General features: G+C 44.0%; 4 protein-coding genes and 1 long non-coding RNA gene across 25 annotated transcripts; 3 read left to right on the top strand and 2 right to left on the bottom strand.

Moving 5' to 3' along the window:
- Positions 1 to 242: 242 nt before the first annotated feature.
- Positions 243 to 6730, top strand: LOC137483070 (leukotriene C4 synthase-like). Of its 2 annotated transcripts, none has more exons than XM_068205886.1 (6): positions 243 to 526; positions 2870 to 3033; positions 3822 to 3921; positions 4924 to 4994; positions 5229 to 5310; positions 5984 to 6730. In XM_068205886.1, the coding sequence occupies exons 2-6, from the start codon at positions 2976 to 2978 to the stop codon at positions 6108 to 6110; spliced, it is 438 nt and encodes a 145-aa protein (XP_068061987.1). In that variant the 5' UTR covers positions 243 to 526; positions 2870 to 2975; the 3' UTR covers positions 6111 to 6730. The 2 variants fall into 2 exon arrangements, with proteins under 2 accessions (XP_068061987.1, XP_068061988.1); XM_068205887.1 differs by lacking the exon at positions 243 to 526 and adding an exon at positions 981 to 1085.
- An 8332-nt stretch (positions 6731 to 15062) lies between these two features.
- On the top strand, positions 15063 to 30472 carry HNRNPH1 (heterogeneous nuclear ribonucleoprotein H1). Of its 17 annotated transcripts, XM_068205868.1 has the most exons (17): positions 15063 to 15194; positions 15752 to 15863; positions 21686 to 21745; positions 22447 to 22584; positions 23436 to 23591; positions 23792 to 23935; positions 25427 to 25565; positions 26566 to 26744; positions 26979 to 27050; positions 27129 to 27262; positions 27430 to 27565; positions 27733 to 27816; positions 27950 to 28000; positions 28332 to 28415; positions 28863 to 28925; positions 29032 to 29124; positions 29692 to 30472. In XM_068205868.1, the coding sequence occupies exons 2-17, from the start codon at positions 15815 to 15817 to the stop codon at positions 29814 to 29816; spliced, it is 1707 nt and encodes a 568-aa protein (XP_068061969.1). In that variant the 5' UTR covers positions 15063 to 15194; positions 15752 to 15814; the 3' UTR covers positions 29817 to 30472. The 17 variants fall into 17 exon arrangements, with proteins under 17 accessions (XP_068061969.1, XP_068061973.1, XP_068061972.1 ...); XM_068205872.1 differs by lacking the exon at positions 21686 to 21745; XM_068205869.1 differs by lacking the exon at positions 15063 to 15194 and having other exon boundaries at positions 15588 to 15863; positions 27150 to 27262.
- LOC137483069 (deoxycytidine kinase 2) lies at positions 16492 to 21032 on the bottom strand. Its single transcript, XM_068205885.1, has 7 exons — positions 20804 to 21032; positions 20071 to 20186; positions 19515 to 19708; positions 19159 to 19306; positions 18807 to 18922; positions 17360 to 17459; positions 16492 to 16739 (listed from the first exon to the last, which is right to left on the bottom strand). Exons 1-7 carry the CDS (start codon positions 20901 to 20903, stop codon positions 16701 to 16703), a joined length of 813 nt encoding a protein of 270 aa, XP_068061986.1. The 5' UTR covers positions 20904 to 21032; the 3' UTR covers positions 16492 to 16700.
- A 1213-nt stretch (positions 30473 to 31685) lies between the features above and the next one.
- On the bottom strand, positions 31686 to 46916 carry RUFY1 (RUN and FYVE domain containing 1). 4 transcript variants are annotated; one of them, XM_068205863.1, is made up of 18 exons: positions 46620 to 46916; positions 41781 to 41954; positions 41342 to 41459; positions 40593 to 40694; positions 40147 to 40270; positions 39678 to 39736; positions 38879 to 38944; positions 38206 to 38275; positions 37652 to 37753; positions 37095 to 37211; positions 36603 to 36770; positions 35754 to 35851; positions 35189 to 35308; positions 34279 to 34408; positions 33763 to 33857; positions 33271 to 33319; positions 33026 to 33103; positions 31686 to 32420 (listed from the first exon to the last, which is right to left on the bottom strand). In XM_068205863.1, the coding sequence occupies exons 1-18, from the start codon at positions 46885 to 46887 to the stop codon at positions 32277 to 32279; spliced, it is 2082 nt and encodes a 693-aa protein (XP_068061964.1). In that variant the 5' UTR covers positions 46888 to 46916; the 3' UTR covers positions 31686 to 32276. The 4 variants fall into 4 exon arrangements, with proteins under 4 accessions (XP_068061964.1, XP_068061966.1, XP_068061967.1 ...); XM_068205865.1 differs by having other exon boundaries at positions 46562 to 46892; XM_068205866.1 differs by lacking the exon at positions 46620 to 46916 and adding an exon at positions 42719 to 42789.
- Positions 46917 to 58695: 11779 nt separating this feature from the next.
- On the top strand, positions 58696 to 64710 carry LOC137482823 (uncharacterized). The gene is made up of 3 exons (XR_011004233.1): positions 58696 to 58946; positions 63241 to 63294; positions 64624 to 64710. It is a non-coding gene; the product is annotated as an uncharacterized lncRNA (long non-coding RNA).
- The last annotated feature ends 4534 nt before the right edge of the window (positions 64711 to 69244 follow it).

The raw sequence follows: 69244 nt of genomic DNA, 5'->3' as shown, positions 1-69244 counted from the left end.
CAGAGCAGAAATTGTTTGCAGCTGTCCCCACTTCCTGGGGACACATGGCCAGTTTTGCCTTCCTGAGGGGTAAAAGAATGAATTCTTTTTTCTCTTGCTGTATTTTTAGCATGTCCTTCCTTACACAGATGAAAAATCCAAGAATTCCAGGAAAATCTCAACACATGTAGGTCTGAGTTTAAGAGAAGCCTCCAAGGGAATGGGAGGTCAGGAGGGCAGGAGTTGTACTTGAACAGACTGAGTTGCTTGGAGCTGAGCTCTCTTTCTTTCGAACTAGAAAAATTCTTTCTTCTCTGTGAGAAAAAATTCTTTTGAATGAACCCTCCCCTCTTTTTTTCTTTGTGGTTGTTACAAAGACAGTAACTGTTCTCACAAGCAGTCCCACAGTCGTGGGTTTGGGTACGCAGTGGCTGCAAAAGGATTTGGAGGGAAAGGAAGCACAAGTACAACCTGCATTAGAAAATATTTCCATATTTGTGCAATAGGATTGGAAGAACGAGGCATCTCCATGCTTCACGGCTGAAGGGTGAGTTGCTCATCTGCAAAATGTTCTCCCTTCCACTGACAGAAAGCTCTTGAGCTGTTGTATGCTCCTGAGATACATTTCCAGGGGATGTTACTGCATGTAACAGTGCTGGACTCAGCACTGCTGGCTTCTCCTTGCCCTGCTGTTCTGGGCAAGTAATAGGTGCTGTAAGCCCTGTGGATGCTTGAAAAAGTCCTCCAAGGCATTGTGTTGATAATTTTTCTTCCCAAGATTATTTTTAATCCCTATTGTTATTGCAGTCCAGCTCAGAGTGTATTCCTACAGTGAAAATTCGGAGGCAGAAAGGATTATTGGCTGCAGGAAGAGGTGGCAGAAGCAACCGTGGGCACAGAGAAATGCCTGCAGTGCTGACTCAGTGGGAGGTGTGAGGACTTTGGTCTATGCCCTCTGACCACATTCACACAGCATACCCTGGAGTGCAGAGCCAGGCAGTGGGAGTGGGGTACAGCATTTCAGTAGCTCCTGCTCAGCAAATCCACCCTGCAGGACTTGTCTTTGCCTAGAGGGGAACTTGTCTGTGTCAGCCTCGGAGGGTGAGGTATTGTAATATGCTGCGGTCCATGGGTGCAGAGGCTGCCCACCCATGACAAGTCTGTCACCCAGGGGCATTTGGTGCTGGGACTGGGGTACTTGTTCCTTGTAAGCACTGAGGGAGAACGGAAAATAAAGTGAGTTCTGATGGTGAGAAACAGGGACAAAAAAAGGTTGTGCTCTTCAGGAGTTTAAAAACAGCTTGAAAAATTATGTTTATGAAGGAGGGAGGAGGAGGGGGGAGACATCTGTACTTGTTTATTCATTAATATTTCTATTGGCTTTTATTATATTTAGATCATGCTAGATGATGGCAGAAAATTATGCTACAAATGTTTTGTGTTTAGTGATGATCTGGAGAGCAGGAATGCTCTGTGGCAGCCTGTACAGCTCCTCCTGGCCCAGATTCCATTGCACACATTTGGCATTGTTGATACAGCTCACAGTGCACTGTCATCTGATGGAGGTGTAAGCTCAAGTCTTTTCTGCTCAGTTGTTTTCTTTATTTTCTTTCACTAGCAGGCTGTTATCAGACAGGAGCAAAGGGAAATCAATCATTAAGCACTGCAAGACCTCTGCCCTTCTTGAGCTGACACAGGGGAGTTCTTAATTTCTTTGACAACTAAATAGACACAATGTTCCTCATATTTCTAAACAGTCCCTGCACTGAACAACGTTCAATTCTGAAATAAAGGAATTAATCTTAGAGCTGGTGTTTGAAAAACAATGGGGTGTGTATTTGATATTTGGAAAAACACCAAGCTGGGACATTGTTATAGCCATTTTGGGTGCCTTTATAGCTTCTAGAGAGGCAGAGAACCAGAACCAGCATATTGCTTCTTGGAAAGCCTATCAAAGGCATCAGGTGTACAATGTAATTTCTGTAAACTGCTTTAATATGACTTTCTATAACAGTGGTGTTCAACAATCACTTTGTCTTAACCTGCTTTCCTTTTTCCCTGGTCTGATGGAGAATTCATTGAATGAAGAGAGAGGAAGGAAACAAAGCTGGGGGTCCCAGCAGCTTCTGTCTGTGCCAGCTGTGGTGCTGTTAGATGAGAGCTAGATAAATGAGTCTCTTCTGATATGTGAAAATGTAAATTTCTTTTTGCTGTGTCCTGATGAATTCTGCAGGTTTTTCCCCCACAAAGAACTCACTCTGGTGTTTATGGTAAGAATTCATTGGACTGAGGATTGATCAGAAGCCTTAAATGCACAGGCAGCATTCTGCAGGACCCATCCCCAGATAAAATATCAGTGTGTAGGACAGATCTAGAGACCTTTTATAATTTATCACATCCTCTCTTACCCTCTCAGAGTGTTTTTCACGCAGGGTCTCGGTGTTGTGGCCATAAGTCATTCTCTGTGCCGAACACATGCTACCAGAGTCTATGTAGGATTATGTACACAGGGATATGTACCTTGGAATGCCGCCTATGCTCTGGTATGACACAACAGCCCAAGCAGAGCTTTGGTTTCTTCGGCAACATCAGCAAAGAGGATGTGCCCTGGCCTAAAGTAGATGCCCTGGGGGGAGTGGATTAGTGGACTATTGACTGTTAGTGGGCTATTGTCCATCCATTCAGCTCCCAGTTCCCTTATCTCTCACATTTGTCTCTCTACTGGCTTTTCCTACTTCCTCTCAACTTTGTTCCTGGAAAAGGGTGGGGTGGGAACAGAAGTACTCCATTAAACCTGTCTCCACTGATTTCCATTTCCACAGTGCATATGCTAACAGCACTCCTGGGTGCCTTCAATACCACGGACTAAATCTTTGCTTTATTCAGTTAGAACAAACCTGGGCTGTCAGATACCATCGCAAACTGCCACATCAGCAAGGACTGAATCTGGCCAGAGGATCAAGAAATAAGATTTTCTAGGTTCTGGAAAAGTCAGTATGTTGGATCAGATTCATTGGCTGGCTGCTGTGACAGTCCTAGGAGTCCTGGAGCAAGGTAGGGACCATTGGATGCATGAACTCAAGTACTGGCTGGATCAGTCTACCGTAACTCCACTGATTTTCTTTTGCTTTTATGTTTAATGTCTCCTGTTGCACTGGCACTTCACTGCTTTTCAGACCATGAACTGATATCTTCTTTGGGTTCTGGAAAGCATTTAACCAAACGAGTGCATGGGAAGCCCTTTCTCTGAACTGACCTACCCCCTCCATTCAGGATGTTTTTGGAAGATCTTCCCCTCTGCAAACATGTAGAATTTCCCTCTTTGTGCTTTCAGCAGCTCCTGAAGTGCATGTAGATGTGAGCATAGAAAGATCTCTGCTATGTGAAAAGGTGGAAGTATGGGCTGTGGTGGGTCACATGGAACATCTCCCAGCCATGGGTCCACGTTGCATGACAATTTAATTCAGTGTCTGGTTGGCTTATCTGTGGCATCAGTTCCATCCCATCACTGATATCAGAATTTAGAAGAGGAAAAAAATTAAAATAATGAAAAAGCCTTGAAATTGTCAGTAATAAAGTACATCTGAACTGTGTAACAATTTTACCAAACAGATAACACTGGTAGTGCATGACTGTATATTCCTTGCTTTACTATAGCTCTGGGTCATTCCTTTTCCTTATCTAAAAGGTACCTGGGATTTTGTTCTAACTTTCTGTGCTGTGTGGGGGTGTGGGCTTAGGAGGAGATTGCAGATCTTTTTCCCCAGCCTCTGGCCAGCTCCTGACTCCACCGTGCCCAGCCATAGGACTGACTGCTGCTACTTTTCTGTCTTTTGCTGCAGCCTACTTCTTCCTGCAGGTGATCTATGCTAGGAGGTTGTTTGGCATTTCACCTCCAAAGACCTCGGGCTCTCCTGAATTTGAAAGGATCTTTCGAGCACAGTAAGAAACTCCTCTTACTTGATGTTTGTCAGATCTCATGTAACCACCCTGCCTTTCCCCTGCTTTGCTATTCCTTTCCTGGAACTGTAATTAAGCAATTACCTCGCTTGAGGTTAATCAATGGGTTGAAGAGTCCACATCAAGATTGGGTTGGCTTTTGAGTCCTAAACCAGCCATTGCTGATAGAAACCACACAGGAATCTCTGATGTACAGTGAAGAGCTCTTAAAGACATAACCTTTGGTGCCTGAGACTTAGACTGGTTTTATCCAAGTGGTACCAAACCTCAGGCAGCTTCAGCTCTGCTCTGAATCTCACTCACTGGGAAGGACAAGTTTCCAGAGAGATCTCAGCTGGTGCTGGGATGAGGATAACCCAGCATGTCTGCTGTGACTTCTGCACTAGGGCTGCAGTGGGGAGGGAGGCGCTTTCATGTTGTTGTAGCTGACCACTAGGAAAAAAAGTAACTGAGTAGTTTGAGCTGGATCCCCTCAGCCCTCTCCTTCTTTGCTCCTTCACTAGCCTAGACTCAGCTTCATCCATCATGTTTTGGTGCTACAGTGCCTTTGGGAGGACAGGGCATGGCATACAAACAATCCCAACAGTTATGTGCTCCCTCCAACTCCTGCACAAAGCCAGGCTGCTCTGGCCTTACGTACTTGAGAGACAGACCTTCCCTACAGCTTGGGGCTTTGGGGCATTGACAACAGGGTTTGAGCTGCAGCCCTTGGGAAGCAGTGGTGGGAGTGGTTCATGGAGCCTTTCTGTGCACAATCTGACCTGGGAGTCTTTTACTTAATTTCTTGTAACCTGGAGACCCTGTTCTTTCCATTGTTTAATTTCTGTGAATAAATCTGGGACAGGAACTGGAGCCTGGAGGCTTTTTATGACAACTTTAATTCTGAAAAGCAAAAGCCTTGAGTGTCTGGAAACTGCTAGGGGAGGCAAAAGAAGAAGAGCTTCCTTCCTTTCCCTAGTTTATGACCTCTCTCTTTCCTGCCAGGGTGAACTCCTCTGAGTATTTTCCCATCTTCCTGGCAGTTCTGTGGCAGGCTGGACTCTTCTTCCATCAAGGTGAGAATATCCCATTACCTGGTTTGTCACTGGATCTGTTCCCCTGTGTGCTGCCTCAGTCCTCAGGTCCTGCTTAACTTCTGAACAACAAATTGAACAGTAATTCTGTCTCCGATGGGAGGGTAGAGCCAGATGACACAGAGTGTCTATGCCTTAACTTTGGGCTACCTCCCTGGTTCTAAGTAGCTCTGAAAAGCCTTTGGAGATGGTCACTGGGATCTCTCCTAAACACAGGTCTGGCTGCAGCCTTGGGTCTGCTCTATCTCTACGCCCGCTACTGCTACTTTATGGGATACAAGGCATCATCCTCAGAAAGGTAAACACACTCACACTCACTCTTGCATGCTCTTACACACAGCTACACACTCTTGCACACTCATACACGTACTCTTGCAGATTCTTACACACTCTCGCAGTCTTACACACACACTCACACAGTTACACACACAGTTACACACTCACACAGTTACACACAGTTACACACAGAGTTAAACACACAGTTACACACTCACACAGTTACACACACAGTTACACACACAGTTACACACACAGTCACACACAGACACACAGTTATACACACACACACAGAGTTACACACATAGTTACACACTTACACACACTCACACACAGCAGCACTCAGGGGACTACACGGTAACCCCTGGGGAGTTGTTTTTGGAAACATAATGTACTTTGGGAAAGCTCAAGACTCTTGGGTGCTCTGGGGCTCCTGCAGGACTCAGCCTTGTATCCGAGGAAAAGTGAACGTGGATACAGGGCTGGGGCAGCAACACAGATACGGGGCAAGGCTGGAGCTGCCCCAAGCTCTTTTGGGTGTGTGTGTTTGCTCCCTTGATGTGGAATCAGGGCATGGGACTCCACGCAGGGGGCAGGGGACAGCCAGGGACTGCCTTTCAACCCAGTTCTTCAGGGAGGAAGGGGCTGTTCCCAGGCAGGAAGCTCCATGTCAGCAGCTGCCTTTCTCCCACCAGACTCGCCCCGATGTACTTCAGCGCTGGAGTTCTCTGGATTCTCATTGCAGTGTCAGCCCTGGGCATCCTACATTTCTTCCTCTCTCACTATGTGGGGCTGAACGTCCTTCAGCTTCTCACAGCATGACCCACTCCTCTGTGCTTCATCACTGTCCTCATCTTCGAGTCCTTCTCTCTCCTGCCCGCCTTAACAGACTCAATGCAACTCAACAGCCCTCAATGAGAAATCCACCCTCACCCGAGCTTTTAACACCTCTTTCCTCACCATCCAGCACTGGCAGGAGCTGCTGAGCAGTTTAGGAGATATTTTTCCCCCATAGCACTTTGTGTGCCAAGTGCTCCACATCTGGCGGCTCCATCGTGTCTGATGCAGAAACAACAACCCCAGACAAGGACATTTAAAAGCAAACTCTTCTCAGCCTGAGTTTCCCAGTGAGTTGCCAAAGGGAAGTGCCATATGTTCCCCATTATGCCCTCAGCCCAGGCACAGATTCATGCCAGTTTTCCAAGCCCACACCTAAGAAAGGCATTTGTTTGGAACCAGATGTGGGCTGAGACATAACAAAAGAGGTGAGGGATAAACTGGAGTAGCCACGAACATGTTGTGCAAAAGTCTGTTGGTGCCTTCATGCTGGTTATCAGCCACTGCTGTAAATCAGACTGTGAAAACTCATCACCACTGCTGTGTGTGCCACTTCAAACTCCGCCCAGTGACAACAGGCATAAATAAAAGGTCACTAAACTCGCTGTGCTGGGTGTCTCTTTGTGAGTCTGCAGCTAGCAGAGAACAGAACCATGAGTGTGTGAGTGCAAGGTGGCTGCCTTTGTTTCCCTGACATGGAATCTAACAAAGCCTGCAAGCCTGTGTGTCATGGGAGAAGAGTTCTGAGGAGGGAGAAGCTGATTTTTGGAGATGTTGAGCTCGACATCTCCAAAAATTTGGTACTGATTGGGTACTGAGCCACTCAGCACCACAAAGTGTTCTTCCCAGTGCTCAGGTCCCTCCTGCATCAGGAGGGGCTGAATTTTCATGAGTCCAGTATGCACAATACTGATGCTTTTGGCCACTGGTGCCCTCATGTTAGTGCCACAGGAAATGCCAGTAGTGCTCCGTGTGTCATCATGGGGGGAATTCACACCAAACCCAGGGAGTGAAAATAATTGCATGAGCATGATGCAATCACATTGTAAAGCCCACTGCTGTCCCCTCCTTTTCCCAGCAGTAGGCATATCTGGACTGTAAAAACAACAGGCAGGGCCTTTTTGGAGGAAATTATTAATTTTTCACATTGTTTCTTTTCCTTCCATGCATTTTAAATTGGCTTCTCCAGCAAAGCCCCCAGCTGATTTCCCTTTCAGGCTCTCCTGCCTTGGAGTCATGCTGCTGCATTGAAACTGGCAAATGCTGCAGGGTAAGGCTTAATGCCAAACAAAAATAACTGTATAACACTTGTCTCTGCAAAGCTTTCAGTACAGCAGGACCCCATCTTCAACAAAATCCTCAGGTGTCACAGCAAGATAAACAAGAACTTTTTCTCCTGGCATCTTTGGTGACACATTTCAGAAAAGTCTAAGCATAGTTTTACCCTGCTTGTGCCTTAGCAAGGTCAGGGAGGAACAGATTTCACAGTGAGATTTCACTTAGTCTTTGCATTAACAGGTCCTACCATCTCCTGAAGTTGTTCCCCAGTCCTCACCTTTTTACCAGTATAACCAGTCACCTCCCAGAGAGTTAATGCAGGAGGACCAGCCCCAGCTGCTGGTGCAGGTCCTGACTCCACATCAAAACTCTGCTTTCTGGGCTTAGTCCAAGTGGGTGCTCATTGGTTCCATAGACACAATCTCTGTATTTTATCCTACAACCAGTTTTCTAAACCCGTTGTATCAACCCGGAGCTAGTGCCCACCTCAGCCCCGTTTGTGTCTGCTCTGTGTGTGACAGGGCCGCAGGATGACTCAGAGGAGGGAAATTAATGATTCAGCAGTGAGATTGTAGCCGGCTTCTCCCCTTGGATGCACAGAAGACCATTAAAAATCCTGGCACGGCGCAGTCAGGCTCTGGCCTTGGTGGCTGCCATCACCAGTTCTGCCACAGAAAATCTGACGGGCACATCATCAGCCCTTCAAACCACTGTCAGAGGGGCCATTTCAGGTGCCCTGAACAGAAGAGAAGCTGCTTCCGTCCAGCAGGGCTGCTATCATTGCTCTGCTGCTTCATCAGTCAAAGCAAACCACTTTATACCAATCGATGGTTCAAACAGTCGATGATTTGGGGATTTACTCAATTCATGATGCTGCTGGCCAGCACGTTGTGCTGGTGCTGTATGGCACCAGTTTGCCCGCCTGAACCTGCTGCAGAAGTGCTGAGGGCCCGCTGGGCTGGCACAGCGTGTGCTGGGGGGCCGCACCTGCCACCCCGGGTCACCGTCCCTCAGGCGTGAAAGCCACGCCGCGAGCATCAGTTTAAAGGGGATCCAGCCGCCAGCGGCATTGCTGCGCTCCCGTGGGCTCTGGTCCAGCGCTGCCCCCGCCATGGGGGCCAGGCCCAGGCCGTCAGCCCTGCTCCCGTCGGGATTCCCCTGTTCCCCCCGAGATTGCTGTCCCCGCTCCTCCCGCGGTCTGTGCCCGCCCCGGCCCCCGCCGCTTCTCCCCGGCGTCGGGAGAGGGCGCTGGTGGCCCGCGGCTGAGCGAGGGCGGGGCGGGGGCGGCGGGGGCCCGGGGGCGTCCGAGCGCAGCGACCACCGACGGCCCCGGGCCCGCCGCCTGTGCCCCAGCGCCGCTGGCTGCAGCCCGAGAGTGCCCGGGGCAGCGCTCACCAGGCAGCCGGCACAGCCACGGCCTCTGGCACTCATCCACGAATCTGCCAGCTTCGAGTTTGATCCGTGCTGGGCCAGGCTCTGGCTTTAAGGTATCGGGTAGAGGAGTCCCGGAGCCTCGCAGAATCTCCTGGGGACGCTCACGATAGGCATAAAGCAAAGCGCTCTGCGGACTCCAGAGCTCCTTCCTGCTTCCTCCCGTTAGGGCTGCCGGTTCATTGCCAGCAGCGGGGAGAAAACGCGTTTGGCGTGCGGTATTTGGAAGCAAAAGCACTCTGATAATGCCACGGGCTCCCAGGATAAGCAGGCAGCCAGACGGGAGGCCAGCAGAGAGCAAAGGAAACCCGCAGAACCAGCGAGAACTTTTTTATCACAAGAGGTACAGAGGCTGAACTTGTAAACAAGCCTCTGTCCCCGGCGGGGCGGGTTCCACGCGAGTGACGGTGGCAGTGCAGAGCTCTGTCCCCGGACACAGCAGCTGCCACCTGCCGCACGCACCGCCGGAACGCAGGTGTTGCCACCGGCGTGTTCCCACCGCCGCGCTCCCAGGATCCCAGCCAGGTTCCTGGAAGGTTTTTGGAGCAAGGTGCAGAAGTTTGTAGCTTATTATCTTGAAAATTTCAAGGACACCCACGTGTACTTCCCTATCCGTGACGTGCTGGCCGTGCCGGATACGGTCTGGTGCGGGCAGCGGCGGCTTTACAAGCGGCCCCCAGACCGAAATATTGTGCTCTGGCATGAGGAAGAACAGCACCCCCAAGCCCACGGAAGAGCACCCCAGTCCCGCCGGAGCACGGCTTGGTGGGACGGATAGAGGACAGCCTTGAATTTCCCCGGGAAGCAAGGCTGCTAACTTTCTTTGGGGGGGTGTTTGGGAGGGAAACTCCCGTGGGGCCGGGAAAGGAGGATGCAGCTGGTGGCCCCGGCTTTGTGGCATTGGCATGTCAAGCAGGTTTCCATAGCACCAGCATCCATAACACGGGGCCGAGGGGAGGGAGAGAAGTAGGTCAGACAGGGCTAACAATACCCAGACGTGTCTATCTGTGGCTCAGCCTGACCCAGGAAAGGGGTGAAACGGAGAAGAATGGGAGAGAGAAAGAAGAAATAAAAAAAGAAAGTATCCACAGTCTGAGCAATGCATTTCTTGCCTTCAGAAAAATAAGGACCTTTTAAAGCCACCTTTGTGTATCAGCGCTGAGCAACCGAGACTAGCACCCACCTCCTGTCCATCTGACAACGGGCTACAAGGGAATTCAAATGCTAATTTGGAGCCAGACTTCTCAATAGGCCTTTATTTCTGCAGCAGCACCAGGATCAGAGCTCTGGGGAGCCAGCCGGCAGGAGCTGTGAGGATGCAGTCTCCAGAGCAGGACTGTGGGACACTTCCCTTTCCCCTCATCGTTCCTCACCGTCACTTTCTTATCCCTTTTCTTAGTTTTACTTGTTTACATGCAAATAACTTCAAGGGCAAGGAAAAAGAAAGGCGAGCACATGGAATTGTGTGAGTGAAATGCCCCTGCTAGTGACCCATTTTATGTGCTGAGTCTGCAGAGGCCTCGCTGTCCTTGTCACAGCATTTTGGGGGTTGCCTCCTTTGCAGTACGGTCGTTTTGAGCTATGTCCATCAATGCCAAAAGTAGGAAGAACATTATGGGCAGTGAGATCCAGAGCCCTCTTGATCCAAACAAACATAAGGACACAGATCTGCTGGGTGTGTAACAGAGCAAGGTCAGGGATGCCAGGAAAATCCACACTCTAAAGTTACAATTTGCCTCATTCCCATCAGTTTTCTACCTCCCAGCATTTACCACTTGTAAGAGAGCTCCAAGAATTCACCTTCCCCCAGGTAAGGGCAGAGCCACAGTATATATATGATGGACAGGGCTTAACATGGCCCTTTGTGAATGCCCTCCCGCCAAAGGAAAACTGACCACCTGCTGTGGAATCTTAGGGAAGAGCATGCCCAGCTCCATCCCCCAGCGATGCTGTGCCAGACTCTGTTCAGGGACTAAAGGTAAAAGTTATGTGGGAAGAGCCAAAGCATCAGCACTCAGGAGGACTCCCAGAGCACTTCCGGAGTGAGAGAATGAAAGAAGATCTGTGCCTGAGCACGTGCATCAGCTGTGTTGCTGTGATGTGGCACTGGTTGACAAGAGAAAGCTGGGTGACCCCGAATTATTAAGGCAACATTGCCTGGAAGGGGTAAAAGTCAGGGATCAACATTCCAGTGAGGTCGAAGCCTGTGAGCTGTTGTGGTCTCTTGCTTCGGAGCCTGCAGTGGGCAAGTGGCTAAAATAGGCTCCATTTCATGAATGTGGTTGGCCAGGATAACAAGAGCTCAGGACTGCTGTCTGCCCTGATACAGTACCACAGCACACTCTCCCAGCATGGGACTGAGTCACCCCTCTGTCCAGTATCTACGCTTTACAGCTCCTTCTCCATTTGGGAGGGCATGAAGAAATGCAGACAAAGCTCCTTGGAGGTATGTGAATGGCCACTTTCCACCTCTCTCCTGGCAGCACATGGATGACGTGCCAAGGTGCTGCGAATGTTCTGCCTGAGCAAAGAAAGCTTTCCAGGGAGCAGCCTGATGAGCTCAGCACAGTGCTGCTCAGCCAGATGGCTCCTGGACCAGAGCTGACTCATGACCACAGAGCTCAGGCAGCAGAACTGGCAGATATCTGCAGCACCTTGTGGGAGACACCTCACCCCAGCTGGCCCTGCACTCACAGTGGGGCAGCTCCAGAGGTAAAAACCAGGTCTTCTGCCCACTGCTATAATTATAATGCTGCAAAACTGAAAAGGTGACAGGCCTGGGTTCCACTGACAAACAGAGAAGAACCAGGCTGGTGAACTTTTCTGAGTCCTGAAAGGGTGCAGCCATCGAGGGAGCAGAATTCTTCCACTCTCACAGCAGCAAAGGATGGTGAGCACAAGCTGTGGATAAGCTGATGGCACAAAGGGAAGGGTGATAGCTTCTAACAGTGCAGCAGAGGCCTCAGAGAGAACAAGGGACTTGGGTATCTGCTTTCCACTAAAATAGTGTTTATAAACCTCTCCAACTGTTTTCCAGCTTGATTTTTAGTGAATTGCAGCTTAGGAAAGCCAGGAAACATGAGCTACATCCAATCCATGCTGCAATGCAGACCACCATTTTCAGAGAAATGAATAAAGGTAAAAAACAAAGGTAAAAAGGAATAAAGGTGAAGTGTAGCCAAAAATCCTCTTAAACTGTCCAAATCAGACAAGGGAGGGAGACTGCACTGGCAAAGCTGTGAACTGGCAGCATTAGTGGGTGATGAACGTGGCCATGTTATCTAATATGGGAGAATACTCATCATGCATTTTTAAGTTTTGCTTCTATTTATCACAGTGTCACAGCTAGAGGCTGTTTCAAAAGGCATGGGGAATAACAGGTTATATTTGGATGGTAGGGTTTTTGACTGGAGGTCACACACACAGAGAAACATACATCAGTAGTATAAGACTTCCATGTATACCCTGTTTTCAGAGCCCACATGAAAAACAAGTCAGCTGCAGCAGTGTTTACTGAGAGTTAATCAGGTTTGCATATTAGCCATAAGATCCTGAATTATAGGTGCTTGCTTATATGCAAACCTGAGGCACATGCAACACATGTAGCTGAGACATGAAAAATGGACTCTGTGATGGCAGCAGCAAAAGAAATGGGTAATGGCTAAGGAGGAAAGGGAAGGCATATACAGTGATGATGGACTGAGTTCTGTCATCTCTTCAGAGCAAGTATTTAAATTCTGATCAATTCTCCTGTAATGAAAAATGCTGATCCATGAAAGAATTGTTGGCAACTACTTTTTGCATTGCAACAATATCTCCAAAAGCTACTCAGAGATGAGCATCTGCTTCACTCCCAGACACACAAAGTGTCTCCATACGCTTGGATGACTATGGAACCCTCCAACCAGAGCTGCAGATTTTCTCCATTATTTTCTTGCCCTGGAAAGAAGTGTAAGCAAGATAACAAAGTGAGACTGGTATAAAACAGAAAATTCTTGAGCAGGTAGCAGGTTTCAAGAGCTTTACTTCGGTCCAGCTTAACACTCCACATGTGTACTCAGCTTTATGCATCTCTCTGCAGACTGGACTGGGGCTCCTCTCCATGAACCTGGAGGGAATTTGGGATGTTGCACAGGGGCTGTGACTATCCAGCAGATTTTTACTCTGGTGGCCACCTTGATGACTCAGGTTTTAGCTTTTATATTTTTCAGATTCTGTACTGCTTTAGTGTGTAGTTCTGAGCTTCGTATTAGGGGATGGTGAGCTCTCTTCACAGACTAGGTAGACAAAACAATTCCTTCTCCAGCTGGGGACCAAGAACAAATGATCCAAATCTCAGGCCCAGGAGCATAAACAACGTGGGCTGAAGAGAGAAAAACAAGCAGAATGGGACTTCATAACCTAAAGCTATAACTGGACAATTAACTCCAATATGCAAATGGAGCAGATCTTATAAAAGTGAGAGACCCCTTGAGCAATCGTCCATTTTGTGACCATTTTGGTTCATCTGGGGTGTAGCCCTGGCTGGGCTCTTGTACTGCCCAAGGTGTATCCACTGAGGCCTTCTAATGAGCACCTACTTTATTCTTTAACTCTCTCTAGTCTCTGTTCTAGGTTAGCCTTCACAAGGCATCAACCTCTTTGCCATTTCCTACCTGATGCACTACAGCACCCAGCAGGCTGAGCTCAGCTTGGATTGCAGCCCTCACTCCCCCAGCTGACTTGAATGAGGCAAAACCTTCTGGAAATGCAAATGGGAAAATAAGAGCAGCTCCTCTCCCCTGCTGTCTGGGCGGCAGGTGTGCTTTTCCCCATCGCAGGAATGAAACAGTGAACTTCTGAAGTGGAACAAAGCCCTATCAGGAAAAAAACATGTACCCAGAGCTGCAGCGTCAGCTGTGACAGACACACTGGAGTTCAGCTGGGTCTGTTGGAGGGGAAGGTGCAGGTGTCAGGCTCACACCATAAAACAAAAGCCAGGTAAACATGATGCCAGAGTCCTAGAAGAAATCATGGAAGGAAGAAACGGTAGCAATGTTTTCAGGAAGATTTTTATCTCCTGTCTCCCTCTGTGTGAGTGCTCACATAGCATGTGACCACCCCCATGTGCAAAGGCACTTTACAAGCCAGGGCCTCTGAGGAAAAGGGCTGCTCTGATAGCAGTAATTCCATTTGAATTGTTAATTATTTTTGTCTTTCAAACACAGCATATACACTGGCTAATCACAACTCTTCTGATAACTATTTATGTCTTTGCTTGCCCTGCTGCTTACAGTCACGTTCTTCCCCTGGAGGTGGCTGTACCAAACTTACTGTGGGTTATGTCAAAGGCAGGCTGAGTTTTTTTGCCTAAGATTAGTAGCAGTTACATATTTGCAGAAAGAAGTCATATGACCTTTCTCCTAACACTGGAAGGGTATCTAGAACTTCTTGTCAGTGTGAACACAGGATGATTTTCACTTCCTAAGAGACCTCTAGAGATAGGTCTTGCATCAGAATCCTGTTTAACTAAATAAACATAAGATCAAGAAAATATTAGGCAAATCAGGCTTCATTTCTCACTGTAAATTAGATAGCAAGAGAACAGCCATTACAGCTCTCTTTAAAACCATTTAATCACGTGGATCATGATGCATAAACAACAGAAAACCCATTTTCTGTCCTTTTTCAAATGCAGCAATGGGGACTAAAAATACCAATCAGTACTAATAAAAAGACACATAGTAAATGTACCCCAGTGTATGAATATTAATATACAACATGAAAAGCCAAAAAATTATCATTATGTCAATGCTAGAAACGCAAAGGCCTCAACAGGGATTAGCAAAGGGATTTGCTTTACACTCACTAACCCTCGGCCAGAAACAAAGCTTGGAGTCGGTGCCACACCTCCGCGGTCTTAAGGTCACCTCTTATCTGTTCAATCCCACAGCAAGGCTCCCTTAAAGCTGTTTTAACCTGAAGTTGCTTCAGCTCGTGATTGTTTGTGGAGACGGTCGGTGTGGTTGGGAGAGCGTGGAGTGAGGGCGCAGAGGGCACGTGAGGAGCGGCCGTTCCCAGCACCCACTCGGGGATTGCAGGCACGGGAACCTCCTGCGCCAAACCCGAGCAGCCCCAGCAGTGCCTGAGCGGGGCTGCTCGGCTCGGGCTGCGCTCCCCACGGCCGGGCTGCCACACGGCGGCCCCCGGAGGTGCGGGGGAGCCCTCGAGGCCTCCCCGGCCAGGCCCGCGCAGGCTCCGCCGTGCCCGGCCCCCGCCGCGGCGGGAGGCGGAGCCGAGCCCTGCTGACACCGGCGGCGGGCGGTGCTGCAGTGCGCGGAGCCGCCGATCGCCGCCGGAGCCCCGCGGCTGCAGCTCGCCGTGAGCGAGGGTGCCGGGAGAACGGGGACGAGTGGGGGGCGACGGGGCGGGCGTGGGGGGGAGGGACAAGGCCGCCGCCATGTTCGGGAGCCGGGGAGCAGAACGGGCGGGGGCGGGACTCGAACCGGAGCCGAGACCGGCGGCAGGGACTCGAACCCAGGTTCCCCGGCGGCCGCGGGGGCACAGGGGCGGGCGGGCGGGACCCCCGGGGCGGTCGCGCGCTCCCCCCTCCGTTATCCCCCCCCTCCCCCCGCCCGCCCCCCACCGCGCGCGCGCGGGGCCGGACGTGACTGGCTGCGTTCAATTTGTCACGCGGCCATTGGCTGGCGGGGGCGGGCGGCGCGTGACGTCAGCGCGCGGCGCTGCGCGGCCGGCGGCCATTTATAGGCGCGGAACGGGCGCTGCGCAGACGGAGTGAGCGGGCGGTACCGGGAGTACCGGCGGCTGTATCGCGGCCCATCCCCGCGGGAGCGCCGAGAAACCCCCCGCGGAGCCCCGATCCACCTTTTCCGAGCGCCCCTTCGGCCGCCGCTGAGCTTTTGTTTCTGTTCGCTCAGCGCCTGAGCGCCCCCGCCCAGCTTTGTTCTTCTTGAGGCCCCTGCGGGGAAGGCGCGGCCAAGATGGACCCTTGTCACACCGAGGAGACCGAGGGCGAGATCCCCGGCTTGGGTAAGGCCCAGCGGCGGCGGGCGGGGAGGGGGTGGCGGGGGGGAGCGGGGGGATGGGCGATCGGACCCTCGTGGTGCCGCGGGCCCGGGCCCGGTGCGGCGGAGGCCTCACGATGGCGCAGGGCGGGGGGGGGGGAGGGGAGGCGGCGGGGACGGGCCCGGCCGCGTGCGCCGCTCTGCCCCCCCCGGCCGCGTGCGTCGTGCCGGGCGGGGCCGCGGGGGCTCTCCGGGGTCGCTGTCCCGCCTCCACCGCCGCTGCCGCGCCCGCGGGTCCCTCCCCGTGCTGGGGAGGGGGGTGGGGGGGGGGGTGGGCGTGAGATCGCAAACGAGATAAGCGTAAATTACAGTTTATTACAGGTCTAACGTCCAGCCTTAAGTAGCGTAAATCCGGTGGAAACGGCCACTCAGTAAAGCAGAAGTTGAAAGTAAAGGTTTCTGGACGCCATAACAGTCTCGTCTTAAAATGGTGAACCCGTGCCAGTTATTGCAAAACAGCCCTGCTCAGCGCCTGCTATCTGCTTACTGGGTGTCGGCCTCTCGCTGAGCTCTCCCGTGGGGACAGCCACTCGAGAGGCAATATGACTTTAAAATCTTTATTAAGCAGCAGAGAATATACAGAAAAAAAAACATTATCAAAGCACCCCATATTTGTTCTTTTTAGCTATACAAAAAGGTCTATCAAAATTCACACTGCTCAGACAAGGATAAAAATAAACCCCAATTAATGTTACTACATTTCAGGTTTACTTTAAAAAAGCTGTACAGGTAATGCATTTGGTTTAAGTAAGTTTTTAAACACACAGATTGTTGAGTGAACTTCAGAGACTTATTATTCAAATTAATTTTCATCTTCTAAAGAAGTCAGGAATGACTTGACCTATAAAAAAAAGCATATGTATTATTTGGTACATTAAAAACTCAAGTACCAGGCATTTCCCTTTATTTGGGAAGAACTTGTCCAGTGATGTTTTGCCCCGCATTTAATTCATGAGCAGAAATGCATGTGGCCTTTCAGAGGGGCAAGGTATGTCTGAGTGTCTGCTCAAAACGAAGCTATTAGTTGCTGGTTTCCATAAAGATGTAATGACAAATACCTGCACAACTGATCATCGCTCCCCTTCCTAATTCCTAATTGAGGGAATTAGTCTTGTCTTAAAGGAGTCATTCTCTAGTAATCTCAAATTGATGACCCAGAGCAAGATTGGAAAATGGTTTATAGGGTTTGCTAAGAGAGCACTTCCTCATGCTTGTATTAGGTGGAGGTTTTTTCCCCCATGACTGGCCAAACACCAGAATTACTTTTGGCATTTACTTCCCAAGTCTTGCCTTTCCTTGGAATTGGTAAACACAATTTTGACTGAAGTGATCTCTTTATTCCCACCTTGCCTCCTCAAATGGTTGTTTACTCTCCCTCCCCACTCTACTTGGAAGTGTCACTGTGTGCATGATAACTGCAGAAGAAGAGCAGATACAAATCCCCCAATACTTTATACTTACTTTATCAATCAGGTACTCTTGTTGAATTTTATCATTCTTAAAGTCTTCATTAACATCCAAAACTAGAATAGGAATCTCCTTAATGTTCTCAAAATCAACTCTGTTAAATGGAAGAGCATAGTTAGAGTAAAATATACACAAAATATTGTGCATTCAAGACAGACCCCTGCTCTTGATTACCACATGCACCTGAAATGTTAAAGCTAATGCTCATAACTTAAACATAAAGCCCGTGCCAAGTTTGTCTTTAATTGCTCTTCATATATTTCACAAATCTGGACTCTTAGTATTTAGCTATAATGTACAAGTGGGAGGGGGGAAGATAGTTTTTACCTTAATTTCCTTTATCTCCTTCTTGTCATGGAATCAATTACCAGGAACTGATTTTGTAATTGTAAGATGGAGTATTTTTTTCAAAATCTCCTTTGCCCTGTGTCTCCCCCACTTAATCCACTTACCAAGATGCAATTTTAAAGCTTCCTTTCATAAGGATGAGCTCTTTAACAGGTTATGAGACTGGTGTTTATAACGTCTTGGACATAAGCAAGACCATTTTGGATTCAATTTAGGAACAGATGGGAGCAGTAGATAGTCTGAGTGTGGAAGGCATTTCTAAAAAGCAGTATGTGTGCTGAACAACATTCTAACTTGTGCTTGCACACTTCAATTCCTATTGGAAACACAGGAAGTGCTTGCTTACTGAGTTTGGAATGTGTACACAATGTAAACATTCCCAAAATTCCACAGTATGCACTGTCTTCTAAGCATTTGGGTCATCCTATGTGAAACTTCAGCAAGTAGATCAAATTGATAGTGTTCTTTTCCTGGAACTGTAAGGCTTCCCCTTCAGTAGAATATTTTGGACTCATCTAGGGAAAAATCTAGAGTCTGTTTTCATGTTCAGAGATTCTTTAGGTGGGAAAGCCAGTAAGAGTCAAGAAGGAACCTAAGGGAAGGTGTGCAGACATCACTCAGTTGCTAATTGGGTTTCTTGTGTGCAACAGGTCTGCCAAAAACCTTGATTATTGTTTAAATGTAAGTTAGGATTAATATTTAAACTTGGTTGAAATGCAGTCCTGCTAGTTTAAAGATAGTTGGGGCCTTTTTTGCCCCTTACATTGCAACAGAAGCTGCGTGGTGAGAAGTGTATGTGATTGGCTCCTGAACACCATTTTAAGTGTCTTATTCCTGAGTCCTTCCAATTAGCAAAATCCATATCCTTGCTGGAGTTACAACAGTAAAGCTTCCTAGTTGAAGCTAATGCATAACAAAGGTTTCAAATTAGATGAAGTTCCATCTCTTGAAACCTGCATTGGGTATAAATACAAATGTATCCAACTGCCTTAGTGAAACCAGACTTGCACTAAACTCGATAAAACTTAAGGCTTTAAGGTAGGAAAGAGCCTTGCCTGCAAGTTGAAACTTGCTACAGAAAATGGGTTCCTACCTCATAGTCCTTTCATGAAGCCAGGTTTCATGTTTATAGTGGAGGTTTTCCAAATACTCAAGCTCAATTCCTTGCTCCTCTTTTCTTCCCCTCATCTGTAGCCTTTCCATGCATTTCTGGGGAGGGGAAAAAAAGTATAAATGTGGTCATTAATCATGTGTTGTAGGTTAAATCAGCTAAACGGATCAAGTGGCCCTTAACTTGGAAGGACTAATGCTAGACATTAGTGAGCATTAATTTTAAATGCTTGGCTGAACATAAACGAGTCAAGTCTAGAACAACTTTTTTGTGCCCTCTTAAGCCTCTGGAAAATGAAATTGGAACTGAGAAACCTCCATTTTTAGTAGCATACCTGAGGTGTGGTTCTGAGATATATCATGCCATCCAGTTCTATATCTGATTGAAACTGATTCAAAAGCCATGTGTGCCAGTCCTGATAAATAGACCACTCTGTTTCATTAATACTTCCAGACTCGAACAGGTTAGAAGCAAACACGTATCTGCAATGAAAGACATCAGTCTCATGCCTGGAATGTCAAAAGTGAACCAACAAAACACTTGTAATCAGAATGATGGTATTGAAAAAAATGCCTTAAGCCTGCTCCATTGCAGGTATTAGTTTAAATATCAAATGGTTCCTCAGCTCCCTGTCTTTAAAGACCTGGAAATTGTTAATGTGAGTTCTTGCCGTGCTGTGAGAGTAATTACCTGTCACTGTACACAGATCTTTCGAAAAATTGCACTGGATGTTCTGCTTCACATAGCTTGGCTGAGACAGGATTTAATTGTGCTTTTACTCGGCTCAAGCAAGCATAAGTCTGAAATGTATAAGCCCATCTTGTGGGTTTATCATACAGCATTTGAAGTAAGTTTCCTCCACTCTTCTGAGATGTTGAAAGTTCCTAGAAGGCAAGAGAAAAAAAGCTTAAATAAAAATTCATGGTTTTCTTTTTAAAACTAAGAAAATGCTTAGGTATCGGACCTAAGAGACTCTTTTTCCTCAGGTGATGGTGGTTTTTGGGACAGCTTCTTTGAGCATTTTGTTTTGAGTTCCAGATTTTAGTGTGATTCCTGTGGAGTAGGGGATGTGATTTGGAATATACATTCAGTAGTATCTTGCCTTCACAATTTGAATGCCTGACCAACTGTGGTATGATAGTGGGGATGACTGGCTGATGCAGACTAAGTATAGCTGGAAATTGGCATAGCTCCCTGGCTGTGGAACTCCCTGCAGTTTCTTCAGGCCCAAATCCAGCGCACCTACCTCGTACTCGTCCTCGGCTGTCTGGATATTGCACCACTTAGCGATGGGCTCGGGGATGATCTCCCACTCATCGCTGTGTTTCTCCAGCAGCCTGACGAACGTTGACTTCCCCGCAGCTGCGGAAGATGAGAGCAGTTCACAAAGGGGTGGGGGTTCATTGCTCTGGTGCTGCTGAAGGACAGGGGCCAGTTTGAGGGTTCTTAGCGTCTGTTACAGCGCGGCGCCGGCCGGGTGGGCCGTGGAGCAAACTTGGCTGATCTTTCTCGCCAGAGGGGCCGCGCCCGGCCCGGCGGGCGATAAGGGCGGCCGAGGAGTAGCCGACATTTTAGAGCTGCCGTGGCGGGCGGAGCTTAGTGGGGAGAGCGAGGGAGCGGCCGCGCAGGCGCTGGGACTTGGCGCGGGCGGGAGCGAGCGAGTGCTGCAGCCCCGGACGGGCCGGGGGGGTGTGTGGAGGGGCACCGGCGGTGTGTGCTCCCGAGCCCGCCCTGCGCCTCGGTGTTAACTGACGGGCACCCGGCTCGGGGAGCTCCCCATCCGCCCCAGCCTTGCTCCGGGTTCATGTCCCGGTGCGGTTCTCCCTGCAGAGCCGGGGGGACAAGCGCCGCAGCCGCCCCTCTCTCTCGCTCACTCTCCCTCGGCATCCCAGCCCCTTGGGGTGCTCCCGGCCTGAGACCTTCTCCTTCCCCCCTCCTTCCCTACTACCCTGAGCCGCCTCCCGCACCGCCGAGCTCACCAATGTTCCCCTCGATGGAAATCTTCCTGAGGCGCTTCTGGAAGCTGGATTCGAGGGAGCCGGCGGGGCGCTGGCAGTGCCTCTTGGCGGGGGTAGACATGGCGGTGCCGAGCGGGAACTCAAGGGGTTCCCGGCTGCTCCAGCGCACTTTAAGCGTCCCGCCAAGCCGGTGGGCGGGATGGCCGCTTCCCGCCAGTCCTCCCTGGGAAGAGGCGGAGGCGCTGCCCCCTCCCCCCGCCGCTCCTGCCCAGCTCCTGCCGCCGCGCTCTTACAAAATGGGCGTTCGGCAAGTGAAATGGAGAAGAGAGCTTTGTGCAGGAAGTGACTGTAGCACGGTTCCACTTACTGATCTAATTTGCATTTCTGTAAACGAGTTCGACATGTTTGATTTACTTACGTAAACTTGAGCATGCACTTAAAAAAAGTCAAAAAGCCTCCAGCTGTGGGGGTGGGGTGGTTGTTAGTAGTTGGGAACATTTAATGAGAGATGAGGCAGTGCAGTCTCACAATCTGTTTTGGTACTGGCTGGAGAAGAAACGCTCGTGGATGAATGGCGTTCATCCGGAGACTACTCAGAGCAGCTTCTGGGTTCCAAATACCTATGCCGGGGCTCCAGGAGCCTGGTTAACTCTAGGCATGGGTTCTCTATCATTGTATAGACAAGTTGAAACGTGAGCTGGTGATCCAAGGGGAAAGGGGATGGAGGAGGATTTTTAGATGATGAGTTATTTCAATTTCCTCCTTCCTCCTCGGTAATACAAGGTGAAATCTAGCTAGGTCTGGTGTGTTTGGAGGAAATGGGAGGGGAATTAACTTTTCCGTTCTTTTATGATAATTGTGACCCATTGTCTCTTCTTTCCCCATCTCCTCCAAACACACCAGGCTTCAGTGACCGAAGCGAGCAGATTGTTTCACGTGGGGTAGCGTCAGCCTTTGAAACTGGTAAGTGCTAGTTCGCACGCACGCAGAGTGCAGCCGGAGCGCTCCGCTGTCCGGGCCGGGGCGGGGGCGCGCGGGGCCGGGGCTTTGTTCGGCGCGGCGGCGGGCGGGCGGCGCGTGCGCACAGGCGGCGCGCGGGGTCTCGGGGGTGGGGCCGGGCCCCGCCGGGGCACGTGCGCCCCGCGCCCACCCCGGCCACGCCGCGGCCGGTCCCGTGCTGGGCGGAGGCTCGCGGTGCTCGGTGCCCTCTCGTCACACGGCCCTCCGTGCGAACCGGCTGCGGGCGTTGCGCCATCGCCGGGGGCCGCGGGCCCACCAGGGCGGCGTCTGGGACCGCGCTCTTTGTGCGGAGGAAAGCCCGGCCCAGCGGAAGCGGGAGCACCCGCCGCCATTTCCTAGCGCGCTCTCGCTACAGGCTCGCCCGCTCGCTGCCGCCTGACCGGGACTAGGCGCTCTCCGGACAGTGGATCAGGCTCGGAGCCCTAGAACCAGCACGGAGCCCCACCATGTGTGCGTGCGGGGAAGGGGCAGGGCGCGGGCCGGGGGCGGGAGCGGCGCCGTGTGTGTGAGGTGGCAGCGCCCGAGGCAGAGGAGGATCAGGGAGGGCCGGGGCACAGGCCAGGGGGGCCGCCGGGCGCTCTGAGGGGGTGCGGGTGGCGGCCGTGCTGAGCAGCATCTCAAAGGGCCCGTTCTGATCTTTCCAGCAACCACAGAAGCAGAGACAGAGCAGAGCCTCACCCCCAATGTGATGCTGAACACAGAGAGCAGCGAAGGATATGTGGTGAAAGTCCGGGGGCTGCCTTGGTCTTGCTCCACCGAAGAGGTGCAGAGGTTCTTCTCTGGTAAGTGTTGTGGGGGGAATAAGAGGTGTGGGAGAGGGGTCGGGCTCTGCTGTCAATTCTGGGTCCCTCCCAGGGACACTGTGGCAGTGGGAGTGCTGTAGTGAGCAGTTGCAGAAGGCATTCAGTAGCCAGTGCAGTTTGTAGTGCAACAAGTGCTTCAGCCAGAACCTGGGATGCAAAGCCATGTTCATGCTAGCAGGAACTCAACACAAAGGGGCCTAGTCTGAGTTGCTGGGACAGCCACAAATGCCTTTACTGCTTGAGCAACCAGGAGAGAGAATGTTCAGTTTTAAAGAAAGTTCAACCTGAAGCAAGAATTTGAAAGCTAAATCAGTTTGGTTCTTGTATTGTCCCAATAGGCTCATGTCTGTTGGGACAATACAAGTATTCAGTGTGTGTATCCTTGCCCAAATTATTAGCATTCTGCAGTAAGAAATAGTGATGATAAATACATGCTTTCTGTAGCGACTAGATCTTTTAAAACTGCTTCAGGAATTTGTTGTATTGGACTTGGTTCTGATTTAGTTTATTACACTTCCATTGATATTATTCCTTATTTCACACTAATAAGAAAGTTATGCTCAAAAGCTATGTATGTTCAACTTGAAGCAGAAAAGCTTTGGAAATAGCTAATTTGCAGTTATCCTTTATCTGTAGTTTTGACTAGAATGGTAACTTTAGTTAGTGTCTTAGTTAATTGGCCATTTTAAAGTTGCAACAGTAATGCTGCTGTTTTTGTTGTTACAGTATAATTGATACTCAGTACATTTTTGGTTTTAGGCTGAAACTTTCAAAGTAACACTGTTGCTGCAATAATAAATGTAATTCTGGCCTTTCTGTTTAATTTTCAGATTGCAAAATTCTGAATGGGGCTTTGGGTATCCGTTTCATCTACACCAGAGAGGGCAGACCAAGTGGAGAAGCATTTGCTGAACTTGAGTCAGAGGAGGATGTGAAATTGGCCCTGAAAAAAGACAGAGAAACAATGGGACACAGATACGTTGAAGGTTTGATTCAGTTGGTCTAGTAACTGACTACATTGTGTTTGTGCTTGATGGGTTTTTGGTTAATTGCATTTTTTGTCTCTTTAAAATGCATGTGAAAGAACAAATGGACTTGCATATCATAAGTTGACTAGTTTCAAGGCAAATGACTTTAGAACCTTTTCCTTACTCCAGAATGCATTAATTCTAAGTGCCTTTTACAGTTTTCAAGTCAAACAACGTTGAAATGGATTGGGTTCTGAAGCATACTGGTCCAAACAGCCCTGATACAGCTAATGATGGTTTTGTACGTCTTAGAGGACTCCCATTTGGCTGTAGTAAAGAAGAAATTGTACAGTTTTTTTCAGGTATGTGGGATAAAAGTAGTAGCTGTAGCACTATTGGTTTATGCTAAAAATACCCCAACAAACCAAACAGGCATGGATTGCCAGTAGTGCATACAACAGTATTATCATGGGTATTAAAAGTAAATAAACCAATTCTTCACTAGTTTTCTGGGCATGAGGAATCCTTTGGATCATTTCCTAAAGTACTTGATAATTAAATAATTTAGGGAATGCCAAAAAGGTGCTTGAATTTATACTAGGTGGGACATGCTGTTCCAAGAAAGGATTATAGAAAAGTGTCTTGCTTTCCAAATAAAGCTGAACAGTTCATGTGGGAGGCCACTTCCACCCCTGGCCTTGGATAATTGGCCTTAGTGAAGGATATAGAACACTCTGAACACTGGGCTCGGTGTGAGGAGCAGGTTCTCAGTAAAGGCCCATTACCTCTTCCTAACATAGAGCTAGTATTGAATGAAATGCAGAGAAAACCTGCTGAACTCCACCCAAATACAGATTTATAGATTTGCCCCTTTCTCTTCCTATGGGGATAAAAAACCCACCAGACCCCTGATGTTGCCTAGCTCAAAGTTTTTATGGATGAAGAGATAATGTTTTGTTTTGACTAATTTTTTACTTTTTTGCAGCTGTTTTATGTTTACAGACTGGAATTAGACTATTAAAATGTCTAAGAATGGAATCTGTTGATTGTTTAGAATTTCACTTGTTATTATTTTCAAAATACTCGATTTCTAAATGTTTTGCTATTACAAGATATGATTAAGCTTGCTGTTTTGCTTTAAAATACAGTAGAAACATTTCCAGTTTTACAATCTCAGAACTTGTTTTTTTGTTTTCTGAATTAGTGATATGAACAAGAGCAGTTTCTAAGCATGTGCATTTTAAGCTGTTTTTTTCTTACATGGTGAAGTAATTCAAGCTTTATAAGTTGTTAATGTGCTTAATATATAAAATGTGTCTCTTCTGTTCAGGAACTAATACTTAAAAATTACTTCATGATTTTTTTCTTAATTAAGCACTCCTAAAGATAAAAAAAATGCTGAAACTTGATGTTTGCATAAGACTAATTATTTTACGTGAGTGACTTCTAGTAAAATTACTTGTTCTATATAAAGCTGTTTAACTTGCTGTGTTTGAATTTAAGTTCTCTTTAAAAGTTCATCTTAAATACTTTCACAGAATTGACGAGGTCTGTAATAATGTGTGAAGTTCTTAACGCACCCTGCATTAGATGCCTTCTCTGAGGGGCTGTCCCTGACCCTCAGAGCATTTCTGAGCTCTGCAGGGTGGGTTAAGAACCTGAATTGAATGGTATGTGATCGTGGAGCTCTTTGTTGATATGCCTTTTTTTTTTCTGGTGTTCTAGAATCAACATACCATTCGCTTAAAAGTGTTTAAATTCTGGTGTTTTTAAAGCTATAAGAAAAAACTCATGACTGGGCTTGTGATGTTAATATTGCCCCCCTACTGGGGTTATTTGTCCTTGGGTTGAAGGGTTGGAAATCGTGCCAAATGGGATAACATTGCCGGTGGACTTCCAGGGGAGGAGTACGGGGGAGGCCTTCGTGCAGTTTGCTTCACAGGAAATAGCTGAAAAGGCTCTAAAGAAACACAAGGAAAGAATAGGGCACAGGTGGGGATGGATGGTTGGTTGGCTCTGTCACTTTTCTTATGGTAAACAATTAAATCCATATTCTCTCTTCTGAAAGTGTTAACACCCAAATCAAATAGTATTGTGGTCTCTAACTTGGTGATGAGTAAAGATATTGATTGCTACAGTGTGTGTGGCACAGACTGTTTAGATCTACCCAAAAATAGTAGACAAAATCGGGCTAAACTAAAATTTGCTTTGGAAAATGAGTAATAACAGGCATTCAAAACTATAGCTTGGAAATGACAAAGTTGAGAGACTATGGCTTTAACTTCTCAAATAGCACCAATTCTGCCTTTAGCTCTAAAGACATGCACAGTATTCTTACTACCATAAGAAAATGTGATACTTTCTAAACTTGTTTTATAAGTTGAAATGTAACAAATTTACTTACTTGTATTAATCTTCAATGTAATAAGCATAGCTTTCAAGAAATTGTCACAAAGGGTTTTTATTCAATTTTACTTGTGACTATTTTTCATTGAAGCATGCACCTTTTGCCTACGCTGAATCACTGAAGCATAGGCTGGGTACAGTAGTACATGCAGAGCTTTCTGTGGCATACCGATGGGTTAAACTCTCGGTGGAGATCGGGTTTTTAACCCTCTGTTTCTGTTGCCTTGAGCAACAGTGCTGAGTTGAGTGGACACTGTTCCCTCCTACATTGTTTGACTAACATTTTAAATTGGGGGGGAGGTGGGTGGGGAATCAATATTGCTCCCCCACCCTTAAGGCTGGGATATACTGCGAAGTATAAGGAGCACATAAACCCTTCAGTAATTTTAATTTCTTGAAAATACACTGATTTAAATGTAATGTAGTGCTAATAATAGAAAGTCATTGCCTACATAATGTAAGGAAACCTGGCTTAAAATTACTGCCAGTGTCAAGGCTATGACTAAATGGCTTGTTGTAATGTGAAGTTGTGAGATGTTTGTGGAAGGAATCAAAGACTGACTTCTCCCTGTGCAAACACTTGTAGGTACATTGAGATCTTCAAGAGTAGCCGAGCAGAAGTGCGCACTCACTACGACCCTCCCCGCAAGCTGTTGGCCATGCAGAGACCTGGTCCGTACGACAGGCCCGGCCTGACGCGCGGATACAACAGTCTGGGTAGAGGAAGTAGCTTGGAGAGAATGAGGCGTGGAGCCTACGGAGGAGGTAAGTACACGGGGGCCCAGGGAGCTGCTCGTTTGCAAAGCAGCAACTCTTGGACCTGGTAGTGTCTCCCCAGCTGTGTATGTGTCCTTGGCCTTAATTCTTGTAGAAGAAGTGAAATGTTGTAGTAGTCGTTATTTGCAGTGTGTACTGTGTATTTGGATCTTTCTATAGTCGAAATGAAAGTTTATTTGGATCTTTGTGTAGTTGAAATGAACATGTCCAATCTGTTTCTAGGTTATGGAGGTTATGATGACTACAATGGGTATAATGATGGCTATGGGTTTGGTTCTGATAGATTTGGAAGAGGTAAGGATCTCTAATAGGAACAGTAACTGAACTTACGACATGTCCCAAAAGAAACTAAAATACATCTGAAAGACCTAGAATGGACTCTTTTCTCCGCAGGGATGTCGGACCACAGGTACGGCGACGGATCGTCCACCTTCCAGAGCACGACCGGCCACTGCGTCCACATGCGAGGTCTGCCCTACAGAGCCACGGAGAACGACATCTACAACGTGAGTGCCACATGCTGCTCCCCAGTGCATGGCTTTGGGTCCCAGGGTCCTTGTGGGGACCTACCAGCTGCCCTGCAGCTGGAGTGTTCCTCTGGAGAAAATGGCTTGTTGTAAACCCATACTGTTGCATCGGTGCGTTTTAATCTGTGTGACTGTTCCATGTGTAGTTCTTCTCACCTCTGAACCCTGTAAGAGTACACATTGAAATTGGACCAGATGGCAGAGTAACTGGAGAGGCAGATGTCGAATTTGCTACTCATGAGGACGCAGTGGCTGCTATGTCCAAAGACAAAGCAAATATGCGTAAGTCCGACTGCTCGGCAGAGGTGGCTTTAGGGAGCTGCCAGCACTGCGGTGTAGTGCATCTGCTGCACCTGGAATGCCAGAGATTTCTCTGCAGCTTCACTTGCAGTGAGACAAGCTGCATGGGTTTGGTGAAATGCTCTCATGGGAAAACTTTCTTATTCCAGAACACAGATATGTAGAACTCTTCCTGAATTCTACAGCAGGAGGAACTGGTGGTGCCTATGGCAGTCAGATGATGGGAGCAATGGGTATGTAACGATCTCACTGCACTTCCAAAAAAGTGTTTGCTATTGAAGGAAGCTGGCATGTTTTGTACAGCTCCTGCTTTATTGTGTGCCTGGCATGAAAACTGAAATTCAGCATTCTGTCTTAATCACACAGTCAAGGAGTCGGAAGGGGTAGTCCAAGATTGGAACACTAGCACATTGCCAGGTATATAAACCTTTATGGGATTACATTTGAGCTTTAAGGGGTTGAATAAACTTGTGGTGCTGAGTGTGGTGTGGCTGGTGGGATGAGTGGCTTCTTTGGGAGTGTGGTAGTGCAAAATATGGGAGATGCCTGTCCTTTATTCTCCTCCCCCCTTCCCTCTTGGGGGATACCAGAACAAAGTTCGGTGATGGAGGATGTATCTGTGGCATGTGACCTGCCATTCAAGCTGAGTCTTGGTGGTGAGAGAGAGATACTTGGAATTGGGAGAAATTGTCTGAATTGCTCTGGCAAACCCCAAAATGGTTTAAAAATCTAAAATGTGTGTTTGCAGCACAAGTCTTAAATGCCTGTTGCAGTTATGCCTCTAAGACAGATACCCTCCTGACACCCAGCTGGGCTGGTTTCGGAGATGAAGGTGGGGTTGGTTTCTGGGGGGCTCCTTTCTCTGGAGGGTGCTGGGGTGGGGGGTGTGTGGATACACTGCTGCTCTTAAAGTGTTTGGATACAAAATGTTTGTAGTTCTAAAGCTGATACTAAAACTACAGAAAGGAGCGTAGGCAAGTGATGAGGGGAAGAGCAGTTGTTTTTTTAAACAGAGGGATCTCTGTCTGAGCCACAGCAGGGCTGTGACCTGATGCACAATCAGTCTGGAGCAGGGATAAGTCTGTCAGGACCATGTACACATGAGTGACTCCAGTTAACGAGCTTCTGTGCTTCTGGAAGGGCAGCGCTTGGTGTAAGGTCCCTTAAAGCCAAGTTTAAGTTTTTTGGGGTGTGTTACAGTGCAGATTGATCCTGTGTAGTATAGTCCACAGAAATTGTAAAAGTAATTTCTAAAGTTCTTGTTGCTGCTTGATTGCAGGGATGTCTTTAGAAACCCCATCACTTTCCTTGAGCATGTTAAACTTCCCTTGGTGTGAGCAAGGTAGTGCCAGAGTGCAGGGGCTGTTGGTTGGGTGAGGGCTGGGTTTGTTGATGATGAGCAGATCTTGACCAGCAAGTTGTTAATGTTTTTACCCTTAACTTAAAAGGGAGCCAATCCAGTTACGGTGCTCCAGGCAACCAGCAGCTGAGTGGGGGTTATGGAGGAGGATATGGAGGTCAAAGCAGCATGAGTGGCTATGGTAAGAGCATTTCTTTGCTGGTTTCCATTGGGTGCAGCTGACTTAACATGCCCTTTCACTGGTGTTAAAGGGTTGTGTGCCTGGGGCAGCACAGGCTCTGAAAGTTTAAAGGTGTGGCTACTGTGAACTTTGGGGGCTGGGGAGGGATGGATTCAAAGCTGCAATGGGGAGCTGAGGGGGGGGAAATGTGGAAAACTATTCTGAAAGGGGCAGGAAATGCCAGTCTCAGACTTGCATTGCTCTGATCACTTTTCTTAATCTGAAAGCTGGAGAAGGCTTTGTTTAAATGCAGTACAAGTGGGGGAGGGGGTCATGGGAGGCTGGGTCCTCTCTGTTCCCCCAGAGCAGTGGTAAAGCTCTGGCTTGGGAAGGGGGGTGATGCAGAGCTCGTGCTGTCATTGAACATCCCATAACTGGCTTTGGGTACGGAGCTGTAAACTGACACTTTGCAGCGTTGGGCACGGTAGACGGTATTTACGAGGTGGCCCAGCAAGGACAGGCGTTGGGGCAAGGATGCTTCGAGTCGGCCTGAGGCAGCTGTGAACCTGCTGTCGGTTTCCCCCTCAGACCCCGGGAGCCAGGGCGCCATGAACAGCAGCTACTACAGCAGTGGGAACCGCGCATCCATGGGAGTGAACGGCATGGGCGGCATGTCCAACATGTCCAACATGAGTGGTGGCTGGGGAATGTAACCAATCGCTGACTTTTGGTCGCATCTTTTTTAAAAAACAAAAAAACAAAAAACTAAGTTTAACAGTTTTGCAATACAAGCTTGTGATTTATGCTTTACTGTAAGTGAATTCAGGATTGTTTTAAAACCTTTCAGGTTCAGTATTTTTGAACATACAGAAATGAACATTCATCTAGGATGTAATAACCAAGTAAGGACTATAACTGTTAAACAATTTGGAGCGTTTCTCAAGTTAGTTTTGTTGTAGGAGTGTATTTAAGCAGTAAGCGTATTTAGGTTAAAGCTGTTTGAATTATGTTAAATGTTGCTCTTATACCATATTACATCCAACACTGTTTTGAATACATGTTGAAAGAGACATGCTTTTTTGTAAAGATCCAATATAGGAGCTGTGTCTGAAAATCAAAGTGAACATTTGGCATGTTAGTTCTAGTTTATTTCTTTTAATATCCTGTAAGGCATGTTAAAGCTTTTTTTTTTTTAAGTTAATGGGGGAAACATGTTGAGACGCAATACGGCTACTTTAGGATTTTGGTCTTGGTGTTCGTATAAAATTCTGAGGCCTTGATTTAATCTTTCATTGTATTGTGATTTCCTTTTTAGGTGTATTGCGCTAAGTGAAACTTGTTAAATAAATCTTCCTTTTAAAAACTGGAACTCACTCCTTCTTGACCTCTAGCTTCTTGTAACCAGACTTGCACCCATGTCCTCTGACTGTTGTGCTCTTGTCCTGCAGCTGCCACACAGTGACTCCTGACGGAGCACTGACCCATAGAGTGTTACAGTGACAACTGGGGGGGAGCAAAGGCAAGCACCCCTGCTGCTGGCAGTGCCCTCTGGGCGTTGGTTCAAAGCACTGCATGGCTGTGTCCTGAGCAGGGGCCCTGGGCCCTAAAACTGCTGCGGGGGGATGAGAGGTGATTCTGTACTTTCCTGTAGGCATCCTGGACTGGGCAGCTTACTGCAACCATGTTTCAATAAATGTAACTTGTCAAACATCCTGCTTAAAGATGTGGTTTTGTAAGCAACATAGTTACAGCTGCTTCAGCACTGCAACTTCCCTGAAACAATAGGGGATCTGCTTCCATGCAGTCAGGGGCTGTAGTATTTTGTTTGCCCTTGGTAATGAACCGTTTGTCCTGAAGGGGTTAAGAACCTGAGGTCCCTTTCTAGTGATGAAAGTGTTCTCCTGTTCTGTAGCAGAGGAGCTGTAAGGGTGGAATTCTGGGCACTGGGTCTTTCAGCCGTGGCTGTCTGCCATGAAAACAAGCTGCTTGCTGAGGGGAATGCTGACTGAGCCCAGCTCAGTGGACACGGTGGCCGTGCTGTGCCTCTGTCGGAGCTGGGGCAGAGTGGGGATCACTCCTGGGTCTGCACTGTTCCACACGGAGCGTCTAGAAGAAGCTCACTTGGTCAAAGAGCTGCTCTGGAACCTGGGGCACACGCGGGTGCTGTTGGGTGCTGCCTGGGGACAGGGCTGCCTTCACCGTGCTGCTGGTGACGTGACAGCTCCATGCACTGGCACAGGAACACAAACTGCTCTGGGATCCCTGGTGCAGCCAAGTCCAGGCCTGGCACAACAGGGACCAGAGTCCCCTGGGGCTGCGGGCAGCAGCTGCTCCCCTGTGTCCCAGGGGTGTGGACACTGAGCTGGAGCCACTGCCCTTTTTTTTCTGGAAAAGGATGAAAGCAGTTCCAGCTGCAGAGCAGTGGCTTCATCTGGCACCTTCCAGGGAGTACCACAGTGTTGGTCATGTATCCCAGACACATTCTGCTACCTTTAGCTTAAACCCTGGATATGCATGGCTGGAAAAACATTCTCTTCTAGGATCTGTGACTGACAGGTGTTAAAAATTAGCACTTCACTTGCTTTCAGTTTTTGCAAAAGTCTTTATTGTGTAACTACTGCACTGTGGTCACAGCAACTTCCAGAACAAGTATAATGTGCAGTTTTTGACTCCGCAGTGAACTGAAGGCACATTCATTGACACTCCTTATAAAGCTTTCTATACACAATTCATAAATTGACCTTTTCCTCTCTGACTGACTTAGAGCAAATACAAAACTGTACACGAGCCAGGGGAACACACAGGAGCACCTACAGTGAAGGTAAAGAAATTAAATTCATGTACAGAGAGACAATGATTTCTACAGGGATCAAATAAATGTAGAAATGCCATATACAAATTTTAATACAAATATCTATAAAAATCAGAAAAATGAATCTTAGTTTCAAATAGAACTTTTGGGGAAATTACAGTTGATATAAGCTTCTTAGTTATTTCAATTGGAGAAGCATTAGCTTGCACAATCCCTACAAATTAATTTACACTGCTCTTACAGTGGAAATTATCAGACCAGCCAGTCCAGTCTGCTGCACAGAAGACACCTGCAATTCAGAATTAAAAAAATAATGGCTACTTTCCAATGTTAAAGTGGCTCTGTCAAGGGTGGGAGAGCCTTAGGAGGAGTTAGAGGAGCACTGCTGGAGCAGCAATGTGTGACAATTATCACAGACACGGACGGGTTTTGGGTAGGATGGCAGCGCAAGTTCGTTACTGGAACAAGTGTTGCAGAAGATGTCCCCGCAGTTTCTGCAGTGGTGCTACAAAAAAAGAGTCAGAATGAGCACAGCTGCCTAAAACCAGCATCAGGAAGAGAGGTCAGGCCTTGGCAACTGCGTCTGAGTCCACCGAGTCCCTCCACTTCCACCAAGCCCAGCCCTCCCAGCAGCACTTCCTCCTGTGCAGGGCCGGCGATCCCAGTGCAGCCTCCCTCCCTCCCTCCCTCCCTCCCTCCGCGGCCAGGAGCTGCACCCGCCCTGGCTCGGGGACAGCCAGGAGCAGGAGCCGGAGCTGCACCCGCCCTGGCTCGGGGACAGCCAGGAGCAGGAGCCGGAGCTGCACCCGCCCTGGCTCGGGGACAGCCAGGAGCAGGAGCCGGAGCTGCACCCGCCCTGGCTCGGGGACAGCCAGGAGCAGGAGCCGGAGCAGGAGCGGGCGTGGGCCTGGCTGCGGAGGGAGGGCTGTGCAGGGAGAGACTGCACTGGCCCGCCGCGGGCCGGGCACTGAGCAGTGCCTGCTCAGCAATTATTTATCATGCCAACAAGATTTGGAATTGAACAGGTTCAGTCTTCCCTAGCAAGGTATGCAACAGCACCACTTTTGTTTTCCATGGATTATTTAAAAATAATCAGCTGAACGACATTACCTTCCTTCTTGAGATGGAAAATTCCTTTTTACATTGCTTGCAGTGGGTTGCTTCATCATCCTTCAGCCACGTATGACCCTGGAAAATTGGTATGAAAACCATGCTGGAGATACAAATAAACTTATAGGCATTTTACCAACGTTGCTGGTACTTTTCAAAAGTACCTTTTAGAGCAGAATAACCACGGTGAAATTTGAAGGTGTTAAATGAAATTCATACGCTTAGTCAAAAAATCCATGAGATACCTTTAGTGCTTTATTTACTTCTTTAATATCTTCCATCTTCAGCTTCGATCTGGAAAAAAGAAATTATGCTCTGCATGACTTTTTATTTAGTTGTGTTTGGTTTTCCCTGCCATTCCACTGTCGAGCCACTGAACCCAAACCCCAGTTCTTCAGTCAGCTCCCTGTTACCAATCTGAACCACTCACTATCACCAGGAAACTCTGTCAACTCAGGGTTTGCCTCTTTTTCAGTATAAACAGAAGAATGTAGGAAAAGCACAGTTCCACTACAAGAACTAAACTTTTCCTTTAATGTTTCCTCTCAGCCAGCTCACTCTGACAAGATCCTCCCTCACTTTCATTTCATGGCTCTTTAGTTTCTCATACATAGTAATTGCCTACTAAAATTCTCACATCAATTGATTTTTATAAATAAATGAGGTTTAAAATTCTTGGTATTAGTCTGATACTGCACCTTACATCACTTACAGGAGTTCTGTTCCCTAGAACTTACTGGCTGAGATGAAGTCCCATTTCTTGAAGAGCTTGCTCCTGCTCCTCACGGACCTTCTTCAGCTGCTGCTTCTCATCTTGTAGCTTTCTCAGCTCCTATGAAATCAAGCACAAAATCAAGTTTCTTGTGCACTGCTTGATCTATAACCTCAATTAGTCTACCCAAACGACCCAAGCAGTTTTCAAGAATCAGCTCCTTTGCAAATCCCCTTGTTGCTAAGGCTTGATTTTTAAAATTACATGGTGGAACTACCTGCAGGTTCTGCACAAACAATGGAATCATTTAACCACATTTACCAAGAAAAGGAAGATTTTCAGGCTTTGAACATCCTTCAACATAGATAGAAAATAGCAGTCCTGTGCCAACACAGGAGCACACAGACAGGTACAGGTGCACAACTGTGTCCTTAGAAACTGCTCCCTATGTGGCAGCAAATCCTCTTCAGGTTAACAAGAATGTTCATGCTTAAAAAATAAATCACATTTAGTTGTTCTGAATGCTTGAAACTGTGCTTACCTTTTTCAGTCCTTCCATCTGTTGCAATTCTGTTTTAAGCAGAGTGGTTGCATCCTTCTCTTGGTGCAGTTCTTTTTGCAAAGTTTGTCTCTGTTCCTTTTCGGATTTTAATTCCTTTTCCAGAGTGGAGCTATTTAAAAATAATTCATTCTAAAAAAAACCCTATAGCAGAAGAATATCCTATAGCACTTAAGGATAGCAACAGTGTGAGAAGTAGAAATCTTGTCCAAAAGAGGGCAAAACTAGGGTGGTGTTCTGGGAAAGGAAAGAATAGGCAGCAGACGTCAAAATGTTAAAACTGTTAACATTTAACATATGTTAACATTTTCAGGTTACAGAAAACAAACAGCAATGAAGGGCTAGAAGAAAGCCAACCAACCAAGAGACCCCCAAAGAAACCAATCCCCACAAGTTAATATTTTACTACCTGTGTTTAAACTGTCATGTTTAGAAGGGACACTCTACCCTGCAGTCTGAACAGTGAAAGAAGATTTTTCTATCAGTTTTAGAAATCTTTAGAGGATTAACATTCCCTAAGGAAACACCCCTAAGTCCCTTCAAAAATCCAGTCCCTTTGGATGATAGTCAGTTGTATGCTGAGCCTACAATCATGAATATACCTATCTCCTGATTTATTAAAAAAGCAGTTGAAAGCTGCACTGCTAGTTGGAATGGGCAGATTTTTTTTCTGCCACTCTGTGCTCTAAATTAGATGTTCTGAAAAAAACATGTCAAAATCCTGATGCTAACTGCATATTGTACAGAAGTGTTGTGCTTCCCTGGGTTCTGCATAAGTCTGTCAATGCTGAAGCCAACAGAATTTCAAACTCACCCCCTTATTAGACCTGAGCATAAAACACTTCTTAAAAAAACGGCAAAGGGAAGGAAAACACCTGCTCAGATTAAATACCATTTGCTGTCCAGCTGGGCCATCTGCTGCCGACATGAGTCGAGCCTCCCAGCCAGCTCCTGCTTCATCTTATTGCACCGCTCCTCAGCTGCCTGCCTGGCCTTCTCTGCCTGCTGCAGCCTGCACGGGAAGGAACACAAACATTTGTTTTCGATTCACTCCTTCCCTGCACCCTCTCACCCCCTTGTTTTAAAGTTACCACAGGGATCTTTATAAAAGCTTGAACTGAAAATGCTAGTGGAGAAAAAAAAAGACTTTTGAAAGCAGTTGTTTTTGAAAAAAACCCAAAAGCAAAGTCACACCTGTTCTTAAAGTGAAGTTAACATGTTTTTCAACACCCTGCTTATGGAAAGAGCTATGGTTTTCCCAGTGGGTCAGTTATGGGCCTGTGTGCCTGGGAATAGAGAACAGCAAGCGCAGAGGGAAGAAGAGGAGAAAGTAAAAAACTCATGCTGGCACACAGGCCCAAATGTCTATGGGGCATATGGAAGGTCATCTTGTAAAGGTTTATATTGGAAACTTTCTACTGACTTCAATGTTGACTTTCTGATCTTGCAATTATTACCTCTCTTCCATTTGTTTCATAGAGGACATCATCTCATTTGTTTTTCCTTCAAAAGAGGATATTGCTTCTGTTTTCTGTTGTAACGAACACTCTGCATTCTGTAGGAAATAATGAACAGTGTTTAAAGTCTGCCACCAGATAAAGAATGTTCAACTTGCTAAAGGCCATGCTTGGGTCTGACAGGAATATGCAAACAAAATGCTGATAATTCCAGAGCAGACACTGCTCCAATTGTTTTGTTATAACTTCAGAAAAAACCCAAACCACCTTAACTATGTTTTGACCTATAAGATCAGCTACAAGCCAAAATGTTCTCTTCAGAAAAAGCCTGAAGAAATAAAACCAGATTAAATTGATAGGCTAACAATACCAATTATGATTTGAATGTAACAACTGCACTCAGTGGGCATGGAACCAGGAAGCAAAAAAAACCAAAAAAAACCAAAAAACCCAAATAAATACTGCTTTCAAAAGTAAAGGCACACCTCAGCACTGGGGTTTCGCTGACTTGCAAGTGTCTGGGAAGGAGACAAAGACTTGGATAAAGCCTGAAGAGGCATCAAGAAAGAGGCCATAAAAATGGAGAGAAATCTCCTCTGGATTCCTGGAACCAGGTGTAGGAGAGGAAGGCTTGCTGAACTCTTACTTCATGCACGGAGAGGCTAGTTAAACTTTGTTTCATTAATGGAAACAAGCTCTGTATATTTTGTGTGAGCACTGCTACACCATGGCTTCCTTGTAGAAATGCCTATCATACAGTTTTGTTCAACTGAAAAAAAATGATGTAAAACCACAACCCACCCAAACAAGAGAATCCCCACAAAACCATCCCCAGCCCCCTGTACATACCTGGGATTTGTGAAACATCTGCAAGTTAATGGCCTTCACTTCTTCTAACTGTTGGCGAAGGGCAACTAAAGTGTCCTGTTTTTCATGAGTATCTTTTTCCAGAAGTTTCATGGCAATTTCCATTTCTGTTTTCATTCCAATTTGTAGCTCCAACTCTTTCTCTAGTTCCTTACAAAGACATTTCCTAGTTACTGCTACGTAGCCATAGGTCAGGGATAAAACCCAGACAACCCCATACACAAACTACGTCTCTGCTATAGCAATATCAATGGTTCCTTAAAAAGAGGACTTTTATTTCCAACATTCCAAAAGCCCCAATTCCCAGTATCTTACAGACACTGTTAATGACCAATGCCCAGCATCTTGCTTGCAATTGCTCTATGAATTCTGAACAGCTGCAAAAGATGCACAGCTGTGCTCTTGTATTTGTAATGTTACCGTAGGCTGAATCCTGTGTCTTTCACTTCACTTTCTATAGTCAAGTTTCCTTACCAGTCTGACTTTTTTTTCTTCTTTCAACTGCTTCCAAACATCACTGTACATCTCATCAAGGCCCTGGCGAGACTGCTTGTAAGTATCCAATTCTACTTTTGTATCCTCTTTTGTTACCTACAAAAAACATCAGCTACATAAGATCACAAAGTATTTAAAATATCTCTTTAATTCTTGTGTGTAACACAGTATTTCAAAGTGCTATTTCAAGTTACATCCTAATGTTTTACAATCAATGACCTGGCAAACATTAATAAGCTGAAATTTTAAAGATACAGTAATGATAAAAATACTTCAATACTTTACTCTTTTTACTTTCATACTTCTAATACTTTGAATTCGTTCTTCCTTCTGCAAGTGTATTTTTGGGTGTGTAGTAAAGAACAGTAAAATCTAATGCCTGAGCATACAACACCCAAACCCAGTGACCTCCATAGCAACGTGCTCAACTGTGCTGAGCATTCCAGTGCACAGTGGGCTCGGGAGAACTCAATACAGCTGATCAAAAGAGATCACTTATTTTAAGGATCCTCATAATCTCTAAACAGGTGTTCCACCTCTACACTTTTTTCACTCCGTTCACGAATTAATTCATTCTGTTGTTTTAGCTGCTGCTGCTCTTCCTGAAGGGATCCAATTCGGTCGGTAGCTGCTGCAAGCTGTGTGAAGAGAACAGATCTATATTTAATGACTGTGCAATCATGCAGCATCTGGAGCAATTCTGAAGTCAGTAGTTCAGTCTCTGCAGCAGCTGTGCAGCTCACTTCCCCTTTTGCTCTCCCCAGGAGCTGCCTGACCCTTCTGCAGCCATACCCACTGTCACCCAAAATTAATGTGCCCACCAACATTTATTCACCAACTTCTGCTTCACACCCTCATCAATTATTTTTAAATATTAACTGAGCAAAGAAAGGCACCATAGTGTAAAAGGTTAAAATCCACCCTGGATCTGTGGTATGAACTAGAAGTCACACCAACCCATGCCAGTCTGTCCAGTCCCCACAGCTCACCAGTATCTACTCAAATATTTTAGGTGTAAGGTACAGTCTTAGGGAGTTTTGTCTCTGATGGAAGAGAGCTGTGAGAAATATTTAACAAACCAGATACAAACCTCTTCCTGGAGTTTTGAATTGGTCTTTTCTAAACAGTCTATTTTGTTCTGGAGATCTGCAACCGTGCAACTGCAGCAAGGAAGAGAGATCCATAAAAAGCAATAAATGAAGTGTCAATGTTCAACTTTTACTCCTGTCCTCAAGAGTATTTTTACCATCTTGCATTTGTTATCAATGAAGTACTTTGGTGAGCTGGGGAAAAACCTGAGGAAGCACTACTGTCCCTCTCAAGCACTGAGAGGACCTTGTCCTTCTGCTGGCAGCCCTGTTCTGGCTTAGCTTTTGCAGTCGTAACATCTCTCCTGCTCAAGAGAGTAAGGGAGGCCTGCTTGTCCCACTGAGCAACCTATGGGGGAAGAGTTAGAGACTCTTCCTCCAAGGAATGAATTTCCAGATCCAATTGCAATAGTTTCTCTTGAAAAAAATAGTTCCAAAATGTTCTGTTAATCACTCTCAAAAAAGTAAACTAGTACACACACTTGCTTTCCACATTGCATGTACCCACAGAAGAGTAGGACTACAAAATGAAACTAAGATTTTTGGGAAATAATCAGAAAAGACATTTCAATATCAAACAAAAATCTACAGGACTGGCAGCAGAGACATTCAAAGTCATGCTGGAAAAGCTAAACAGGACAAGTGTTTATATATGAGAATAGAAGAAAATCCCACCTTAGATGTCGGTTCAGTTCTTCCACATAATGCTTCTGGTCAAGGACAGCTGTAATCCCTCCATCTCTAATTGTAAAAGTGAGAATTTATTGATTGAGAAGAAACTCTTTCATTCTAAAGTACTATTCTGTACTAGGGCTTTCAAGCATAGACCTGCAAACAGAGCTAAAATATTTTATCCTTTCCTTATAAAAATACTTGTGTCTGAGCTGGATCAGAAGGACCAGGGAGGTGAAGCAGCTGCTTGGCTGCTTCTCAGCAGCTCCACAGTGAAGTGCTCTGAAGTGACAAAAGCACATAAAATATGAATATCCCTTCATTTGCTTCAGGTCTTAGAAGACCTTAGAAGACCTGATCTGTGCTGCTAACTGCAGTCTCAAATCTAATATTTCACTTAAAATTACATTTTTTCCTCCATAACTGATCTCTCCCTCAAAGACAGCTACTTAGTTGAGAGGGTTCCTGAAACTGTGCTTAGAAACAAAGCAGTGAGTTGGCAATGGGTGAGCTGGCAAATCATCTCTTCCAAAACCAAATAAAACCACAATCTAATATTTTGTGTACTTTTAATTTGGTTCCAGCTCAAGACTCAAACTCTCCAAATTGTTGTTAAAACTACCACAAATTCAGTCTCTGAAAGATATTACTTTTGTTTAGGTAACAAAATCTGGTTTGGGTTCTCCTTTTCGGATGATTAATAGTCTGAAGTCTCCAGGAATCCCATCCTCCCACAGACTGTCTGCCAGGTTTGTTCTATAAAAATGGTAATGATTTAGAATTATTAATTCACCATACATACTGTTTGCTATCACTGTCCTGTGTTTCTTTAAGGTACAAGGAAAAATCAATCACTCCAACCTGAAAAATATATTTAAGATATTAACACACCTTCATAGTGCAATTATGTGTAGAAGCAGGCATTACTGTATATTTGGTAAGTGATAAAAATCTGAAGTTGAGATTTAGAGAGACAAATAATACCTATATTCTTCCTAGCTGATGCAAGCATACAAGCTAGCATTTGTCATAAAAGCATCAAAGTAACCATATTATGTGTGAACAGTTTCCTTGCAGTTATTAGTTTTGACAGTATTTCCATAAACTGCTACTTATGTACTTTCTTTTAATTCACTGAGGGAAACACAACAAACTTCAGCACAGGCCATGCTGGAAAGAAATCTGGACCCATCTCAATAAAGTATTTATAGATGTACTTAATTCGACTAGAATCCTATACCAGCTGATCCTATTTAAGCTTTAATCTTCACCTGGGAATCCAAGTCTTCTCCTTTCAAGCAGAGGTTTGCATCAATAACATTCAGTCCAACCAGCAGACCCACGATAACTGCTCCTTCCTCCTCCATCATCAATGCATCAGGTTCATAAAATTCACTGGAACAAACAGTACAAGGCATCACTGCACATCAAACAGTCATAATGGCACTTCCATCACTGAAATCATATAAACAATAACGCAGCCTTTACAAAACTCAGCTGAGTTCTCATTCATTTATTGCATAAGGCAGAAGATTCAGAACTCTCTCAGAAAATACTCTGCTAGTTCCTTTGTAGATTCACTGCAAAAACAATTAAACACTTGCTCCTCTGCAGGCTGCAAGAATAAGCTTAAACTGGTCAATTAATGACTCTCCCTGGAGCCACAGGAAGTGTCAATGTTTCAGGAACATTCAGGAATACACGTCTGTGCTGTTACCTTAACAGATGCTTATGGTCCAGGAGTACTTTGAGATAATCTGCCAGTTTCTTTTGCATGAGTGCTAGATAAAGCCAAGCCCTCCCTCTGCCCACAGCAGTCCTAAAATGATAAAATGCATGTTTTGGTAAAACCAAGGTGTTTTATTAACTAGATTTGTGCAATTCAAAATTCTCAGTTTACAAAGTGAGGGGAAGGACATTATTTAATAAAAAACAAGAACAAATCTCTGGGGAAATGAACTGTTGTCTTCAGAACACAAGAACATTTAAGTATATTCCTTTCTTCAGGGAAAGTATATTGTAAAGTCTTCTTAATTTGAAAACCCATACATATTGTCAACTACCACCATAATCCAACCATTAATACATCCTAGTATTAAAATCATGTCTATCTCACTCATCCTGAATCACTCAAACCAAATACTACCAGCACTTGCACAAAATGACATAAAATCATGAAAGTGGGGGAAAGAAGAGGAAAAAAATACCTATGAATACTTTAGTTATTTTTAGCAAGGTTATAAAAGTTTCCAAATGTTGTTTTCAATCTGATAGCATTGTTTGAGTCAGAAATTCTGAATATTTTGAGATATTCTCCTTATCTCTTGGAGAAGTCAATGCCTCCTACACACCCTATTTTTTTTTTCTTTGAGAACAAGAGCTTGTTAAGGAAGCCAAGAGACAACATGAAGGATTCCTTTTCCCAGCAGTATTAGCAAAATGCATCATCCCCAACAATTAACTTACTTCAACTCTGGCAGATTTTTAACACTAGTTGCTATATCTGATGCTTCAGGACAAAGTTTTTCCACTATCTCCAAAGGACCAAAAAACGATTTGTTCTGTCCAATAAAAGTCTTCTTCACTAAAGGGAGCATATAGAGAGATTTGTGAGGAAAAATGACAGGCTTCCAACTCCAGAATTTTAGACAGAATTTACTTTGTTACTTTGTCTTATCAGCTTATAACATGTCTATGGAAAGGGGGCATTAAAAATACTCTGACAGTTTAGGAGGCACAAAATACAGGGTGTACAAGGGTAACCAAATAATTCTATCTGTATTACTGATTAGCATCGTATATTAACAGAACTAATAACGTCATTCAGAAGTCAAGCTGGAGCCACAGCAGGACATGACAGAGACTCCTTGAGCTGCCTCTCCTCAGCCTGGCAGCCAGTGCCCACCTTTGAGCCCGTGCTTGAGGCAGTGCTCCAGCACCACGAAGAACTGCTGCAGTGGTGGGAAGTCAGAGTCCAGGGTCCGGCCCAGGCTCAGGGCTGACTGGATGAGGATTTTGATGCTGAGCTTCATCATGTTCATGAGGTTGGCACGCTCCTCCATGGTGTGACACCGTGTACCTGGGGGCACATGGGTGGGGAAAGGAAAGCTGCTTCACAGTCTCAGAACCAAATAGGCTGGAAAACACCTCTGAGATCATCGAGTCCAATGTATGATCAAACTAGGCCAGGGCACTGAGTACCAGATCCAGTTTTTCTTTAAACAGCTCCAGGGACAGTGACTCCACCACCTCTCTGGGCTGCCCCTTCCAAAGTATAATCAGTCACCTTTCTGTGTATAATGTAATGTATAATCTTCACCTTCTGTGAAGAAATACTGCCTAATGTCCAACCTAAACCTCGCCTGGTGCAGTGTGAGATTATATCCCCTCGTCTTATCACTGGTTGCCTGTGAGAAGAGCCTGACCTCCACCTGGCTACAGCCTCCTGCCAGGGACTTGGAGACAGTGACAAGGCCACCCCGAGCCTCCTTTTCTCCAGACTAAACACCCCCCACTCCCTCAGCCGCTCCTCCTGGGACCTGTGCTCCAGAACCTTCCCCAGCTCCGCTGCCCTCCTCTGGGCCCGCTGCAGCCCCTCAGTGCTGAATTTCTGAATTGAGGGGCCCCGAACTGATCACAGCACTCGAGGCGTGGCTTCCCCAGTGCCGAGTACCCGGGGAGAATCTGCACGGAGACGCCGCGCAGCTTTTAATGACCCCCTCGCCGCGGTGCCCCGCGGGGCCTCCATCCTGCGGCGGGGGCGAGCTGGGTGAACCCCCCCTCAGCGCCACGCCCGGCCCCCGGGGGGGACACGGCCCCAGCCCCGGCCCGCGGGGTCCGTACCTGAGCGGCGGGGCCGGGCCGGGGGCGCCGGGGCTGAGGGACCCCGGCCCGCCGCGTTACCACGGCCACGGCGGCGCGGCGGGGCCGGGGCCGGGGCCGGGGGCGGGCCGGCCGCCATCTTAGAGCCGTGTGAGGGGCGCGGGGCGGGCTCGGCCCGGCCGGGGCCTGCTGCAAGCTGTGGAATTATGTACGGATCTCCTTGAGAAAGGATGTTTCTCGATCTTTGTACAGTTTCAAGCCTAAGCAACAATAAGGGCGATTTAACCCGTGAAACATCAGCTAACGAGCAAGCTGTAAGCGACGCCCAGGTGTTACAAAGGCGAATCTCTGGTCGGTAGAATTGCCCTGTTAAGGTTTAGGGCTGGACGTGCTTCAGTGAGCTCAGGCCTAGGGGAGGTTAATAAAAGGATGTAGCACTGAGAGTGGACACAAAGGATTCAGATTTATGCGCCGCAGGGACGGCCTGAAGCTGAGTCAGGGGAGGTTTAGGCTGAGGTCAGGAAAAGGTTCCTCACCCAGAGGATGGTTGGGCGCTGGAATGGGCTCCTCATGGCAGTGGTAACAGCACCAAGCCCGACAGAGCTCAAGGAGCGTTTGTACAACACTTTCAGGCACATGGTGTGACTCTTGGGGATGGTCCTGTACAGGGCTAGGAGTTGGACTCAATGATCCTAGTGGCTCCCTTCCAATCCAGCATATTCTATGATTTTATGACATTAGGCAGAACCCCCAATATAAGGAAGAAACTCATAAAATCAACGCAGCAACTGTGCTCAATCAGCTCTGACTGGGTAGAAGGTAATTCTGGCAGGGGCAGATTGTGACCACTGACCCAAGAAACTCACTGAGCCAAAAGGACAGACAGACTGAGCCTGGATATCATTCACCGATAGAAGATAGAATGGTAATTAATAAGAGAACAAGGGAATTTGTAACCAATGAACACTAATGCCTAATGCCTAAAGTGAAAAATTTTGGTAGTTGTGCTGGCTTTGTGGATTTGCCACCCAGCCCCCTTTCTGTGTAAAACTATAAATAAATCAAATCCCTCCACTCTGTGCATGGATTGGCCTCTTGCAGACCAAGTGAAATAACATGTTTTGGGACAACAGGGTGAGGGGGACCAGGACCAGCTCCCTTGCTTCTTAAGGCACCTGCAGGCTCTGACAGGAGCTGCCAACCACAGCCCAGTGGCCACCAAAATCAGGTTTTAAGCCACTGCTGTTTCAGCAGGACAGTCTTGCTGTCACCTGTGGGTCACACACATCCCCACTCTGCAGAAAAAGCAGTGGCAGAAGCCCCAACCCTGTGTCAGTCACACTCAAGATGGTTAACAATGTTTTTAAGATTGTGCAAAAGTCTCTCCAGTGTTTTCCTTTTTGTGCATACAATGTTAATTTAGGGTTAAAAATGAGCAAAACTCCTCCTTGTATCAGAAGAGGGAAAACAGAGTCATTCTAATCTAACTGACCTTAATAACCACAATACACACAAAATGCTGTCTCTCTGCATGCTACTCTATAGTTCATTGAATATATACTATATACAGTATATACACAATAGTACATACAGTATATAATCAATATACCTATATTCTAGATATACACATATATAGAAGGAGTATACTGTATATTGCCTATAGCCAAAGGATGCTTCAAAACTGTGAGGCTGAGGATTAAAAGCACCATAATATTTAGAATTTTTATCTCAGTATTGTCAGGTTACACATTAGGAACAGAAAAAAAAGCTGCACAAACAAAAAAAAACAGTGAGTTTTTTTGGGTGTTTCAAAGCAATGCTAACCATTTTGATGGTTTTTTGAATTTGAATTTTCACTTACCAGGAATACTTTGCCTCTACACCTTGCTCACCTTACATATATTACCCACAAGACTTAAAAAAAAATACCATGAATGAAATGCTCTTTATGAAAACACTTTTAAACTAATAAGTGTCTTAATATCAATTTGCATTAAGTTAAATTACTTGAACAATATTTTTAGACTGTTGCAAATTTACACAGTCAAGTACATCTTTTGCAAAACTGTGCAGGTTAGTACATGCAAAATAAACAGGTATTAGACACACTACCAAAGCCAAGCTTTAAAGATTAGGAATCAGGTTACCCCAGTGCAAAAGATCAGAGATGTGATGCTGCAATCTTTAAGAATGCAGTCGCACAGTTTTGTATCTTATTCAACTCAAGAGATTTGTTTCAACATCTTTTTGAAGCCACATGCCTTGTTTACTGTAATTATTCAACACCCTTTGAAGTCAGAAAACACTGAAGCACAAAGGAAAGCTCACAGTTCTCCATCCCTTGGTCTTTGGGACTGCAAGTCTTTCTTGATTAATTTTCTTTAGAATTGAAGCTTCTGGCCTCTCTGCAAGACAGGACAATTTCCTCAGCAGAAGACACTGGTTTTAGGATGGGGTTTATGTGTTTAGAACATGTGATCAACAGATCTGTAGTAGCAAATAGAGGTTATAAAATCTTTGGAAAAAGATTACAACAGGCGACAAGCTCCAAGTTTTCCACAAGTGGTCTTGCAGGCCTTGGCTTATTTCTTAAGCATACCTGCTTTAAATTATAATTAAGTGCTTAGTCAAAGGTAAGTAATATTGAACAGGTAGAACAGGTGCCTTAGTGCCTGTTCACATTTCATATACAAGTTATTAACTGATTTTTCATACAAAATTTTCCATAAAACTTATCAACAAAATATCATCCAAATCCTTTGAACAATGTGGGAAGGTTGTGGTGTGTTCTCTTTACAAGGAAGAAGAGGAAAAATTATGGTAAAAATTCCATGAAATGTGGGACCTTCATTTCAGGTAAGAGAATATTTTATTCCCTGCCCCTTGCCAAATGCTGTGTGCTGTTTTCAGTTACATCTATCCACAGCATTATTCCAAAAGCAAACAAAGAAACTGGGATATTCTGCACTTTGTCAGGTTAGATCCCAGGAGTGCAAGATGGGCACTCGGGAAACAAACCTGCGAGGAGTTTGGTGTGAGACTTTGAGATGCAGGAAAAGAAAAGAGTCTGTTTTTTCAGGACAATCATTCTTCAACTCTATGCCAAATTGAGGAATTTTCACCAGAAAATGAAGAAGTCCATCAGCAGTAACATTGCCCCATGCTGTCACAACTCAGCTGCATGGAATTTCCCTTTGAATACTCAGTACCAGTAAAAACAGAAAGGTCAGCACCAAACAGAGCAGAACTGAACTCCAGTGCTCCAGAACAATTAAGCACCAGTCTGAGACTCTGGAATACAAGGCTCCAGGCCCAATTTCTGCTGCATTTGAATGGGTTTGGGTTTTTTTCCCCCACATTATAAATATTGCTGAGATTTATTTTCCATATGATTCAACTAAAGCCATTTAAATTCAGTTCTAGGAGACCTGTTCCACAAATCTGCTAGATCCACAAATGCCAATGTTGAACAAAGCAGTCTGTGGTTAAACTGAAGGCATTTTTAGTGTAGTTAAAAAGTAACTTATAACAAATCTGTATCTTAGTCTGCTGGTCTAGTCTCTGACATGAAAAGTACAGAGATTCCTTCCCGAAACCAGCAGCATTCGAGGGAGGATGTGGAATTTTGAGAGATCCCTCAGTGCAGTCAGGCTGCTGGAGCTTTAAGGAGAAAAGGCAGCAAATAAAACAAAAGTCAATTTCTCCAAATATAAGAGTTTGGGCTTCTTCTGGTTAGAATGCATTTCTTAAATCCTACATCTGTGTCACTTGTTTAATTTTACTTCAATACAAAACTGCAGCATCTTAAAGAAAGAAATTCAAAGTAACACCCATGCACCACTGACACGACCCAGCAGCACTTACGGGAGCGAACTCATTTGCGCACCACAAAAGCGAGTTTACTAAAGAAGCGGAGCCGTACTTGTCTTTGCCGGGCTGTCACCGCTGCCGGGCTTGGACACCAATCCCACCAGGGATGCGGACTTCAGGGCGCTGCCATAGCTCAGCGCCAAGTTTTCCGAGGCCTTCCTGGCCAGAGACAAGATCGGAGCAGACCACCGTGCTTCCTCCGGTTTCGCCTTCTCCTCGTTCCTCAGCTCGGCCGCGTCAGGGAGCTGTTTTTTGTCAATAATCTCAAAGTCTTCCTCCTTCCCCGCGGCGGGCGCGGCGCGGCGCTCCCCGGCAGCCATCTTGGACGGGTCACATGACCGCGGCTCGGGAGGCGCCCCCGCCCGGGCGAGGGGCAGGAACCGGGGGGGCTCCGGGGGCCGGGCAGGGACCGGGAACCGGGGGGGCTCCGGGGGCCGGGCAGGGACCGGGAACCGGGGCAGGGACCGGGGGGGCTCCGGGGGCCGGGCAGGGACCGGGAACCGGGGCAGGAACCGGGAACCGGGGCAGGGACCGGGGGGGCTCCGGGGGCCGGGGCAGGGACCGGGAACCGGGGGGGCTCCGGGGGCCGGGCAGGGACCGGGAACCGGGGCAGGGACCGGGGGGGCTCCGGGGGCCGGGCAGGGACCGGGAACCGGGGCAGGAACCGGGAACCGGGGCAGGGACCGGGGGGGCTCCGGGGGCCGGGGCAGGGACCGGGAACCGGGGGGGCTCCGGGGGCCGGGCAGGGACCGGGAACCGGGGCAGGGACCGGGGGGGCTCCGGGGGCCGGGCAGGGACCGGGAACCGGGGCAGGAACCGGGAACCGGGGCAGGGACCGGGGGGGCTCCGGGGGCCGGGGCAGGGACCGGGAACCGGGGGGGCTCCGGGGGCCGGGCAGGGACCGGGAACCGGGGCAGGGACCGGGAACCGGGGCAGGGACCGGGGGGGCTCCGGGGGCCGGGCAGGGACCGGAGGGGCTCCGGGGGCCGGGCAGGGACCGGGAACCGGGGCAGGGACCGGGAACCGGGGCAGGGACCGGGGGGGCTCCGGGGGCCGGGCAGGGACCGGAGGGGCTCCGGGAACCGGGGCAGGGACCGGAGGGGCTCCGGGGGCCGGGCAGGGACCGGAGGGGCTCCGGGAACCGGGGCAGGGACCGGAGGGGCTCCGGGGGCCGGGCAGGGACCGGGAACCGGGGCAGGAACCGGGAACCGGGGCAGGAACCGGGGGGGCTCCGGGAACCGGGGCAGGGACCGGGAACCGGGGCAGGGACCGGAGGCAGCGTGAAACACCTGCACACAGACGCAGGGCTGTAAGGCAGGCCTGGCCAGGACAGAACACTTCGCTTGGTGTTCAGAGTTAAAGGGCGTGGAAGATGAAGAGTTTACCTTTGAACAACTTAGGAAAGGAACAAAAAGTACAGGTTTTTGCTGCTATCTGTGTCCCCAGACATAATGTTCAATAAAAAAAATAATGTGTTTTGACGTGTCAGATGTACACAGTTAACTTGTGACAGCTTAACGAGGTGTCTATTACTCTGCCGTGTGAATCACGTCGTTGTGATTTAAAGTGGAGGATTGGTATGACAGGTGCACTGCCGTGAAAAGGAATGGTCCTCGTCACTGACATGGAAACGCAACTGCACACTACAGCCGCTTCATTCGTGTGCCTGGGCTGGCTTTGGTAGAATAATATATCATGAAGGGGAACTGAAATTACCCCACTATGAAAATTTGATCTTGCTGTGTGCCTCAAATATTGATGTAGCCCACTGATGTATGGCTTGTTAAGTGTTTTTCCGTGCGGCAGCTGCGTGTGCTTGAGATGTGTCACTCGTTTAGTCACGAGGTGGTAGATGCTGCCTGTGAGCTTTTTATGCTACATAGAGGGGAGCCTTTTGGGTGATTTTTTTTTTTTAAAGAAAGAAATAGGAGAAGGAGGCTAGAATAGGAGAGTTGAAGGTCAATTTCTTTAGTCTTGCAGCAATATAAATCTTCAGGTCTATGTATTTTTTTTCTTAATATAAGCTACTTTATGATCGAGTCAGTCTCCTTGGCTTCTTACACACTGAAAATTTAAGAACTTGTTTTGCAGCAAGCACACGGAAGCTCTTGTATTTTTGTTGCCAATTCAGCGATCAGCAGCCTCTTATTCACCCATGATTCAGTTGAGCTAAGTATAGGCTTTAAGCTACTTTTGCTGAAGGCGGCTGGAGTTAAGTTCTGCTCCATCTTGTGGTCTCCAGCAGTACTGGGCTGTTCGTGAGCAAATAGCTCAGCTCTGTAGGTTGCTGTCTTGCCGTTGAATATATGAATATACCTCTTGACAGGGTATGAATACTTGCCTTTGAATATATGAATATACCTCTTGACAGGAGTGACACTTTCTGCCTTCCATTAACTACCCAATATTAGAGTCAGGGTGGAGAAGGTAGTCTTGACTAGAAGCAGAATTCTAAGCATTAAAATAATATCTTTTCCCCCAATGCATCTGAAGAATAGGGCATAACAGTTTTGTGACCGAGAACATAAGAGTTAATCAAGGCTCCTCTTTACCTCATTATGTTACTCCCTTAAGATAACGATGCCTCAGACTCCTCTTTACAGCCTTACAATGAGCTATTTTGTAAAAAATAGGAAGTGAAGCTATCACAGAGTTGTGATCATCTTTTCTTATGTTACTATTAAAGAAACATTTGACAATTTTATTTCAAGTGTCTGATGAGGAAAAGTTATACTGTGCATAATAAGTATGCTCAAACTTTTGCTACACATGATTTGTTTCACTTATTACTATTTGGTCAAAATTACTTAATCAGCCACTGATTGCTTTGAATGCCCTCTGTCCTCACACTTTTTATTTTAAAGCAAGCAAGAAGTCTTGTGACATTGTAAGGGAGCCCTAAGTTAAATAGATTTGTTTTGTTTACAAAGTACAATTTCCTAAGGAGTCATTTGTGGCAGCCAAGGAGAGTGAAGTTAATACAGAATACAGCTTTAAGCACATTAAATAAAAAATGAAAAAACTCACAACCAAAAGTGATGTAGCTTTGGTTTCAGTTCACAGATTTTTCAGGGAGGAGCACTATGCATGAATAACTTTGATTACTTTTAGCCTGGAGATCGGGCTTGTTTTGGTCTTCTGCAGATGATGGTATTTCACCACTCTTTTCTTTTTGAAGACCACTGATCCAGCTCTTGCTACTCTTGTGAAGATGAACAATATTTTCTTTTGAAAGCCCATTTTTGTGGCTAGTTTTGGTCTGCCATAAATGTCAGTTCTGTGTAATCACAAAAATACTTGAAATAGTTAGGGCTCATTGAAAAGTTAGGGGACTAAGTGACCCATTTACTACTTTTTGCTTTTCCTAACCCTAGAAATCAAGTTGTTTCTAAAGAAAAAAATACCATTATGAAGCTAAATAAAGTTCCATTCTTTTTTCATGCAGATCTTGCATAGCCTTGTTTGGTTTTACTGGCCCCCTCTTCTCTGTCTTCTTATGTGACAGGATAAAAACTCACTTTGGAAATACTTAAAAAATAATGAATTCAAAGTATAGAAAAAGATTATTCTGGAAGAATTCCTATTTTAATCAGGAAATTGTACAGGAAATTTAAGACAAACATCTGGCTAGCAGAATGGAAGATAATTAATTTTAGAATAGGAGAAACCAAATTTTTATTCAATAATACTTAGCAAGACAGTTTCTTTGGCTAATTCCTGTTTATCTCAGTTTTGTTGTTTTTTGAGGGGGCAATGTTTTAAGGAATTTTTTTTGCCATTTAACATTTCGAGTCATTCACACACTATAAATATTTTAAAACAGCAAAATACCACTGTGTGCAAAAGTGTAAACTTTTGTGATTAGCTGTTATTTATACTTTGCATTCCTATAACTTTTTCAGTCAGCAAAACAGATTATAATTGCAGATTATCCAGCTGAGTTTTTGACCTTTGTTCAAAACTGGCTGGTGGGAATAAATACCACGAGTAGCTGTAGTTGGGAATAACATAAACCCCCTCAAATGGTGTGTTATGTGTTTGACAGCACATTAAAGAAGTTTTACAGAGCAATACAAATCGCAGTGTTTGTTGAGAATTCAGTGGTTGCTGAGTAGATCTGCATCCACAAGTCCTGAGCCACCACTTTGTGTGAGCAGGAGAAGCCATGCATGGACAGAGTGCAGCCATCCAGAGTCACCTCCCAGTGACTGCAGCAGTGTCAAAGAGCAGCAAAATGTTCCTTGTACTCTTCTCTCCCTCCCCATTCCTCAAACCACTGAAACATTTTTCCCTCTGGCTACTGGGGTGAGTGAGGAAAAATGGTATTAGGAAATGATAACGTTTCCTTTGGGACATCATCAAAAAATCTCAAACCCTCAACAATTTCCACATCCATGAATGAATTCCTCCCTTATAACAGTGGTTAAGTAGAGACAAAAGTTTTAGCTGGTGTTCTACCTCTAACGCAGCTGATTAGTTAAGATACTTTCCTATCACTTCTAATCAAAAAGGGGTTTGAAGAAAACCAACTTCCAGTTGTGTAATTTCACCTGTATCGAGTGAAATAATTTTTTTAAAATTTCAAAGCCACAACTTTATGCTCCCTGGCCCCACTGCACCAGCTAGTGCCATCCTTGCACAAACTCATTGGTAATGACAGAATCAGCTGTTTGAAACTTCTTTCTGAAATCATTAGAGCCCCTAAGAGGACATGGAAATATTTATAGCTGGAAATGTGTGCATTGGAGTAAATAAAGGAAAAGACAGTAAAATATGGAAGAGAAACTTGCATTGAGATGTTGGCATGGAATCAAAAGAACAGCAGCTCACTCAGTAAAGTTTAAATCAGTTAAGACCAAACACCCACCAGATACATATTGAATGACAGTCTGAAGAAAAGTCCAGGATGTTTATTGTTCTACTCTGAACTATTGCCTTGTTTTTAGAAAAAATATCTTTCAATAGGAGTGTAGTGGACTAGAATGTGGACTACCAGAAAGAAGGTAAAAAACACACACTGATTTTTGTTTAGTTATTGAACATTTGTTGTCTCTGTGAAAAGCGGCAGGGGCAGAACTTCCCAGCAGGTGACACTATGGCACCACTTTATTCAAGAGCAGCCTCTAACGCCCAGCAAACACCACATCCTGAGAAAATACCGGAGAGCTCCCAAGAACCAAGCTGAGATGCTCATCTGAGCCACCCCTGAAGCTGCTCTGTGACAGTGGCTGTGCTAACAGAGACCTCGGGGGGAAAGGAGGAGCTCCTTGGCTCCTTTTACAGGAGCTTCAGTTTGGGACTGCTGGATGCTGACTGCTGAGTGTCCAGGAATGCTCTCTAATGGAATCATGGAAGCCTACCTGTTCATGAATCAGGGTCATTTACCAGTCCTAGAGTTTCATGTGGGATTATGAAATTATCAGTATTTTACAATAGATGCTTTTCTGTTACAAGTTGTTACATAATGTTCCAAGGACTTTTTGAGTAGGATTGTTTGGATAAATGGTATGATTTGGTCTGGTCTACTGTCTAACTTAGAAATCAGAGCACATTTGTTTGAATACCTTAATTTCTAGACCTCAGGACCTGTGTGATTTTGGGTTATATTTTTCATGGCTCCTTTCCTTTCCCTTTCCCTTTCCCTTTCCCTTTCCCTTTCCTTTCCTTTCCTTTCCTTTCCTTTCCTTTTCCTTTCCTTTCCTTTCCTTTCCTTTCCTTTCCTTTCCTTTCCTTTCCTTTCCTTTCCTTTCCTTTCCTTTCCTTTCCTTTCCTTTCCTTTCCTTTCCTTTCCTTTCCTTTCCTTTCCTTTCCTTTCCTTTCCTTTCCTTTCCTTTCCTTTCCTTTCCTTTCCTTTCCTTTCCTTTCCTTTCCTTTCCTTTCCTTTCCTTTCCTTTCCTTTCCTTTCCTTTCCTTTCCTTTCCTTTCCTTTCCTCTACTATTTAATGCAGACAGTTTTGTATCAAGTACAATTTGGAAGGTTTTATAAAAGTGGTGTAAATTGACTGAGGGTCATAGGGTCAAAGGAATTATAAATATGATTACAGGCTGAATCCTAGTAAGATATGAATGCAGTATTTTTTAAATGTGCTGATATTTTTGCTGCTTAAAGCAGTTTTCAACTTGCACGCATGAGAATACTTATATATGACTTAATTAGCTGAAGAAATGGGCTTATATTGTTCTATTAGTGTAACAGAAATTATGGAAATTGCAGAAGAAAATGTTGTTAGTTATTATATCAACCAATGAAATACATTATATACTCCCGAGACAAGTTTAGGAAAATACCTTTATACTTTACAAAACCACTATTAGTTATTTTAATCATCTGTTTCCAAAGCAAATTTTGGACGTTCATGAACATTTAATCCATTATCCATAAACTAAAGAACATGTATGTCATTTACGTGCTTGCATGCAGTTCTGGTGACACTGCACTCGTGCACTTGAGGGCGCAGTGTGGCACCAACTAGCTCAGGCTTCTCCACAAAGAATGAGGTCTTATGAGTGAGTCCACTTTGTAAGGTGCAGGACACAAAAAGTTGGAAAAATTGCAACAAGTAGTGTGAGAAATGCAAATCCTGGTTTTCTGCTGCCTTTGATTTTCTCATTTTCTGATTACTCTATGAGTGACACTGCATACTAATTGGTAAGATATTTAGAGAGCTTAAACCAAAAGTGAAGTCAATAAATCTTCAGCTAGATTTTTCTTTGTTTTAAATAGAAACAATATCTTCTTTCCTTTCTCAGAGTGTTTTTCCTTGCAGATCTGTAACTTAAATTTGGTACACCACACTAAGGGATAACTCCCAGACCCTTTGATTCAATAGGAATCTTTATAGGGTGAAAAAGGGGAAAAATGTTTTACAGATGTAAAAAAGCACCTTAATTATTGACAGAATAAAAGGGAAACCTGAGCTTTTGGTTAATGCAGGTGTGCAGCTCAGCTTCACTGTGTCTCTGTTATCAGCTCCCCTCACATTACAGGTTTGGCTAATTTCTTGTCAGAACTTTCCATGCTTGATGGAAGCTTGAGTAAGCAGGTTAGATGTTAACAGTGAGATTGCTTAGTGATCTCTGACCAGAAATCCTTTGAAATATCTTCACTGATCTGAGGGAATTAATCATATGTAAGCATGTCACCTTTGGAAACAGAACTGAAAAATGCAGGGCTTTAGCCTAGTGGTTTAAACTAGTTTAAAGGGCCACTGGAGTGTTGCTGTTCTCCTTTTCCTGCAGCTGTGTGTTCCCATTTCCTTACATAGCCCTGCTCCCCATCTGAGCTCCTGACAAGCCAGTGGCAGGTGAAAGCAGCAGGAAATGCAGGCTGGGGCTCTGTAGCACCCCAAGGCCATCTGCCTTCTTGTCACCTCTTGCCTCTGGCCAAACCCTATCCTCAGCCCCCTTGGCCACTGGCTTGCTGAGCCATTTCAGTGCACTGAGCTGGCAGAAAAATAACACAACAAAAGTGAATAATTGTTCTGCTGACTTAATGCACTGAGAATGCTCATATTTTCCAAATTGGGTATTGGAAGAATCACTTCCTATATGGATGTCCTGTTCAACCCCCAGTTTTCTGCCTGCCCTGAGTTCTTCATATGGCAGAGACTCCACGCAGCAGATTAGCAAAATGGATGACTGAGTTACTGCTGGAGTGTTTTATCTTAAATATCCATTTTCCATCTTTTCTCAATCATGGGGACTCCTGGCATCATACCAGCATAGGGGGAAAAAGGAACAGAAATAGAAAGAGGAATCATTGCTTTGGTAAATCCTAAAAGCTTCAAGTAACCAATGGATCAGAGACTTTGTGATTAGATGTTGTATCTGAAGAAGCCATCTTTAGATAAAGAGAATATAGAGAAAACAAGATGTGGGTATAGACTGAAAGCTCGTACATGCACTAGCACAACCTCCCCAGAAAACACCAGATTATTATTCTTTAATTTTTTTCTATTTAGATCCTCAGTTTATACTGTCCCTGACTCACACATTCACCTTGAATGCTGATGATATTGTCATATAGGCAGATGTAACTTCCTCAAATACTGAGAAACAGAACAACCAAGGAACCATGACAGAATTTTCAGCTAGGAAAAGAAAAAAAGAAGGGTCTAATAATTCCAAATGCATTTACTGTGCAATTTAACAATACAGGTGGCATTGTTAGAAGTGCATACCATGGCAAATTTCTGTTGACACTTCACCTGATATAATACAGATCTCTTTAAACTATCTCACATAATCAAGAGAATTCCTTTTTCTACAGCACACCTCCTTCTTAGGGGTGAACCTTAAAAGCACACGGAGATGAAAGTTACAGAATTGTGAAAGAGCCATAATTTATAGTAACTTGGGTGGCAATAAAGAAGTGTAATGATGGCTTCAATGAAATAAAGTGGAGATCGATAATCTTTTTACGTGGAGCTTGTTTGAAATTTCTAGCAGTGTGAAAGAAAGAGACCTCTAATTGAATTGCCACTTTGTGCAAGTGGGGAGGCAAAGACACCTCTGGTAGATAGCTGTGTTTTGTTAACAGAGTGGTAATTGGCATCCCACTGTTAAGATACAGTGTCTTGCCATCTTTCCTTTTCCTCTTTGGTCTAATAATTTCAGAGTATTTTACACATTGCCCTGACTGCTGTTGGAAATTGTTTTAGTATTAGTAACTATTAATATTAGCAATAGAAATGGTGTTAGTATTAGTAACTGTAGCAAAATTTTCAGGACCTCTTTCAAAAAGCAAAAGAACCCCCAAACCCTCGCGTGAAAATGGCTCTACTGACTGAAGTGAGGAAGGAAAAATGTGAAGCTCAAATGTAGTATAAAGGCTTAAGTCAAAGAGTTTTGTTGTTTTTCTAATAAACATAAACCAAACATGTTTGTTTTTTAAGTACAATAAGAGCAATAAAAAATCCCATAATTCTCTGCCAATTATCACCTCAGGCTGTGATCTTGTCAGAATTCACAAGCTCCCAGTGCAGTATCCAGTTCTGCCAGGAAATGTTGCTATTGATTCCCCTGAGTCAATGCTTTATAATGGTTGGGGTGAGGCCACCCAAGGCATTGTCACATAATCCTGAGGCCCTGCTTTGGTCTTTACCTGTGTCAGGGTTGCCATATGCAGTCTGTAAATACAGAAGGAAAAGATCTTTTCTTCCACTGTATTACATTGGTGGGTAACCACTGCTGTTTTGGAACTCTCACAACAGGCTGACTTTGCAGGTGCATCTCCAAAAGTTCCAGTTATGATGATTTTTGCCAGTCAGGCATCCCCTTTCAGGACCTCAGTGGTACTATTGTTTTTTTTGTTTCTTAAAAATCCACCGCCACTTTCAGGTAAAGGAGAAAATCTGGAGATGCTGTGGAAGAAGATGAGTAAATGGGATTTAAAGGCAGTCCCACTTGTTGTATTTTATTTGCAAATTGAAAAGTCATTGAGGAGCTGCATGGTGTCAGAAAAATAGTTGGTTTTGATTTTTGGAGAAAAAGTTATGTTTATATGTATGAGAAAAACTGCTTGATTAAAAAAATTCACAGTTTACTATTAAGTGATGCTGCTTTTTACTCATAAGGAGAAGCTTAATGGCTGAGACACTGCAGGGAAACTAAGATATTTGTTCTATTTCCAGGTCTTGGGTAGTTTATTTATGTTGTGACACATTGTTCATGATTCTAAACTTTGCCTTAGTGTTCTTTCTACAGAATAGTCACTCTCTTCCTTAATTTTCTCTATGTAGGCTGCAGCCTGTCTGGAGCAGGGACTTCTCATTGTATTACTAAATGCATGCATCATGCCTGGCACAACCAGAGCTAATGTGGTTTGTGTAAGTAGATATATATTTAAAGCTACTGTTTAAAAAAAAATATTGTAAAGTGCTGCTGCTGAATTGGAGTGCTTCCAGTTAAAGTTACTTTTATGTCTGGCTGTAGAGAAAATGTTTCACAGTAAAAGCTATAAATTTTCATTAACCAAAACCAACTAAATTTGCCACAGGCTTCCAACTTCAGCTTATTATGTCTTTGAAAGTAAAGTATTTCTGTTATTTGTAGAGACTGAGCTGCAAAATCCATAACTGCTCAAGAAATTATGTAGATATGACAGATCACAGAATAAGAAAGATGGAGGGAAGGAAACAGCAAAATTTTGTCCTGAATAAACAGAATGTGAGAGAAGATTTTGAACTAATTTAAGACTGTAGGATAAAAGAGAAAAGTTCTATTTTTTCCCTTCTATGACTGACTTATGATTTCTTACCATTGTGCTCATATTTTATAAAACCCAATTAAAGATAATATCAGTTTGATTCCTGATATAGTCATGGCCACTATTTTATCATAAATCCAGCTTTTTTCAGGCTAGTCTCTGGTTAGTGCAGATACAAAAAATAATACAATTATGGATCTAGGTGCAAGTTAACTTTTTCAAAATAATTTCTGATAGAGATCTCTTTTCATTTGACTGTGACATTCTGTAGAGATTCCTAATTAGCTAAACTTCTTTTAAAATTCAATTTTAGATCAGAATCAGAACAGTCAGTTGTTTGATTTCCCACTGGTGGGGAAGTGAGTGAGCAGCTCCATGGTGCTTAGTTGCCAGCTGGGGTTAAACCATGACAACTCATTATGTAAAACTTTTCTTCTAGAACAGCTCTGAGATGCACTGAGCACAGAGTCCAAAGGGAAATATTTGCTTTGTGCCTGAAGTATCTATGAATTTTATTAAAACTAGTTTTGTGATAGTTTGGAGGTAGTGCCTTGATCTGAACTTTGGGTTTAATTCCTCAATTCTGTCTTTTTTATTTCTCTTCCTCCTTTACGTTCCCTAAGTGGGCAGAGGTGATGGTGTCATGATGACATTGCTGTCTTAACCAAAATTTATATTGCTTTATGAAGTGGAACTTCTCTGGCATTAATTAAAGCTATGATCCCTGCTTATTGAGAAGGAAAAAAACCTAAGTGATTTGAGATCTTGCTAATCAAAATTTCAATCTCTGCTGTGAATAATTGACATGAGATCCAAATCTCTGTAAAGTAGCTTTAATTTATACTTATGAAAAGGACAGAAGCCACAGGAAGCTGGTAAGAATTTACTTTGAGAAATTACATCAGGTTAAGGGCCTTCTTCATGGTAACAGTTGTGAGGCTTATTATTACTTTAATTTAAAATTCCAGAAAACCTTTATATTTCAGGACAAATCAAATGTAACATGCATCATCCTTAGGGACAATAGGAAGAAGAGATTGAACTGGGGCTTATAACAAATTGTAAGAAACAAACAAAAAAAAACCTCAGATGTTTTCCTGCACAGGTTAATAGATGTTCATCGTTGGTATTAAGTCTTGCATTATGTCTGAGCCAGAGCAGGAGCTCACAGCCTCCAGAACATCAGTTCCTGCTTCTTTTTTCTGCTTGTTTGTCATCAGCATATTCCTTCCTTCATCTTCTTCCCTTGGCTCAGGAACTCATCTGACACTTACCATGAGCTGATTCAGCTAAATCTGACTAAAGGAGCAGAAAACTACAGCCCTCCAAAAAAAAAAAACCAATCCCACCACAAAAACCCCAACCAACCACAACAAACACTGCTCCCCCCTGCCCCCAAACCCTCAGTTTTTCTCTGCTTAGTTAGAGAGTTGAACGATCTCAGTAAAAGTCAAGTGAGTGGCAGAGACAGTGCAAGGATGAAAACGGATAATTGAAGAGGGATCTATTATCTCCATGGGATATTGTATCTCACTTCAGTTACAGGGCAGGAACTTCTGTTATTAAATTGAAAATGTAGGTGTAATCCTTTTTGTTTTCTAGTGAGTCTCTCCCTCTTGCAATTAAAAAACTTTTAAAATGTTACAATATGTATTTTTTTTTAAAGTCAAATATTAATTTGTTATTTTTTTTTTCTTTTTAGAAGACCACTGATACAAAAATCTAAGATTTGTGAATCATGCAAGCTGCAATGACATATTTGGTATCTGCTGCAGTCTGAGAAATCTGTTCTATAGGTGGAACTTTACAATCTACTTTTCTTTAGCATATGCCTAATTTTTTTGTTTTGAGTAATCTTGCTTAGGAATAAAATAATCAGAATTTGTGCCTTGCCAACACAAAAAATTATGCATCTCAGGAAATGCCATGTTCCCAATTTTTTTATTAGTTCTCCTTCTACTGCTTTGACCTGTGAGTGACCAGTTCTGGTCATAGTTAGACCAGTCTGATTTCCATATCACTGTCTGCACATACTTGAATTTTCCTTTGTCTGTGACAGTTTCCTACCTGCTCTGCTGCAGAGACTGGTGAAAATTCAGCTGCTGTGAGAAACATGTGGCACCAACACTGCGATGACTCAAGAGCTGGCAGGGAGCCCTACAGTTTTGCTGAGTAAGTTGTTATTCCTGAGTTTGCAATTTAATGGCTTATATTTTTTCTGGAAAGACTTATACTATGATGTGAGAGATATTATGGCATGTTTTTAATTTTCACATTCTCCTACCTATAACTTTTTCTGTTGTTTTATAGTATCAGTCTAAAATAAGAGTTTAAAAACAGTGGTCTCTTTTCAGAATCTGAGAATCTTCCACACACCTTTTTCTCTGAGTTGTTTCTGACTACTACTTTGAATTGTAAAGCATAAAAGAAAGAACCCGATGTTATGTTTTTTTTTTTTTTTTTTTTTTTAATGATGATAATAGAAAGTATTATGAAATAAGAGCTGTGCCTTGATATAAGTAGCAATTTTTGCTGGACTGAATTTCTGTCTCAAAATTCCCAGACATTTCAGTCTTAAAAAAGGCAATTTTTTTTTGTTACTACTTGTAGAAACACTATATTGTACAATATGAAATAAAAACCAGATTTCACAAGGCTTTACATTTTTGTTTACAGAGATACACTCAATTTTTATCTTAATCTTGAAATATTGTAACAACTCACGGGATTATCTTAAAAAGATCTCAGTGTGCTGCTACCTCCACATTTGCAAACGAAACTTAAGAAACCCAACCTGGGAAACCTTTTTTTAATATAGTTCTGAGTATACAGTTCATTACTGTCACTAAAACACTCAGATTTAGCTTGACTTAAATGTCAGAAAATATTATTCAGGTGTAGAAGACACCAAAGATCACAACTAACTGTTCTATTGAATCTTAATTAGCAGGGAGACCATATAAAACTCAGAAGCTTCTGTGAACTAAGAAAACAACCCTGACATTCTCTGCTCAATTCTGGATATTTGTTACTGACTTTGATCTCCAGTGATAATCTCCAAAGACCCAGGATTCTGGCTTGCCTAAAAATTGGGTTTACTTTCCAACTTTGCTGTTAAGTCATTATTACCAAATAACTGGAGGGACTAGAACCTCATAAAAAGCATTTTATTTCCCATTACAAGAGTTAGAGTTCAGGCAACAACATTACATAAAGCAAAGCTTGTTTCTTCTCTGCAACTCAGTTTACTTAGTGTTAAATAAATTCTGTGCATTGACACTCTGTACTGTTTGGGTTTTATAAGAATCAGCAGGTTTTGTGCAAGTCCCATTACGTTTAGAAAATATCACAATATTTTTAAAAGATGTAATAACCAAATATTTGTGGAAAGGCCTAATGCATCTTCACTTGAGATAAGACCACAGCCCACATCACGAACTCTTCTGGCAAGTAGGGAAAAAAAATTGGATTTTTTCTTCTAGGTTTTCTTCTTTGATATTTGTTCTTGGCAGGATTATTTCTAATTAGATTGTTCTTTTTCCCAGTCTCAGAAGGGACACCTACAGTGCATGAACAAGCAGACTTTGTAGCTCGAGCATCTGAACTGCAGCTAATAAAGTGCACTGACATAGCAGCTAAATTTGCATTTTTAAAAAGTCCATTGTCGTGACTAATTACATGATTTCCCTTTGTTATGTGAGAATGTTATGGGAGAAATCTGTGAAAGACTCTGCATCAAACTTCAGATTATTTGGACTCTTATTATGGTTAAGTTTATGAATTTGCAGTGTGATCTTGAAAAATACTTCAGATGCTCAGAAGCCTGAGGTGAGTTTTATTTGAGAGGACCACATTAAATGTTCTCTCATACTTCTCTTGTAATTTAATTGGCACCATATTACCTGTATTATAAAAGATTATTGGGATATCAGTATCTGTATGTTTCTTCCTGACATTTCCACTGTTATGAAAAGCAAAGTTGAAATCTCGTGTCAAAGAAGTTGGAAAATATGGTTGTGTTCATATTCAAACACCAGAAAAGCAACTCCAAGCCTGTTTTCTCATTTCTGCTTTGAATAAGTAAAAACCATACCTGGTATTTTCTGGACAAGATATCTGCCAAGATCAGTGAACTAATACACAGGTTTCTGTGACGTGCTGAAAAAGTAAATGCACCAGGGAACTTTTCTGAGTATTTATGTAACGTCCCTGTTGCTGTGCATTCTGTGGGAATGTTGTGTGTGAGGACAAGTGGGATCAACACTTGGATGCTGAAAGTGATGCTTGGAGAGGAAGAGATAATTTACCATTATGAGGTTGGGTTGGAAACCTTTTGGTTGGCTGCAGCACACAAATCCTGCTTACTTTGTGTTACTGAAGCCTGTGTTAATCACGACGTTGTGAGCAGGTTTCAGTCAGTGCTCAGCTGGCATTTTTTATCCATTTTTTATCCATTTTTATCCATTTTTTATCCATTTTTTATCCATTTTTTAGAATGGAGCTGATACAAACTTGTAGTTTTCAGTTTGTGGGACATTCTGAACTCCATGCTTTGTTTTCGTCTCAGGATATAAATCAATGCACTTTCCAAAACAATTCTCAATGCAGCTTTGTTTAAACTGACACATTGCTGACAAAAATGGTCTGTGGTAGTCCAACATAATTTTTCCCATGGCTGCTTTGCTGTGTAGAACTTCATTCTGGTGTATTCTGGTAAACTTCAGGTATGTAACTATGTGTCCTCTGTCCTTTGGGAAACAGAGTGATACCATTGTCGCAAAACATACAGGACACTATGAACACTGTAAGTTTTACTTCTAAAGTTTAGTAAAAATCTTGCCAATTTTACCTTTTGCTTTGCATTATTTATGTTTTCCTACATTTTGGATCGCATACTCCATTTAATGGCCAAATTCCTTTATTTTCATAGCCATTTTTTCAATGTTTTCAGGAAAAACATGTTGAGGTGTAAATTTTAGACCATGACCTCACTCTGGTGGGTCTGCTTAAAAACGGAAAGAAAAGAGATCTTGTCCCCGAACTCACCATCTCTGTGACATTATTCTGTGGCTCTGTTTGACAGAGAGTGGTCAGTCGCCCTGATTGTGTTAGATCTTACCTGGATTTGTAGGTTATCAGTTGCTGTCAGGACAAATCTTTCTGCAAAACCTGCTGAAAACTGCTGTGCCCAGTATTTCTGTTACATTGTCAGGTGCAGCTCTTCAGTGACGTGGCTGTGTCTTGAAGCCCAAACTTCACAAGCTTACCTAGATGAAAATTATTTTATATTTTCTTTTTATAAAAGAATTAGTTTCTGAAATGATTCCTGCATAATTGGATAATGTGACTTATTTTAATATTGGGAAATAGAAAAAAGAAAAAAAAAAGAAGCTAGGCGGGCTGACTTCTATGAAATTTGTGTTCTTAAAGTAATGATTTTCAATAATTTTTTTTTTTGGTGACTATTGATTATTTTTTGGTTCTCATTGATAAATACTAAGGGAAAGGAAATAGTATGTCTTCATCTGGTGTGCAGGAAGTGTGGTTTGACACATCCAAGTGGCTTTTAGGATCCTTATAAATAATTACATAGGAGTTACTTTAACTTAATTTTATTTAAGAAACAAGGCAAAATGTAGGTACTTAGTCAATTGGCTTCCAAGAAAGAGGAAATGTAGGGCATATGTTACATTTAGAAATCCATAGAAACATGACTTTTCCTTATATTAATTGTTTTTCTACTATAGCATATATTATTTTTTTTGTTTTCTAATTTCTAACTTTTACACTGTTTCTAGACAAAGTCACTCTCTTATAGTCTGCGACTGTCAACTATTCCCTTCAAGAACAGATTATTGACCATTTTTTGAGTTTACTGTTGGTGAAGAAGCCATTTAAAATAATTTTAACAAGATTGGCTAAAGTCCATAAGTCACATGATGTTCGAGCATTTTATCTTATTGAATTCAGGAGCTGAAAGTGACATAGTAATGAAAAGTCAGAAGGGGGAGAAGTGGATCAATATATTGCTAAATTCTTATTGAAATTCTCATGGTTAGACTGTTCAGGGCGGTTTTATTTCTGCTTAACATTTGCTGAGTAAAAGTCATTGCCCTAGAGATGCAAGATTTATTGACACACAGAGATGAAAATGATTAGCTAAAAGGTTTCTGCACAAAGAGAATCAGAATCAGCTGAAGCACTACAGGGTGGCTCATATACAGGAGGCTGAGCAATTTCAAATAAGTTATTAATGTTCAAAGCTGAAAGCTGAGGTTGTTAATATTATACCAATTGTTTATTCTTTGCTTCCTTTGTAGGGAACATAAAGTTATGAAAAATTTCAGCTATATATATAGGCTTATATATTCTATACACACACATTTTGCTTTTTAGAGTTCATAAAGGCTTTATTATGTATCCATAGATTTATTTTCTAATTAAGTACATAGTTGTTTATTTATAGATACCAGCCTTTGAAGAATTGACTTTATGGAATGTTCCCACAGTCCTGACAAAGGTAAAGCTCTATGACAATATATTCTGGTTCATTAGGAATCGTGCACACTCATTTTTTATTTGATTTCATATGCCACATACTCAGCATCTTGGTACACCCTATTTAGCTTTTCAAACATCTGAAAGATGTCAGCATGATTTGGCTTACAGTGCACATGAGCCTGCCAGGAACACAAGGCAGAACCTCTGCTTTTTGGCCTGATGAAGAGCAGGTTTTGTCCTCAGACCTGACTTTCTCTTGACTTTGTACAGGCAGAGTATAGTAAAGCCTGGAAAGTTTAATTGTCAGAGAGATCAAACTGAATTACAGTGTGGTTCAGTGCTCTCAGAAGTGAAACAGGGAAAAATTAATCTTCTAACTAGGTGGCATTCAAAAGAGTTTACTAATCTTACTAAAGCTACCTAAAATCCCAGTGTCACCACATTTCTAGTGATAATCTCTAGTGGGCCACGTTTTGCTTCCTTCATCCTGTTGCTGAACGGACTGTGATCCCCAGGAAATTTGTGGTACTGTGTAAAAACCTGCTGCGTCCTGCCCTGGGCTGCCAGCACAAGTGCTGGAGGTGGATCTTCAGTCCCAGGGCCTGGGATGAGCAGAGAAGGTGCTGGAAGCTCTGCCTGGTGCCCTGAGTCAGAGCTGGGTAGGAGCAAGGAGGCATCTCCCTGTTGAGTCTTGACCAAAGGACAGGGCTTGATCTATCTTGCTGTTTCTCCTCATTAAAGCTGGAACATTCTAAGCAAAAAGTCCTAAATAAAAAAGATTAAATACGACTCACAATTCAGAGAAAATGAGAGATCACTGAACACCAGACAAACCTGGAAGTATTGAATAATTATATATACTCTTGGAGGCAATGTTGTATGAAATTTTATTCTAGGTTTCTCACAGGTTTTAAAGCTCTGAGCAGGTTTTATTTTGAAATAGAAATGATTAAATATAATTTTTCAATAGTTTTACATGATTAATGTAACAGGCCGATTTTCCTTTGAGTACATCATAAATACCATTCACATTGGTCTGCTATATATGGAAAGTTTTATTACTGCAGCACTTTATGAAATTATTCTTTGGGAAATTATAGATATTCAATGAATAATTCAAGGAAAAGAATAAAACAAAATCTAATAAACTCTGCGTATGACTGAACTTTGACATTATTACAGTAAATGTGTATACACAAACCTCACTGTTATTGTGGAAAAATGATCCAAGTAGAGACTGACTTTTGTAAGAAGAGATGTTTCCACACTTTAATTATCAGAGTAGAAAAGTGACAATTATTAACTAACTGATAACCTGAACACCAATCACGCTTTCTTTTCTTTCCAGAGAATTGAAAAGCAAAAGATATGAAAGATAAACTGTTGAGGAAATACTGGAATTTTGCCTGGGGTTCCAAGCATTATAACACTTTCTGTAAGTCTAAAATACTCCTGTATTTCAGAAAATTGAAAACCTTGCAGGAAGTCACATTTAAGAGGTTTATACCAAAAAGTGCCTGTACCCTTTTCTCCCTTCTCTACTTTGGGGAAACTACAGGGGTGAGGCAGAGGTGGTTACAACAGGTAGGGAGTGGAAGTGAGGAGAATGGTGTGGTCTTGACTAAGCTGGGAAAAACTGGGACAAGTAATGAGAGAGACTGAGCAGGTACCATCTTGGTGCTATTTTTTTGTGTACAGCTACAACCCCATTTCCTGCCCATACTTAATGACTGGGCTATGGAAAATAGTTCATCAGCTGTTTATGATGTGCTTTAGGCTGGTATGAAGTGCCCCAGCCATGAACATCTTGTTTAACTCCTAACAGGAGCCTTGAGTAACTAGAAAGTGCACAGAAGGATACCCCAAAAGCCTCTCACATGTTTTTACGGTCTCACCATCCTAAAGGACAATGGAGCAGGGCAAGAGAGGGGCATTTCCTTCTCAAAAGGGTTAAAGCTGACTTAGCACCATACTCTTATGTGCCCACAGGATTTTGTGTTCTCCCTCTTCACTGCAGAGGTGTCCTGTAGAGCTTGACCTCCTGGCTCAGCATAGAGGGGATATGAATGTCTGCAGTAGCTTCATGTTGTACACTGACTTTAGAGACATTTTTAGGCAAAAAAACCCCATCACTTCAATGGTCCTTGAGCCTGGGAAAAGGACAAAAATCCAAGATTCCAAATCAAGCCCACCCTGTATTTCAAACAGATGCAGCAGTTTCAGACATTTGTTAAGAAAATAAAGTTTTGTAGCTCCCCTCCCCGAAATTTCCTACAAATATGTCAAATGTTCCTATTTTTTTGGTGTATGACATGGCAGCATTTCTTTAGTGACTGTAAATCAAAGTAACACCATGGATTTTAAGGGCAGTATATGAATTTATTCCAACTGGTGGGCTTGTGAGAAACTTCAGTGGTCCCAGGGAGATTTATGTTAACTGGAAGATCTGATCCACTGATTTCAGTGGAGCTGTCCAACTCTCTCCAGGTGAAGAGGTGCCTACATCCTACCACTATTGCTTTCAAATTCGTTAAACTAAAAAAAGTGATCACAAGACACAGAAAAAACATTGTGAGTCTGAAGTGTTGATAACAGTCATGGAATTTCCTTAAGCTGAATGGATCTTTAGGTGTGGAACTGAGTCTTGCTTTCTCCCCACTGCAGATCCCAGCTCTTCAATTTGTCCTTAACTGGAATCAAATGCACAATCTGACTGCAGCTGGACCAGGCATATGCCATGGGATTGTGATGCTGCTCAAGTCCCTCCACTGAAAACAATTGACAACATTCTTTAAAACTAATGTAAATGAGAGTAGGATCAAGTCTTTTTCTGGTAGTGCTTGTTTGCACTAGAGAAGGGAAAAAAAGAGGGAATGGTGAAAAAACAGGTAACAAATGTTCACATTTGCCTGGAAAAGGCACTTGTGCTTCTTTGGAATTGCCTCCTGATTTGTTATGAAACTTTAAAATTTTTAATTTTAGTTGAGTTTCATGACTAATCACAGTTTGACAAATATGGAAATTCATAAGTGTGGGGGAATTGATGTGCAGTAGTTTTTGTTCTTTGCTCTGTTCAGTTTGAGGATCTGCATGTTGATGTATTTATTTTGAATTAATGTTTATTTCAGTACGCTGAGGGATTTGTTATGATTATTATGAAAGGACCTGGTATATATGTAAATGAAATGCATAGAAGTATGAGAAAGGAACTAATTTGCTATTGGAATTTGAGGATAAGTTATCTTGATCAAAGCTTTTAGATAAATATTATTCCACATAGCAAACCTCTTTCCTCCTTGTCTTAATGAATTCTTATATTGTAAATTTATGTAAGCGAAATTGATTTGGAGCACCAACATTAGTTTAGTCAGTCAGTTTATATGTTACTGGAATATTTTCAGTTACAAGCAGGGTAACAAATGTCCACCTTATTTTTAAGGAATGTAGGGAAACAATATTCTTGTCAACGTGTGGTGACTGGGTGAAGATCTGAGTTTTAAAGTGCAACTAATTTTTATTTCAATTTATTTTGTTTGCAAGGATTTTACTTATCTAAACTGCATAGAAATGTGGTTTTAGAAGACTTGATTCTTTAGATATAATATAGGGAAAGTGCTTTTTTTGTTTGAAGAAAACTTATTTCATTGTGAGTTACTTTGATACTTGGAGTGTAAACAACACACAGTGGGATCAGTTATCAAAAAGGTGACTTTCTAATGCAAGTTAAAGGCTGAAATGATGAATTTCACATCTGTTAAATAGACTTAATTTCTGGTGACATTATAAACTGAAAAGGGCAACAAGCTCCTTCTTCATCACACGCAGATCTCTCCAAAGAGATTACAATTTCGAAAGTGTTCAGAATTGAAGGTAAAACTGCTGAATGGTGTGAAGAAGGCAAGCTACCCTGTTAGGGGAATGTTTGCTGACTTTTTAGGATTTTGGCTCACTTTCTTGACAGATATTGCTGGATGCAGTCTTACAGTTATAGAGATGGGCTCTTGGAGCAGATACTTGGTGTCAGTAAATATCTACAGTAACTTGCATTATATAACACCTGGTAAGAGTCAGTCTCATGTTCTGATATGTTCATCCACTGTGTGGTTGAAGGATATGAACATGATAAACATACATTCATCATAATTTATGATTAATATGTCCTATGAAGGACACAGTCAAATTTCTTATGTCAGGATGGGCTGTGGAATTATTGCCAGTGTACACTCTCAAGGAAGAATGGACAAGTTACAGCTGAATCCATTACATTTATACATCTGTGCCCAAGGTGCAAGAAAAAATTTGGAGAATCAAGTTTGTAATGCAGCTTTTCTGAGGGTGCTGCACAATGACATTCCTGCAGCTTTGATGCATTCTGTAACAACTACTTTGCAACGGGACTTCCTAGTGCTGTATGAATTCTTTTCATGGTAATCTGTCCCATCTGTTTCACAGATACATTTTTAGTCCATTTCCCTCCAAACCCCTTTTCTCTCTTCAAGGTAGTGAGCATATATCTACTATTTGTACTTATCTGATGAGTCTATTATAGTACTCATCTAATAATTTCCCTTTCTTTTTATTGCTTGTGAATTATGAGATATATTCTAACTTTACAGCTAAAATTAATTTGGAAGATTGTTTTTATAGCTGATTATTTTTATATTCATTTCTGAACTATAATTTATGTGCTACTAGTTGAAATACTTTGTCATGGATACACTTCCAAATCTTTTGTTTAGTGATATTTTCAAAGACATTACAATTGTTCCAAAGCTTTCTAGCAGGAAAATACACTTATGGAATAGGCCTAGGCCATTTGTTTATCGTGTGGTTTTCATAATCTGTACCAGCTCTGGTCTACACTTTCAGAGAAGTCTTTTCTCTTCCAAAAAGACACTGTTTGTTTTATGTAAGAGCCAGCTCTAGACTCTGAACCACTGCAAATTAGCAAGGTGGCATCTGTGGAACAACCACAAGTCCTCCTCAGTGCATTCCTGTCAACTGTCACCAGTTCTCTGAACCTGAGGAAGCAGAGGTCAGGAAAACATGGCTGTAAAGGCACCACACCCTGACCCTTCCAGAACTGCATAACTGAGAAGCATAACAAGAATTTATAGTATAAATGTTCTTTTTGAAACATGTCTACTAAATAGAAATACACTGCAAAGTCAGAGCTAAGAAAAGGACAGAAAGAAATACTCAGCTTACAGGGGCTGACTTGTTTTCCAGCATTGTTATTTTGTAGTCCTTCCACTTCATCCAACAATTTTCTTGTGAGTTATAACATAACTCTCCATCCTCACAATTCCTTTTGTAAATACTGTAATTGACTACCATCCAGAAAAGTGTGATTTCTGCTTGACTTATGTTCTAAAGGGCTCAATCATGGGCTTGCTCTGATAGAGAGCTGGCTTCAAGCTGCTTTGAAGATAGCAGCACAATCCCAACGTTTTGAAAACAAGGATTCAACAATATTCTAATATCACTTACAGGAATGTGCTGAGATCTTTGTTCCTTTTGAGAGAGGGAATGTCAGCAATGGGAAAATCTGAGGGGCCAAATCTTTAGTGTTGTAATACTTTGGTAATTTCTTCCTTCCATTTTTTTTCTTCTCCTGAGGTTATTAGTTCCATCTTTTACCTTGCACTTGTGCCCTGTACATTTTAATTAAAATCCTTTTCCCAGAATAGAAGGGAAATGATAAGTATGAAATTTTAATGAAATGCTTATTTTTATGAAATATTTATACTTTTTCATTCTAGTAAACATTTTTCATTGTCATTTTGGGACAGCGGGTGCTTGAAGGGCTTTTGTTTTGTATTTTCAATGAAAGTTTGATGTTATTTGATGTAAATATCTTCTGACAAGCTAAGGGTATCACTGGGTCATAGCAAAGGTAGTCACCCAGAGGACAGATTCACTGAGGTGTGCTGTCAGACTCATTTTCCATGCAGCCACTCATTTAATAG

Source organism: Anomalospiza imberbis, chromosome 15, assembly GCF_031753505.1.
Source record: "Anomalospiza imberbis isolate Cuckoo-Finch-1a 21T00152 chromosome 15, ASM3175350v1, whole genome shotgun sequence".
Classification (NCBI taxonomy): domain Eukaryota; kingdom Metazoa; phylum Chordata; class Aves; order Passeriformes; family Viduidae; genus Anomalospiza; species Anomalospiza imberbis.
The sequence above is the reverse complement of the archived record's forward strand: the minus strand, read 5'-3'. Positions and strand labels throughout refer to the sequence as shown.

Coding starts and splice junctions, on each gene's coding strand:
- HNRNPH1 (XM_068205868.1), top strand. CDS start 15,815: ATGGACCCTTGTCACACCGAGGAGACCGAGGGCGAGATCCCCGGCTTG. Junction 23,592..23,791: donor GGGACACAGATACGTTGAAG/GTTTGATTCAGT, acceptor TGCCTTTTACAG/TTTTCAAGTCAAACAACGTT. Junction 25,566..26,565: donor AAGGAAAGAATAGGGCACAG/GTGGGGATGGAT, acceptor AAACACTTGTAG/GTACATTGAGATCTTCAAGA.
- LOC137483069 (XM_068205885.1), bottom strand. CDS start 20,903: ATGTCTACCCCCGCCAAGAGGCACTGCCAGCGCCCCGCCGGCTCCCTC. Junction 19,307..19,514: donor AGATCTGTGTACAGTGACAG/GTAATTACTCTC, acceptor CTTTCATTGCAG/ATACGTGTTTGCTTCTAACC. Junction 16,740..17,359: donor AAGAGTACCTGATTGATAAA/GTAAGTATAAAG, acceptor TTTTTTTTATAG/GTCAAGTCATTCCTGACTTC.
- LOC137483070 (XM_068205886.1), top strand. CDS start 2,976: ATGTTGGATCAGATTCATTGGCTGGCTGCTGTGACAGTCCTAGGAGTC. Junction 3,034..3,821: donor CCTAGGAGTCCTGGAGCAAG/GTAGGGACCATT, acceptor CTTTTGCTGCAG/CCTACTTCTTCCTGCAGGTG. Junction 5,311..5,983: donor AAGGCATCATCCTCAGAAAG/GTAAACACACTC, acceptor TTCTCCCACCAG/ACTCGCCCCGATGTACTTCA.
- RUFY1 (XM_068205863.1), bottom strand. CDS start 46,887: ATGGCTGCCGGGGAGCGCCGCGCCGCGCCCGCCGCGGGGAAGGAGGAA. Junction 40,695..41,341: donor AAAAATCTGCCAGAGTTGAA/GTAAGTTAATTG, acceptor TTATCATTTTAG/GACTGCTGTGGGCAGAGGGA. Junction 35,852..36,602: donor AGATGTTTCACAAATCCCAG/GTATGTACAGGG, acceptor TATTTCCTACAG/AATGCAGAGTGTTCGTTACA.